The 65,671-nt window shown below is 37.1% G+C and overlaps 1 protein-coding gene across 1 annotated transcript; it reads right to left on the bottom strand.

Annotated features, from left to right (window-relative positions):
* Window positions 1–5,240: 5,240 nt before the first annotated feature.
* Window positions 5,241–45,122, bottom strand: LOC145680961 (polyprenal reductase). Its single transcript, XM_081752176.1, has 4 exons — window positions 44,743–45,122; window positions 23,185–23,333; window positions 6,896–7,087; window positions 5,241–5,393 (listed from the first exon to the last, which is right to left on the bottom strand). The coding sequence occupies exons 1-4, from the start codon at window positions 44,931–44,933 to the stop codon at window positions 5,257–5,259; spliced, it is 669 nt and encodes a 222-aa protein (XP_081608302.1). The 5' UTR covers window positions 44,934–45,122; the 3' UTR covers window positions 5,241–5,256.
* Window positions 45,123–65,671: the final 20,549 nt, after the last annotated feature.

The following is a 65,671-nucleotide window of genomic DNA, read 5'->3' as shown; positions in this document are numbered from 1 at the left end:
AAAGAAAGAACAGACAAGAAAGAAAAGAAAGAAAGAAAGAAAGGAAAGAAAGAAAGAAAGAAAGAAAGAAAGAAAGAAAGAAAGAAAGAAAGAAAGAAAGAAAGAAAGAAAGAAAGAAAGAAAGAAAGAAAGAAAGAAAGAAAGGAAAGAAAGAAAGAAAGAAAGAAAGAAAGAAAGAAAAGAAAGAAAGAAAGAAAGAAAGAAAGAAAGAAAGAAAGAAAGAAAGAAAGAAAGAAAGAAAGAAAGAAAGAAAGAAAGAAGAAAGAAGAAAGAAAGAAAGAAGAAAGAAAGAAAGAAAGAAAGAAAGAAAGAAAGAAGAAAGAAAGAAAAGAAAGAAAGAAAGAAAGAAAGAAAGAAAGAAAAGAAAGAAAGAAAGAAAGAAAGAAAGAAAGAAAGAAAGAAGAAAGAAAGAAGAAAGAAAGAAAAAGAAAGAAAGAAAAGAAAGAAGAAAGAAAGAAAGAAAGAAAGAAAGAAAGAAAGAAAAGAAAGAAAGAAAGAAAGAAAGAAAGAAAGAAAGAAAGAAAGAAAGAAAAAGACAGACAGACAGACAGACAGACAGACAGACAGACAGACAGACAGACAGACAGACAGACAGACAGAAAGAAAGAAAGAAAGAAAAGAAAGAAAAGAAAGAAAGGAAAGAAGGAAGGAAGGAAGGAAGGAAAGAAACTAAACCTGAAAATCGATAACTCCATTATCAGTTGCAAATATAATGTACTCGGTTACGCTGGTTTACTGTTTTTGTCTAGTGACATCTCCAACTTTGTATAACTATGGTATTAAAACGAAAGCAATTTATGGGTTTTGCCTTGAAATTAACTACGTAACGAAGCTTCATTAGAAGAGAAATGTTTCGATTTTGTTTTAATGTGTGCAGACACGCCAGTTTTACATTCTTAAGTCAACATTTTCTCGTATCCATCGACCAACTGCAGTATTACTGTCTACTTCTACTGCTCTATGGTACACGATTGTTTGAAAAGTCAAAACTTGCGTCAATGAGGACCTTATTATTAGGTTCGAGAGAATAAAATGTCCGTTTTTTCATTTAGTGAGAAACTCGACTTAGCAACAAAACACAGGAACGGATTAAGGTCACGCGTCTAACGTCACAAACTCTGTACACGTCTAGGGCACTAAGACAGTCAGGAGGCAATACGTTCTTGAACAGGGTCGTATGGAAGTGCATAATAGGAACACACAATTGCGAATAATTTTTCTTCAAGAATTAAAACTGGAGCACTTTGCACAACAAGCCTCAAAAAACCTTAACACTACATTGTGTCAGGAATGGCGAATGAACGCATCGTTCGCCGATGGTTTGTCAAATTTCGTTTCGGTGACAGCATTACAAAATGAGCCCCGTGGGCGCAGATCAACTTCGTTGTACGGGTGAAGTCCTCAGAAACACCTTGAAGCGGAGCCTCGGAAAAATGTTCACGCCACTGCAGACGAGTTAGGCATGCACTATACCATTGTCGCTCGGAAGCTTCTTGCAATACCACATGACTTAACACAAGCGAACAAGAATTCCCGTCTGGAGGTATGCAGTTCTCTGGTTACAAGAGATAACCTGGAAAGTTTGCTGCATCGGATTGTCACTTTTGACGAAAAACGTATCTGCTACGACATACGTACACGGTCAGAACTGTAGCTGGATCTTGATTAAAGTCCAAGAAGGTTTCTACGGGTTTGGAAACCCTAGATGATGTTGCTAATCAGTAGCGTATTCTCTGGGTGTGTAAGTTGTGTGTTAACGCACAACAAAAAATCAAGAAAAGAGTATTTTAATTGAATTAAACGGATCGACAAAATTAGTTTTTTTTCTTTTTTTTTTAAATTTCAACGAGACAGAATCAACTGTTGAAGTGCAAAGAAAAAGAGAAGTGCTGTGCGACGTCCGTCATATATTGAGAAGGCACCTCTGCGTGTAAGTCGTTGGCAACGCTTTGGCTTCAATTTTACTACCTTAGAAGACTCATATTGCACATGCGCTTCGTGTTTCTTACCTCATGCTTCTGAGATCCAAGGCGTTGTTTAGAAAATCAACGTCTCCACTTGTCGGCTTGTCTCAAGCGTTGCCAAGTCTATAGATTTATCTGTGGACGTACAGATTTTTTTTTTAACAGCATTTTTTTTAAGGGCTATGATCTACACACTTTTTCACTGTTAAACATATCGTTCAATTCATAAGTTAAGGGTACAATCGACTTCTTGTTAGAATACTTGTAAGGAACACGGTGAAAAGAAACATCATCCTTTTTCTCTCGATCCTATAAAGTTGTGTTCGAAGGGTACGTTGACGATTATTTAAAAAAAAAAAAAAAAAAAATTAAGCTACAGAATGGTTTTTCATTGTGCCTTTTTCTTCCCCTTATTTTAATTTACTTTGTCGTTAGTGCTCATCCTCAAGACTTACGGTTTCGTGCATCTTACTGTTTATAAAGCAGTAATCCAGAGTACTCTACGCAAAGAAAGACGACTCGGGCTGGAATTCAAGTAATTGTAAGTAAATAATTGCTTGTTTTTGATTTTCAGTTTCATATTTTGAGGGTATATTTACTTATATAATTATTGTAATTAAATGTATTCCTTACGTAATAACATCCTCCTTGATTCATCTTTATAATTTGCAGACTAAATTTTTAGAAGAAAATTGCTATTTATAGGTTGGCGTTGCTAGGACATTATGGGGGCGGCCATGGTCCCTTACTTCCGAAAATTGCAAGATCTTCCAGGCACAGACTATATTCAAGAAATCGATGGGTGGGCAAGGTATAGTCACTATTAAATACTCGTATATTGAATGCAAATGCTACTAAAATAGTTATGCGTAAATTGAGGTAAACTTACCACATATTTTTGATCAGTAAAAAATGTGGGTGGGTCCATCTTTGCACTGAGGAGTGAGAGTCTCCTCTAGTTTCGCTTATGGTTGTGAGGATTAATATATTTTTCCTTTCTTGCCAACGCCCTAACATCCACGTCAGGAGACGCTACTGTTGTTAGTATGGAGATCTATGGTGAAGTTGAGGCGAAACCATCACTGCGAATCTTTATCGTGCTGAACTCCATGAAATGCATCGAAATTTTGCTCGCCAACACCCGGAAATATAAAAGACATTGTGACCTTATGTTGTGCGACAACGCACGCGCAAATATCGCTTAAAGAATTTTCCAAACTCTCGACTAGTTTCAGTATGAAACCCTTGCTCCTCCATCATATTCTCCTGACGTCTCTCCCACCGACTACCTCCATATTTTCCGGCATCTTAATCATTTCTTGGAGGGAAGATCTTCCATGATAATTAGGTATTGCAACGTGCAGTTAAGACTTCTTCGCATCGCAAGATGGGAAGAGTATGTGACGGCGGTGACTATTTTGATAGATATTGTAGTTTTAAAAAAGTTTAAAAAGAAACATCCAGAACATGTTTTTAGTCTGTGTAAAACTGAACAAATCAGTACCGGGACCTAAAGTCACATACAGCAGGAAGAAAACTATGCAGCACAGAGAGAATCAATTTGTACTCAAACTGAGGAAATTTATATATATATATATATAAAGTCAACAGTTTAGTGCAGCGTATTCGTCGTGTATGATTTTCCCACTGTAGGCTCCAATCATTGATAACGCAACACTGACCCATGTACGTATATACATGCAGCAATATCTCGACAGCTATTTCAGCGATCTGAAAGATTAAAGTACTGGAATATTGCCCTACTTGTGTGATGCTCGTAGTACATCATTCTATTTGGCGAGCTTAAGTTAAATTGATGTATGCTATATGCTCCAGCTCTGTGACATAGGACACTTTCATTTATCCGATCTCATGCACACTACTAATCAATAGGAAGAATGCAGCCTTCGATATTCGTAGATGAAAGTTTCAACTATAATTCGAACACTATTTCCTAACATGTAGATTTTCTTATGGCAGCTTCCCTTTCCGCTGGTCTAGTGGTTAGCGCGTGTGTCTTTGGTGTACGTCGTCGCGGGTCGGTTCCCGCTAGAGCAAGAAATTTCATTTACTAATCATATACTTTCATTAACCACCGGTTTCCTTTAGCCTAAAGGACACAATCGTGCGACGTTAAAATATATATTGTAAAAGCGCTATTACATTTCTTTCATGGATGTTAAAATAACCATAATTCTGTCAAATCTTTGAATAAAGGAAATCTTTAGGATTTACGTCTCACGATTATTCCTTGCAGGCTAGACTAGATGAATGCTTAATAAAACAATCGGTAGAACGAGAAAGTGCGACGAAACGGGAGAATCCAGAAAAAACTCATAGACACAATCATATCCAAACTTACATGGTGTAGGATGGAACCAGGGGACCCCTCGCACTAAACGTAACCGCTCTACCACTTAGTCACTGTGTCCCCTTAATCCTGTGAAATCTGTCTAAACTATGATGAGTATTTCTAAAACGATTTGTTCCAAAGGAACGAATCCTTCAGTAGAATTAAAAGACGGATTCACTCAGAAGTATATAAAGACGGATTTACTCAATGTAGTTGACGAATTAAATCAGTGGATTTGGTTGATGGAACCAGATGATGGAACCAAACAACAAATTGAGTGAACACAGTTAATGGATTTATATTAATAGAATCGGAGAACAGCAGTACTTCAGAACAGGGGACATTGCACAACGAAGAAGCATACAATGAATCTACAGCGCATGTCTTCCAAAACAACCCAATCTTCTTTCTTCATTTTTGTATCCCTTATTTGTATACAACTAACACGAATAAGAAATCAGGAAGCAATGGAATTTTCTGCGCATGTTTCGAAACTTCACAATCACTCCTTATTACTTCCTCCCCTACTAAACCAACTTTGTAATACTTTATATGTTAATAATAGTAATTTGAATAGTTTGGCCGAAAGGAGGAATCATATTAGAGAACCACATGGAAATTCGGATGGAACTAAAAGATTCGAACCAAATGATTCGAACAAATTGGGAAACCAAACAAGTTGGATCATACAACTTACCGGAACCAAAGGATTCGATGCAGACGAGCAAATCCTTGTTTAGAATGGATTGAAAGGAATCGATTTTGGAAAAAGAAGCAAACTGCTAATCTCCATTCTACACTAATTAACACCAGTTTTTACTAGCGAATACATTTCAATGTAAATATATGTGCCATGGGCTTGTTAAACCTGCTCTACGGGCTTAAGTACTCTTCGAATAATAGTGCTTCTAATAAAGAACAACATATTGGATAATGGAACTAACCTGTTCTGTCCTTTCTTAAATCTGCCAAAATGCATGCCGCTTTATGTTGATGATATGAAGCCCACAGAAATAAAATGATGCCAACAAGATCCATTGCTGATGGTTTTCCTAAATTGAAAGCTTCTTTCCTTTCTACAAAAAAAGACATAAGAGCATAAAAGCAGCAATAACTAAATCTGAACGATGTAAATTAGAAAAGAAACTTCTTTGAAAAATCATTCGCTACGAATAGCCGTCTTTTATATAAATCGTCGTAAAATCAATTCAGCACGCGTGTTTTTTCGAGTATTCTGTTCCTCTAATACAGTTAATTTACTTTATTCGCTTTAATATATCACTTTTCAGACTAAAGAATCTTTTTCATTTAAAATTAAACAAAAATATTAGTTTAATTATGCGGAATATCTTTTCAGTTTCAATGATGCAAAATTTATTTCTTGATTGGCAGTGGCGTATTATTAGCTGTGAGAATGAGAATGCCGCTTCAGTTACTTGATTAAGTCAGTTCAAAACCTGAAGAAATTCACACTCCATATTTAATTTTAATTTACAGGGCTGATCCTCTTATCACATTATATTCTTAGCCAGCAAATATTAAAGAGATTAACTTCCAACGCAGCATTTCAAATAAAAATTTCAACATTTTAACGTAGAATATCTGTACCTGGTATCGGAAAATCATTTTAAAATGAAATGAAATCTTTAAATTTAACGTCCCACGGTTATGCCAGTAAGGCTAAAGGAGACGGTGATAATGAGAAATGAATGAAATGGTGGAATAAAGAAAGTGGGAGGAAACGGGAGAACCCCGAGAAAACCCACGAGCACAGTGTTTGTCCACCACAAAGTCCACACGGCGCGAGCTGGGATCGAACCAGGGACCCCAAGCACCGGAGGTAAACGCTCTACCACTGAGCCACCGCGCCCCCACGAAAATCATTTTAAGTATAAGAAACCTCTTCCACTTACATAAAATATCACTATCTGTCTGTCGATTACAAACAGTAAGCAAATTTTTTATAAAAGAAGAAACTTCAGTGCAACTTTATCTTCCTTCATCCTAACTTTTAATTACTAACTTTCCTTACACTGGCGTGATCTATATCTCATACACGCACAATTTTCCACCAGATAAATATGGAATATTATATTAAAAAATGCAAAGGGATCTAATACCGACGGTGATTAGATTATTTTTGTTCTATCAATTATTATCAATAAAATATGAACTCGTATTCTCACGATAAGAACTAATGTTTCTCATAGCAATACCACAATCAAGAAACGTATGGCGGATATAGCTATTCCAAAAACCGAACTAGAAGAAATTTTAAGATTAAAACCGTAAATTTACACCAATTTTTAAATATCACTATGTAATAAATTTCATCATTTAATTTGACACTAAAAGTGGATGCCAGACTCTAGGTGTAAGCTTAACCACACCATTATTAGTTAGAAACACTGAAAACCATTACGCTACCTTTTAGATACCACACAATGAACTAACTTAACATGCAACTGACTATGCATTATACAACATGATTCTAAACTGAACGCATAGTCTACTTTTATTATATTATTACATCAGAAAGGGTATTCAAACTTAACCAACCTTGAACTAAATTACTTACTCGGTACAACAAGACCATTCGAATATAATATACTGGCTGTTACAATTCCAAAATAGTGGAAAAATGCAAGCAGATAATGAGCAAAATTGATTGTCGCTGAAGAGAAAATGCTGACAAATATCGTTTCATACAGCCTTCTGTACGTGTGTAATAGAAGTAATACCAATGCGATCAGCGTTGAAATACCATTAACTGAAAAAAAAATCACATATATCATCATATTTATATTATAGTGCACGAAAGACAAAACATTCGATACTTTTCTTATTGCGTACCGAAAAATCCCATGCCCTGTGAAACAATATTGACTTCTTTCGTGACAATAAGTTAAAACTTTAGTTATAGAGAACTCACCACTTACGTAAGCAATGCGTTCCGTAAACATTTACGTAACTTAATTATTACCTAAGTAGAATTTATAAATTGCTTTAAGTGTAACTTTGTAGGAAATCGTGATATGTATATTATTATTTTATATATGAATACCACTTACATATACAGTATTATTTTACAAATAAAACATGCAGCAGTATCTACTCGGGATATTAACCATAAAAGTATGATAAATATACAAGGTGTGCACATGAAATTTCCCTGATTACAAATATTAACTGCATGGAAACTATTAGTGCCAGAGAATAACGGTTTGCGGCATCCTGAAGAGCAACTCAATCTTTTCTTTTTTGTGTTCCCGTTAGGAACTCTCACAATGTCCAGTCGATATTCAATCCCCCGCCAAGTGTTGCATAGCATATCCGGTGTGATCGAGATCATGGTTTCTTAAATTTTGTGACGAAGAGCAGGAATATCACGTAACAGGTGTGGCGTAGACTCTATTTTTGACATAGCCCCATAGGAAGAAATCCATAGGGAGATCGCGGTGGCCAAAGAGTGGGTCCATCGCGTCCAATCCATCGCTGTGGAAGCGTTAGGTCTAAAGCCCTATGAACATCCAAACACCAGTGCAGTGGGGCACCATCCTGTTGGAATATCACGTTTGGTTGCAAAGGGAGTAGCTGTGGAAAAGCAAAGTGTTCAAGCATATCCAGATAAACGGAACCAGTCATGCGTGCCTCATGAAGAAAAATGGTCCGATAATTCTGTCGCGTCCCAAAACACACCACAGTTTCCTATGACGTTCGTGCTTTGCCCGAGCCAGACTGTCGGTTGACACTCCCCGTGGCTAAAACATTCTCAAACCATGTTTTATTGGTCTTGACGTCTGGTGGGTTTCGCTGGAACTTTCGTCTGAAGTTCCTTTGCACGGTAATTGGTGATATAGTCTCAGCCAACCACACCACACACTGCGCTCTCTCTCGTGCTGTTGTCATCTTTGTTCATGAACATTTGCAATAAATAACAAAAATGCATAAACTTTGTTACTGAACACCCGCAACAAATAACAACATTTAACAATCAACAACAAAAAACTGTTTGAGTTGTTCTTCATGATGCCGTAAACCGTTATTCTCTGGCACTAATAGTTTCCATGCAATTAATATTTGTAATCAGGGAGGTTTTATGTGGACACTCTGTTAACGTAATATTTGGCATACAGCTATGTTGTAAGCTTCGAGATTTGTTTTAAAAAATGTGAATTGACGTTAAGTCGTGGGATATATTATACATGAATACGGAAATATTTCTCAAACTTTGAATTCTACATATTGAAAGAACAATATTAGCTAAATTGCACATGATACTTCAAACAAAGGATCGAATATATTATCTCAATTTCACAGTAAATGGAAGAGTTATCCTTTACCTCTCTACCTGCGTATAGTTAATTTTTTAAACAATTTTTACACAAGTGGACCGTCTTCCACAAATGCAAGAAACACGTTCTTTTCAACATAAAATACGTAAGAACAATAAACATAATATTTGTATAACATCAAAATTAATATTTGACTCAACAGAATATAATTAATTTTAATCACACGATGTAACACAATTTTACATTAAAAGAAAAACAAACATTTACTTTCAAACAAATAACATTTTCATATGTATTGTATAATACAAGAAGTGTAAATAAAGAAAGCACAATATTCTGTTTTTTTTTTTTTTTTTTTTTTTTTTTTAAATTTTAAAACAAACATTTATTTATCTGGTATAGCCAATGTAATGTTTTTCTTCGCGTCTCACGTTTAACTATTTCATCATTCACCTCCCCCTCTCCTCCCTTCTACTCAATATAAATTCATGGTTGCTTAATAAACGCGCGGGTATCTAAATGGTACCATAAATGATTATACCCAAAACAAACTTGACAGCTTCGAGACGTGAAGAGCTGATACAATAGGGGGGGGGAACAGCTTTTTACCTTTACTCGTATTAGCTGTTTCTAGAATTCTTTCTTAGTAAATAAAATTCGCATTGTGTTTTCGTGAACAATTGAAAACATTTTTAAAAATGATTGTCAGTTCTATTTATGTGATTCCAATAATTATTTTTGGAGTGTGTGTATATATATATATATATATATATATACTAAGAAAGAAATTCGCATCAGAAGAAGAAAAGCAAAAACTTAATTTCGGAATTATAAAAACAGCGCCTTTTCATTTAGCTTGTATGATTCAACTGCGTTGAAACAAGGAAGTCTTCACGAAGAAATGCCTCTCTAAACCAAGATGGAAACTAACCACGCTACAGGAACCCTAGGGATGATCCTTTGCATAATAACACAAAAATCACAAGATTTTATGATGTATTTTGTAACCTGATATAATAAATTTAAGACTAAGGCACCCCTAACACAGCGACAAAACAGTATTGCTGTCACAAATTCATTTGCTATATCGCTAGGTGCATAAACAGCAAGAAGGGAAAGGGAAGTCCGCAATGTGACAACACTGCGCTAAATATCGCGTACCATTAGCTACTGCTCATATTGCTTGTCATCTGAAAAGAGCTCCAGTTTGTAAGTTTCGTAGAATTAGTAGAGACGGCATTTCATGTTAGTAAGTTACTTTTAATTAATAATTAGTTTCTGTAGCAAAGCATGCAAATATTACTATAGTATTTCATTACTACGATAACTTTTACTTTCACTTGTCTATTCATAGATACGTTGCACCGTTCAACATTTCTTATATATTGATTTTATTACCAATGTATTCTATTTAATAATCAGGCTCCAACAACTGTATGTTATTATTTTATAAAACTACTTTCGTACTTATTTTTGTGGTTTGTTTTTCAGCAACTTTTACGCTCCAAAACCTAAATTTTCTTACACACCGTTGTGGGTATTCCGTCATTATATGTATCTAGTTGTTTATAGGTAAGTACTTCTGTCTTGACTTTTACATAATTTCAACCGGCATCGTCGCAAATTCAGAAATACAAGGACTGCTCGATCTTGGTTAACTTGGCAGTGCATTTTAATATTTGAAAAGATCGTGCTAGATTAATTTATTGCAGGATTTAGGATTGAGATTTCTGGGCTTTCGGCATCTATGGCCATTTAGCCTGTCACGTATGAGGAATGACATCCCTCGGCGAGCACACTATCCGAGGAAAGGGAAAGAAGAAAGGATGGGGGAAGGAAGGACGCGGCCTGGAACCTGTTAATTAGGTATCACCCCGCCATTTGACTAGTGAATGAGGAAAACCTCATTCAGGATGACTGGCCTGAAAAAGCTTTTTACACTTTTTCGACCCGAGTACTCCCACCGGGAATCGAACCCGGGATCACTCGCATCGAACCCATGAATCTATTGCAAACAAACGTCAAAACTTTTATACTTGTTTATCAGTACATGTGATACGATTAGGTAGCATTCTCAATATTATGTATAATTTGTTATTAACTTGCTTATTTTATGTATAGATTTATATATTCTTTTTAATATTTTATATTAAGTTATTTGAGAAGTTTTCGTAAATCTTTAAAATGTTGTTAACTTTTTTCATGCACAACCACTGAACTTGTCTTCTGTTTTCTGCAACTACTAAAATTTACTTTTCTTCTTTTTCTACCTTTCAGAATGTCAATCCCCACAGGTACGGACTTGAGTCCCAATCATCAGTAGCGTTTTAGGTACGAAATCAGAAATAAGAACAATAAACAATCATTAACAAAATTAAGATAAGATAACGAGCAAAACAACAATTAAAATTCTGGAATAAATAAAAAAATCAAGTCTATAGTGCGGGTAAGCACTGCGAAATTAGGCGCATTATAATCTTTACAGAGCAAAAACGGAAAGAGATAAGACAAATGTGTTTCCGGTAAGAATTCAGTGCCCCGATCTCTATCCTTGTATGACAATCACAAGTGGTAGAAATCTGTGTTTTCGATTTCCGATTCCAACATTCATCACAATAGCGAAAAGACAGTAACAGATAGCGAAATAAAGTTTTTTGATATGGACCCAGTATCGTAAGAAAAGTTTCCAATTCCATTCCCCTATTGTAAAGGTAAGTGGTAGAAATCTACTACCATTTCGGGTTCTAATACGGATTCCCATAGAACTACATCGCAAACGGTAATAAGAGGCAACAAATAGTTTTCTGGTGTGGATTCAGAATCCAAAGAGCATATTTTGCCTCAGCTTGTGTTCTACTGAAATCGGAAGTGGTGGAAATATACAAGTCCCGGTTTCAACACTAATCGCCATAGTGGAAAAAGGTAGGTAGCAAAAAGCAGTTTTTGACAATGAATTAAGTATCGCAAGAATATGCCCCATGCCCAACTTTATTCTTCTATTGTAACAGAAAGTGGTAGAAATCTAATAACACTTGTAGCACCAATATTTACTCCCGTAGAGCAATAATAATAACAGTTATTCATTTATTTATACAAATTTCTAGGCCTAACCGGCTCCTATGGCCTTAAGACCGTCACGTATGAGGGATGAGGTCCCTCAGTAACACGCTATCCAGGGAAAGGGAAAAACAAGACAGGAAGGAATGGCCTGGGACCTGTATGTTATGTACCATCCCAGCATTTGCCTAATGTGAATGAGGAAAACCCAGGAAAAACCTTACTCAGGATGGCTGACCTGAAAAAGCTTTTGCACCTTTTTGACAGACCGTCCCCATCGGGAATCGAACCCGAGACGCTCTACCAACGGTACGAACGTTAGCGACTACGCTATGTGAGCCACGAAACTGACACAAAAAAAAGGTAATACAAGGCCACAAACGGTTTTCTTGATGTGGATTCAAAATAACATACGTAAGTCTGTTTATACTGAAACCAAAAGTGCTGAAAATCTGGAGATTTCCGTTTCAACACTAATCACATAGTCAAAAACAGCAACAGACAACGAGAAGCGGATTTTATATATAGGGAGAACCTGAAAGATGTGTACAAACTCTGGGAGATAATTCGTAATATCAAAAAAGACAAAAGGTCCTTTTGCATATTGTCGAATTCCGCGTCATGTACGAGTGACAGGGGTGTCAACTTAGAATCGACAGTCTGATCCTGACAAATGGGACGGAACAGAAAGATGTGCAAAAATTATCTGCACAACTGCCTAATGTACCATTTTGCTTATGTTCATAGCCACATTTAAGTAGTTTTGATTTCACGAATCACTTGGATATGTATTCAATATCGTGTAGGAATAGGTTCTACTTTCGACTTTCTTCTTTTACTGCAACTGGAAATGGTAAAAATCTACTATCGTTTCTGGTTCTAATATTGAAGAACGAAGTAGCAAGAAGTGTAACCAAAGTGGAATACTGCAGTGACCGCTTGATGTTTGTAAAACTACATGCAAAAGCAGTGGATATTGTGATAATACAAGTGTATATGCCAACAACAGACCATGATGATAATGAAGCAGAAGTAATGTATGATCAGATCAGTGACATATTGCATCAAGAAGGAAGAGGTAAGGTCAACGCCATAGTAATGGGAGACTTCAACAGCATAGTAGGAGAAGGAGCTGCGAATAAGGTAGTGGGACCATTTGAATTAGGTAGAAGAAACGAACGAGGTCAAATGCTTATCGGTTTCTATAGGCAACGTGATCTGGTGGTGATGAACACGTGGTTTAAGAAAAGAAAAACCAAGCTGTACATATGGAAAAGTCCAGGAGATAAGAAGGGCTATCAAATCGATTACATTCTTGTGAAGCAACGTTTCAGGAATAGTGTACGAGACGTAAAAACATTGCCAGGAGCGGACATTGATTCGGATCACAATCTACTGGTGGCAGAAGTGCAAACCTGGTTAAAATCGATCAAGAAAGATGGGAGGAGAAATCGAAAATGGAACTTAGAGCAACTAAGAAATATCGACGATGATGTGAAAGAAGAGATGGAAGAAAAATTCTGTGCAATGGGCGCTGTGGTTGACAATATAGAGAATAGTTGGGGAAAACTTAAACAGATTCTACTTGACACACTCCACAATAACATTGGTAGGATGGAAAGAGCACCGAGAAAACCATGGATAACTGAAGCAATGCTTAAGAAGATGGAGGAACGCAGAAGAACAAAAAACACAAACATCAATGAATAGAGAAAGCTGAATAATGAATTGAGGAGAGAAACGGACAAAACCAAAGAAGTGTACATGGAGCAGATATGTGAAGAAATAATGAACTTCAACGGCGCGGCAAGTATGACCTGATGTACCAGAAAGCACAAGAATTAGGAGGGAGAGCTAACAAAAGTATACGAACGTTCGGCATCGAAGATCAACAAGGTAATGTAACCACTTTGGGAGGAATACATAAAAGATCTGTATGATCAGAAGAACCGCCCCAAAGATATTGCGATTGAAGCAGAGGAAGAGGTGGATGATGATGGAAAAGGACCCAGTATATTGAAAAGTGAAATAGTGCAAGCAATAAAAGACATGCGAAGGAGAAAGGCCACTGGAGACGACGACATACCAGTAGATTTGCTCAAGGAATTAGGAGACAATGCGATGGAAGTACTGACCTCACTTATTAACAAGATCTATCTGAGTGGAGAATGGCCAAAGGATTTTCTTGATGTTACAATGATTGCATTGCCCAAGAAAAATCAAGCAAAGAAGTGCAGCGATCACAGAACCATTAGCCTGATTCCCCACACTGGAAAGATCATTGCACGTATACTGAACAGGCGGCTGGAAAGCAAGATAGATGAGAGGTTAGAAGATCAACTTGGATTCCGGAAAGGAAAAGGCACCAGAGATGCTATTGGATTGATGAAATTATATTAGAAAGAATTCTTGATGTGAAGGAAGAGTTGTGTTTGTGCTTCATCGACTGGCGAAAAGCTTTTGATCGAGTCAATTGGACGAAACTTTTTAAAATACTTAAAGAAATCGGAGTCAACTGGAGAGATCGACGACTCATTCAAAACCTGTACATAGGACAACGAGTGAAGATGCGCTTGAATCTTGAATGAAGGAGAAACCAATAGTGTGGAGATTGGACGAGGAGTCAGACAAGGATGTAGTTTGTCGCCCCAATTATTCAACATTTACAGTGAATGTTTAATGAAGGAAGCATTAATGGGAACTGGAGACTTCAAGATTGGAGGACAGATCATTAACAAGATCAGGTATGCAGATGATACGGTTATAATAGCTAAAACCGAAGGAGGACTACATGAGATGATTGACAAAATAGTTGACACTGGAAAACTGAATACACCGAAAACAGTAATAGGAGGCTACAAACGGCTTTTGATGATTTGGAATCCCAAGAATATGTTTAATTTGTAACTTAAACCGCAAGCAGTACAAATTTCCGATTCCAATACTAATAACCATAGGGTCATTCCATATCAATTCATCCAGGCCATGATAGCCACCAATTCAGATGTTTGTGCCATTTGGTACAATAGCTACGACCAACAAGTTAGTAATCCATGAAATATTTTCTTTTCTCGCTCGTATAGTTCCGGAGATAAAGGTTGTCATAGTGTGAGGAAATTAGTCCTAATATTGTTTACGAAATGAAATGAAATCTTTAAGTTTTACGTCCCACTCTTATGCCGGCTAGGCTAAAGGAGACGGTGATGATGAGAGATGAATGAAATGGTGAAATGAACAAAGTGGGAAGAAACGGGAGGACCCCGAGAAAACCCACGAGCACGGTTTGTCCACCACAAAGTCTACACGGCGCGAGCTGGGATCGAACCAGGAACCCCAAGCACCGGAGGTGAACGCTCTACCACTGAGCAACCGCGCCCCCAATATTGTTTACGAGTACCTGCTTGTGAGTACGATGTTGGAGGGAAAGCGCCATAATTCAGATAATAATAAAGTTATTCGCATCAAATTTTTACCAAATAAGAACTAATCTATGTAGGCTGTGAAGAAAACTGTTTCATCAATCTTGTGCATCTGTAAGATTTACTAAAAATAAATATTTTTCAATTAACATAAACTTTTGAGTGCGCAGCATAAAATCAGAAAATGAGATTTATCACCAAAAAGCATAGGAGTTCTCCCTTTCTTTTTTTGTTTCATAATGAATCTGAATCTGAAAGTATGCCTGGAAATTCTCAGAAATGAAAATACTGAGTTTTCGAATGTCTAGGAGCCTATAATTAGTTCCGCTGCTAACGGTATGCTCAAAAATAGTTGAGGCGAAATCTGAAAACCTTCATATAAAGAGAGTATTATTTGAGGGACCGAGATCGAATTGTGGATACAGGTAAAAGGGACAAAGTGAAAGGTGATAAAAGTGTTTGAATATCATGGCGGGCATCTGGATTTAGTTAGTAATTGAGCATATGAAACACATTATACAAAAACTAACCTGGATAATGTTCCTTTTTAAAAATTCTTGCCAATATTTCCAGTACGTCTAACGAGTACTCTTCTTCGGGGCTTATGGCTTAAGAATATCCTCTGTGCTGTTATTCGCATGTTTACGTTAGAACAAACAGTGGTGTGAAAATATATACCAACTCTTAATGTTGTAGTAGTTAGTGCATTAACTTTAAAAGCCACCTGTTCTTTATTTTTGAAATAATGTATCTATAGTCGTGGCCAACCTAAGTTTTCAGTGACGTAATTTCAGTAGCTCCAAAAAACTAACCATAAGTAATTCCAAGTAATGTTGGAACTGTACCATTATGAAAGAGTTTCCTACTGCAGAGCCTCATTTTTTAGATTTACCTGGACATAGTTAAAATTATTAGTACTTTGAAGTAACAAATAGTTAATATATATATAATGCATGCTCGCAAATACGCAATGATCTTACGTTATAGGAAAGAACACAGGGCTGCAACATTTCCTGTAACAAGTAATGCGGTTTGTTAATGCGCGCAAACAAATAATCCCACATTTTAAAGATTACCCTTTATGTAGAACAAATTGTGCAGTTATGATTTGATAAAAGACCTACAAGATATCTGTGAAGTAGAATAATTTATACATATGTATAAAATAGCTTGTTTTCTGCTGTACAGGTGCAATATGGCGTTCTCTGCAACGGAAATTCAGAGTCTGTTCAGCTGTGTGTTATTTTCGATTACATAGAGGTGGCAGTCTATTAAATAGCCAAGCAAGGCAAATTGTTTTAAACGTGTGTTCATATTTACGACGTGCCGATCCCTGTAAGAGCGTAAGTGATATTGTAGCCTTACCACAGATATGATAGGTGGCTTCTCGTTGAAAAAGAATTCCTGGAAGAAGGGAAAGTGTCAACAACCGTAAAGACAAGAGACTGGGTGAAAAATAAAGGTACACGATTGAAAAAATGGACGATTTTACAAAGCGTGTTATCCGTCAGAAAGTGCATAAAGTTTGGTGCAATGGAAGCAACAAGGCTCCCACGTTGAAGGAAATTTCGGCTGAAATCAACTGATTTTTTTTTTTAAAAAAAGCTTTAGAATACAGTTTGTATCGCCTCTTTCTACAAACTCCAATGTGAACGACAGAAATAATATAAAATCTACGCAAGCCCTTGAGCTTCCTTGGTTATACAGTTAGCGTACGCACTTTCAGTGCCGGAGACCCAGCTTCGATTCCCTTTGGGAGCTGTAGGTCCACGCGTCATTTACACTCAGTGTTGAAAGGAACTCATATCCAACTAAACAACTATGCAGTTTTCAATAAACACAGCAGAAGCACAAGGGATAGCACAATGTACTTTACTGAGGTCCAATTTTCTATTATAATTCGCATCTTTAAAATTCCTGTATTTACCACGAGGTTTCCCATAATGTATTAAAGACAGAAGCTTTCATCGTACAATTTGCTGATTGCAACGCAACGTAAAAAATGATGAGCAATTATAACTGCTATGCTTATTATCGCAAATTAAGATATAATTGTTGCGTTACGTTGACGAAAACTCTACTGAATAAGGCTCAGAGACACAACGAATGATTTTATTTCTTTTTCTAAGATCTGAGATTTGTAAGCACTTCCATTTTCTTCCATTCTATATGGAGGCACGGTGGTTCAGTGGTAGAATGCTTATTTCTGATTGGAGTCAGAAAGTATATAAATTTTGGTGCAATGGACGGAACAAGGATCCCACGGATAAAGAAATTTCGGATGTTTCTTTTGTACTGTTAGTTTACTGATCCTCGAAAATGACTGACTGCTATGTGATCGTCAATCGCAAGCTCTGTCTCGATTCCTACGCATCGCTTCTCACACACTGGCTATCAGTTGTAGAAAACTCTCCTAAGCGACGCGCGCATGAATACAATACTTTCCTTCTGATTGTGAGTGGGCCAGTGCTTACGTCACTACAAGCTTAGATTGGTCACGGTTTTAATCCTGTAATCTTCTGTAACAACTGTATTTTACGTATATACGAGGGTCGTTCAACTCAATCTGAGACTGTTTTTCTTTTCATGTTTAAATGGACGCCTAGGCTGGAGGTTTTGTATGCAGTAGAAACTGACACCTGTGTCCTGTTACTGGTAGACGGCGCTCATTTGCCGCACTTGTGGATAGACCGTTATTCAAGATGGCGGACAACAGTGTGAACATCTATGTGGAACAGCGTGTTGAGATGAAGTTTTTAGTGAACGAGGGCATAAGACCTCCTGAAATTACGGTGATAAGACAGTCAGTCGCAGTAAGACATCTGAATGGTGTAAGCGCTTCAAAGATGGTTGTATCTCTATTACTGACGATCCTGGTCGTGGTGGATCACAGACCACGGTAGTCATTCCTGAGAACATTGAGCGCGTGGAGCAGCTGATCCTGGATGAACGCTAAGATAAGTGTATAACTGTAGCTCGAGGTTATGTGGAAAAATAAATCCATTTTCCACACTTTGAAATTTGCTCTTCTATTTGTTTTTAAAAAGTCCCGAATTGACTTGAACGACCCACGCAGGTATACAGAAATACGTTAAATCAACATACAATTTATATGCGTTTAAAAGATGAACTGGAACGATGTAGCTTACACAAACCTTTGAAACGTCAGGAAATATTTATTACTAAATGCTGACATTCCACAAAATCAACTTCCTTGTCGGTACAACAGTACATTTTTCCAGACTCTTTTGTGATGTATAGAGTAACCATGATGTTACATATAGGAAAACACCAGGTCTTCTTTTTCTGTCGCGGCCAATGAAACATCGAACAGGACCATGTGGATGCATGAACTCAACTTTCACACTCTTTCCTCTGTATGCTTAGAAAGTACTAAACAAAAAACAGTGACCATCATAAACGCATGCGATATATGACTTTGTTGTGATCTGTTACATCGTACATGCAGGTCGCTGTTCACCAGAAAAATGAGAAATAATGAAGTTTTTATCTGAACTGATCCTCGTTGCTCCAATGGAATCCACGAACAATAGAATAAAATAATGAAATACTCGCATTCTGGTTACCGCTTTTGTGTCTGAAAACCGTCGTTCCACCTGGTGGCAAGTTTCTATTTTTTTAATCCAAAATTTTACATGTTCAATTCTTAATGTATGAAACTCAAAAGCATTTATCAGCTGTATCTACTACATCACCACTGTATCTCTCCAGGCTTTCCCTGGCAGCCAGATGTTTAACTGTACTATAAATGACATCACCTGTAGCTAATTCCAAAAAGTGTCCATGATGCAGTAAAAGAAAAGACCTGATTGTGATAGGAAAGATTTCGAAAATCTTTACAGTTCTTGTATTTTGCAGCACACCCGTCACTAACACTAAAATAATTTGTTTCACATCTGGAAAATTTTGTCTGATGTACTGTGTAATTATTTTGAAGGTTTCGTACACAAAGGCAACATCGTGCTCCAGATCATCAGTTAAAGTGCAAAAGCTTGGAACACGTAGCCCTCCACACTGATAACCACGTGTGTAAATTGTACACAGGTGCAGTGTACAACTATCGCTTGTCCAGTGATATCCTTGTGCTTCACTTCATCTTGAATCACGTAACAGTAATTTTAGCTGAAATCCAGGAGCACAAGGGCTGCAACAAGACCAAAGTCCGCCTGCAATGTGGTAGTAAATGAGTGAGGGATAAGTTTAACCAGCTCCTCGTGTCAAGTCGCTATGTGTTTCCCAAATGTCACTTGAGTTCTGTCTGTATATATCCATGCACTACGGGAGATTTCATCGTGAGGATCCCATTCTTCAAATTTTTGTAACAAGCAACTTTTCAAATTTGCACTTGATAGGTATCGAGAGCAATGGCGTAGCATGCAGTTCCGATTTTCTGTGAAGCACACTAAATAACGAATGAATCTTTATAGGTCTCTTCTATATTACAAGCCTGAGGCAGACGACTCACGTCTTGATGGATTGTGCATTCACATGCAGCATATGTTCCGCTAGTACACACTATTTTGAATGCAACTTACAAAATTTTGATAAGAGGATGCACGCTTAAACCAGAATACAATTTATTTAAATTAGCCATTAACAATCTCTTCTGCACATTATATTTGAAAATGAAAATGAAATGAAATCTTTAAGTTTTACGTCGCACGGATATGCCGGTTGGGCTAAAGGAGGCGGTGATGATGAAAAATAAATGAAATAGTGGAATGAAGAAAGTGCGAGGAAACGGGAGAACCCCGAGAAAACCCACGAGCACAGTGTCTGTCCACCACAAAGTCTACACGGCGCGAGGTGGGATCGAACCACGGACCCCAAGCACCGGAGGTGAACGCTCTACCACTGAGCCACACACACACCCCCCAATTATATTTCTAGAATTACTAGTAATGTCTTTCTTACCTGGCATGGTTCTAGAATATTTACTGCTTTCATAAAAGGTCTTCAGTTCAGCTGTGTTTGCACTGAGGGTTTTCCTTTCCTTTGTTCAGATAACGGCTACAATTCTTTTTTCTCAGACGAGCTCTTTCGCCTGTCGCACGCCATATTCACTGACATGAAACTCTTCCATAAGTTTTAATACGCATACGCCAATTCAATCATTGGTTTCTCATGTGAGGAAATAAGTAATTCGTATAGAAGGATTAGCTCACTGCCTGATATGGAAAGCATATGGGAAGTTTTAAGATCTGATTCTCATGAGTAGTTTTTGAGATATTTAAAATTTCTTGTCTAATTCCCGTAATTGAAAGTACGCGCCATAGGCTACTTGCTGAACGATGTTTTATAATGAAAAAAAAAAAAAAAAAAGCAGTCATTGAACTAGTGCGCGACTCCAAAGTACCATGCTGTAAGTAAGTTTTCTTTGTTTAAGTTCCTCTATGAAAATCTTAAGTATTGATATACATATTAATATTAGTGCGGATTATGTTTTTCTGTGAAGTGTTATTTCATTAAGATGAAAAGTAAGTTAACTAATAAATTGGATTAAACCAAATAAAATAATTATTGTATGTATCATAACTGATTAATGCCGTGAATGAGTCCTGCATATACATATACAGCTTTCAGATTTCAGAAAATCATTCAACCTAAGAAGTACAATATTTTGGGGCTCTCTGCAGGAATAGTAAGTAAGTCAGTTATTACTTCTTAATAAATAATTATAACCGTCTAAGTCTGGAAGCCTATAATTAATTTTTTAAGCATCCAATGTCCAACAGGAGATTGATTGCAAGAGCATGTTTATAGCTTTCTTAAGCAGGTCTGACAAATTAATGGCAGTCTACATAGGAACTCAATCCTGCACCAGCTTATAACGAAAACCATCTGTTACAAATTAATGTCATCCTCGTAGGGACTTGATCGTGCAAAACATTAGCTTTACCAACAACTTGGAAAATTTCTCACCTATAATAAACATGAATGTTTATTAACAGCAATGTTCACTAGGATATATGCGTACCTAGATTTATCAATACATCTAAAGCTGAATTTATACTATTACATCAATAATAAACATTCATATAATATGCACTTTACATAATACTGAATGTTACAAAACCAAACACACACACAAAAAGTACTTCCTTTCGCTTTGCAGACTGTTTGGGAGTTTGGCATCAAATACTGTCTGTTGCTAATATATATGACGGTTGTAGCCATCATGGCGGAGATCTTGAAATCTGCCGTATTGAATTTGCCTTAACATCTCATGAACAAGTAACTTTAGGTAAAAATTAACTTTGCATTGGATTTTAGAGAAGCTAGCCTAAAATGACATGTCACACCGTCACCTTCCGATTTAACATTCTCAAACTCAATCCAAGATGGCGGATTTAGAGATGGACGCCACGATGTTCACAACTCATATCACGTAGCACTCAAGGTGTCCCTCTTACACATATTCATAATTCGATCTCATTTCCTAAAATAATTCTTTAATTACATGTGTGTTTTCAGATTTTACCTCAAGCTGTTTTTGAGCAGACTATTTAACAACACAACTAATTATAGGATCCTAGGCATTCGAAAACCTAACAGTTTTATTTCACAGAGAATTTTCGGGTATACTTTCAGATTCATTATAAAAAAAGGGGGAAGAGGGAACTCATGGATTTTGGTGAAAAACTCATTTTCTAATTTTATGTCGCGCACTTAAAAACTTATCTTAATTGAAAAATATTTATTTATTTATTTATTTAATATTTTTTTAAAGTAAGTCTTCCAGATGTGCGAGGTTGATGAAATAGTTTCCTTCACAACCTACATACTTCGGTTGGTATTTGGTAAAAATTTGACGCGGATATGTTCATTATTCACTGAATTATGGCGCTTTTCCCCCAACACTACACTCTAAAGCAGGCACTCGTAAACAATATTAGAAGTGATTTTTCTCAACTTTGACATCGTAAAAATTCGAAACTATATGAGCCAGAAAAGAAATATTTTACATGGGTTTCTAACTTGGTCCTAGCAACTGCACTAAGTGGCATTAAAATCTGAATTAGTAGGTGACATTTTCACGTTTGCTGGGTGATTTAACATGGAATGACCCCTTAGTGAAAATAACAGTAACAGACAGTGAGCAGTATTTTGTTATACGTAAATGATAGAAATAAGCTACCATTTTCGGTCTCAATATTGATCTCCATAGAGCAAAACGGTACGAGAGACAAAGAACTGATTTTTTATATATTAGTACAATACAAATCATTTTCGATGGCCTTGCTTCACCCTGTACTCAATAAACACATGAACTTCACTTGTACAAATTTTCACCAATGATCACAAGTACTGCTTTCTTAAACATTTTATTTTATTCATTAAAACAAGGTTCTAAAATTAAACTATATAGCTTGTTCTTTCCAGCCGTGGCAAGAAAAATAAGATTGAAATAAAAAATTGCATCTACGAAATTTTGACCAATTTTGTACGTGTATATCTTTGCATCCAGCTGGATAGTAACATGTGCATTTAATCTACGCATCATCGTCATAGGTGAGAATCATGCCTCCCTGGATTGCGCACTTTTTTTTCAAACTTTCAAGAATAGTATGTATACTAAGGTATCCTTAAATGGCTGATTATTAGTAACATATTCTGAATCAGTGTCAAAGCAGTTGAAGTGTGCAAAAGATAAGCTCTTTATATTTAAAACTTCCAAAAACGCTGGGCAAACCTAGTATCTTTGCACTTTCCCACGTAGAGCAAAGGTGAGTGCTTCTTTGATAGACTATATACACGTAACCAAGCAGATATTGAACCGATATTTGGCACATAATAATCATACACAATCTTCAAACTAAATTTCATTAACTCCGGAAACAGTCGTTCTGGGACTCCTGATCCCTTGACTTGGAACCCATTTATTTCAAAATACCGTACGGACGATTGTAGATCTACTCTTCAGTCTGGTAAATGTTCTTGCTTAGTAATTAAAAAAAAAAAAAAGTTAAGCTATTTTCTCTACTAGCATCATTTAGTTTCATTGCTAATTAGGAATATAGGCATCTTGCAACGAGTATTCTTTCCTGAAGTTATGTTTATGAACACATCCATACCTTGAGCCTTTGCATTTCCCAATGTCAACAGGTTCAAAAGCGTAGCCAACCAAGCAGGTACTTGTCCGTTCCGGAAATACACATTTACTGTCACATATGTTATAACTGTTGCGTATAATGATGCAAATAAGTAGAAATGTCGAAACCAGCTTAAAAGAAAGAAAAAAATATTAAACTTAATTTACAAAGAAAATATCACAAATATGTACAAATTACAGTAATATCTTATTTACTTTCATACAAAACTTTTCACCAGTAACTTTCCGCGGGTACAAATAAAAATATAAAGAAATAGAAATAAGAAGAAAAACAGAATTAGGCACCAGAGTTCCGTGATAGAACGCTTCCCTATGGTGTGAGGAATTTCTGGTTTGATCTAGTGCCATGTCAGTCTGTAATGGATAACATCATGAGTTTTCTTAAGAATCTAACTTGTAGCTATAAAGTTAGCGTACGCGTTTTGGACGCGGGAGATCCAGGTTCGATTTCACGTGGAAGCTCAAATGGTTCGGATCCCATATTAAGCTGTAGATCCACATCTCATATAGTCTTGTGGATCAACGAAATACTAAACTCTAATCAACAACACTAAACTGAATTTTTCTGGTTCTCCCGCTTCTTCCTATATTCTTATTCCAGCAATTCTTTCATAGTAAGTCACTTTCATTAGTCATCCGTTTCCTTTAGCCTAAATGACATAATCGTGGAACATTAAACTAAAGATTTCATATTGTCGTCCATATATCCTCCGTTTTTGTCTGTAGAAGTAACAAACGTTCTAAAGTAAAGGTTTTTAACCGACTTCAAAAAAGGAGATTCTCAATTTGACCTGTTTATGTATGTATATTAACTACTCGAATACAGAAACCAGAGGAGGCATTGTGGTTCAGTGGTAGAATGGTTAGCTCTGGTACGTAAGGTCTTTGGTTCGATCGCCGGCCAAGTTTGTTTGTGGTGGACATCATCGTATCCGTAGGTTTTCTAGAGGTACTCCCGTTTCCTTTCACATTCTCATCCTACCAATTCTTCCATCATCATTCACTTGCCTAAATCATCGTCTCTCCCTTAGCCTAAAGGGTATAATCGTGGGAAGTTAACTCAAAGACGTCATTTTCTGTGTATATATTCTGGTGGTTCCATAGAAATTTCATTAGAATGTAATGATATTCTTTGAAGCTAGACCATCAAACATCTCAATGTGTTTAGTGTGAAAAATGTAATTAGCAAATTTTAATATGCGTTATGTTCATGCATAACTTCAACATAGATGAACCGACTTTGATGATTCTTCTTTTGTTGGAAATAGAATCTCTGTGGCCCCACGTAATCTTCATAAGGATATAGCAAGTTTTGGAAGTTAGACTATGAAACTCCCCAATGGCTGACAGTGTTAATACTGTAACTGTGTTGCATAATGATGCATAACTCTGACATAGGTGCATCGATTTTCATGTTTCTTTCTTTGGTGCGTTTGAAAGACTATTCTTCTAGAAATCAGAGACAAACTTTATACAGATATAACAAAAGTCTTGGGGCTAGAGCATGAAACTTCTCAATGAGTGAGTCTAAATACCATAATTTTGTGTATGATTGCGCATTAATTCGACATAGTTGATCGATTTTGATGATTCTTTTTGGTTTAAAAGAGTACACTTTTTCCGTGGCCTCATATAGATTTGGTCAAGATGCAATGATAATTTTTGGAGCTAGACCATGTAACACTTCAACAAGTGTAGTGTGAAAACCAGAATTAACCGACTTAAATATGCCCACTCAAAACTTCGACATAGGTGCAATGATTTTAATTATGCTTTTTTTGTTTGGAAGACTATTCTTTCTTGGTAGTCCAAGATAAACTTCATAAAGTCTCGGAGCTAGAGTATGAAACCATTCGATGGCTGAAATTGTTTATACCATAATAGTAAGACCACGAATAATCTCGACATGGTTGCACTGCTTTTGATAATTCCACTGGACGACATGGGTTTTGATGTCTGGAAACTAATTGCTATTTTGAACAACTATTTTGATACTGATCCCAAAACTATGTTTCTTTTGTTCCCATCACCCACAGTTTTTCTATTTTTACCCGGCAGATGGCAGGGCGCATAATATTACAATAATGGCTAATCTAGACATTCAAAGTTTTGCTGTAAATTCTTAAAAGTAATAACCGAAAGAAATACGTAATTTTTTGCTGTTATAGCTAGTCTCATTAACTGATGTAATAAAGTGCAATTTTTTCATGTATCATATTACTTAATGTAAGAAATCACGGTAAGTGTCATGTAAACAATTTATGTATACACAGCTCTAGGATACGCTGTTTTGATCAAGTTTCTCTGTGGTTTGTTGCTTTGAAACAGTGAAACAATGTCATCTAGAAAGTGTGTGAACTCTCCAGACATTTTTTGTTACATTTGCGGATGTTATGTAGTGAAGAGACAAAGACAACGTGTAACAAAATTTGTGAAGGATGCATACAATGCATATTTTGGAATGAAATTAGATGACCAGGACAAAAAGTGAGCCCCACATACAGTTTGCAAGACTTGTGTGGAGGCTTTGCGATTGTGGACACGTGGCAAGAAGAAAGCCCTGCCGTTTGGAATCCCAATGGTATGGCGGGAACCAAAAAATCATGTTGAAGACTGCTATTTCTGTGCTGTTAACGTTAGTGGTTTTAGTGCTAAGAACAAAAGTAAGGTGAACTATCCAAACAACATACAATCAGCTATCAGACCTGTAGCTCTTCTGACAGTGAAGTTGAGGTAGAATTAGAACAGCGTGATGATGATGCATTGTATCCTAGTACGAGTACTAGCACTCCAAAGCCACTTACACAACACGAACTTAATGATCTTGTGAGAGATTTAAATTTACCATAAGAGAGTGCCCAACTTCTTGGTTCCCGGTTGAAGAAATATTCTCTTGTCTTCTGAAACACATTTTTCATGGTACAGGCACCGAGAGAAAGAACTTCTACCATACTTCACTGAAGAAGAAAATTTAGTGTATTGCAACAACATAAGAAAAGTGATAGAATTCTATGGTATTGCATACAATGCAACAGAATGGAGATTCTTTATTGATGCATCGAAGACCAGCTTGAAAGGTGTTTTGTTGAGCAACGGTAATGTATTACCATCGATTCCCATAGCATATTCTGTGTTCTTGAAGGAAACGTATGAAACGTTGAGACTTATGCTCGTAAAAGTGAAATATGAAGAACATGGTTGGTCAGTATGTGGCGATTTTAAATGATAGCATTGTTGTTAGGTCTCCAATCCGGGAACACAAAATTTCCCTGCTTTTTGTGTGAATGGGACAGTCGGGACATGGAGAATCATTGGAAAGTGAAAATGTGGCCACGTAGAAAGTCTCTCTCTCCAGGAAAGAAGAATGTGACACAACAGCAATTGGTGCCATCGTCTAAAATACTACTCCCTCCATTGCACATTAAGTTAGGAATCATGAAACAGTTCGTTAAAGCATTAAACATGGATGGGGAATGTTTTAAATACATTGCAAGTAAATTTCCAGCAATCAGTGATGGGAAACTGAAAGAAGGCATTTTTGTTGGCCCTCAAATAAGAAAGTTGATGCTTGACCGTGAATTTGAGCAAATGACAGAAACTGAAAGGGAAGCCTGGGTTAGTTTCAAACTGGTAGTTGCCCATTTTCTGGGAAATGAAAAACATAAGAACTATGAACATTACGTGAAAAACCTTTTGGAAAATTTATGTAAACTTGGAAGCAAAATGAGCCTAAAGTTACATTTCCTCAACTCCCATCTTGATTTATTTCCACGTAATCTCGGAGACTACAGTGAGGAGCATGGGGAGAGATTTCATAAAGACATAGCAGAGATGGAAAGGAGATACCAGGGGAGGTGAATGAAAGTAACTTTATGCTTAAGAAACTCGAAGGTCCATCCTTGCAGACGAAAGAATGAAAAAAAAAAAAAAAAAAAAATCATGCTGTACCAGTGCAAGCAGAACTGATAAAATGAAATATTTAGTTTAACGTTCCATGGCTGAACCCAATAAACTAAAGAAGACGGATGGTTAGTGAAAATGAATGATTATGAAAGTGGTAGAATGATAATGTGGGAGGCAGCGGAAGAGCTCTGAGAAAAGCTTTGAACATATTTCTCACCTAAGTCTCATATGCGCTGGAATTGAATCAGGGACCCTCGCATCAGGGGAGGGTGTTCTATCACTGAGAAACCGTGAAATCTACAAGCAGAACTGTTCTTTTCCCCGTAAGATACCGACTTGAGAGCTGTTTTAATCTCAACGCTCAGCCATCACATTTAGCAAGAATAGAGCATCTAACGCAAGACAAATTTGCCGTAAGTCGATTCAAGACTTAAGCAATGCATTTATCGGCACATACCATAATCGAGGGGAAGGGAAGCGGTGGAGGGGTAAAAGGTTGTCCAAAACTTATTAGACCTGTGGCAGAAAAATTATAATGTAATTTTATGTTTCTTATGTGTAATTTATGTTTTTGAGTAGCAATTGTATCCCTATAGTCACGGAAGTCAAATTAAGATTAGGTAACTGTAGCATTTGTTTAGAAAATAATCAACTTCCGTAAGATCTATCATCAGATGATTGTCTTCAGAACTTCTATATACCTCTCAACGCGGTTCTTCCTGGAAACAAAACCATGACAACATACAAAGCACATTATTTTTAAAGTCCCAAAGAAAATTATTCTGTTGCGGACGGATTGTCCACAAAGTAAGATTTCAATAACATGAAAGCTCTCTGCCTTTATAAAGAGAATAAATTAATTAACATATGGAACTGATATGCCTGTGAGTGTATTGTGATATAAGACTTACAATTCCGAAATTATCCTTTTAAACTCTGGGTCATTTCACGTTAATTCAACCAAAAGATTGAGGAAATTTAACCCACTATCGCAGATTTGGATAAATTTTGGTTATGTTACAAAACTTTTTTATGCTGATTGCAAGTACGTAAATTTTATTGCAGTAGCATCAGTGGTTCAGAAATTATTGCATTTCAAAAATGGAAAGAAAATCCATTTTTAAAAGTCGCGGCATGATATTTCCCCCGTTTTGTAAGAACACCAAAAAGTTCATATTTCGGTTCCTATTAAGGCTAGAAACATGATTGCTTCCTTTATTAAGATTGTCTTCAAGTCTACAGACTACATGCTACATATCAGACTACATGAAAATAAATAAATAAATAAAAACTTTTCGTAGAGCTGTTAGAAAATTTATAAAGTCATTTGAAAGCTAATGTGAGAGGAAAAAAAAAAGAAAAAAACTAGAACGCCACTTCGTAAACTTCAAACCTTTATTTCTTAAAATCCCCATCATGGATTCCAATGGATTTTCTTTTTGTTTGAAAGCTCATTACATCTATTTTCACATACACAAAAATTGTGATGAGCTATCCAAGCACTGAGGAGATATCCCAGTCATTGTTGCCAACTGATTGCGAAATAAACTTTTTCCAGTAACTTCCATACGATTTAACATATCTCCCCCAAAACTGGTATAACTACTCTTCGGTAACCTAGAAATACGCCTGTGAGCATTACCACTCCTCCCATGCAACGCAGTTGTCAGGGTTGCCTGTCACAGCGTTAGACGTATCTGTGCTTACACTTTGCATTATTACTTGTGACATTGCAAATATACGAAATCGTGTGGACCATATACTAAACTAGCAACTTCGTAGAAACACTATTTTATATATATATATTCAATTATACAGAACACTATGTGTTCGACACGCTACTAACCTGTACGTAGGGCTCAAAAACCCGTATTCACTGTGCTCTCATTCCCAAACAATAGCGAAATTCGTTTTTTTTTCTTTCTTTCTTTCTTTGAAAATATCCATGACACTAGAAAAAAATGTTATATGCTTTAACGCTCTCAATCTTTCCGAAAGTCAGTTAGTGAATGTATTTGAACATCTTCCAAATACTGTTTACCCCGCACAACGGCGGGCGTAGCAGCTAGTATACCTATAACAAGTAAAGTCTTATGCTGCTGTTATAATATAGTATATATTGTTAATGTTAGAATTAAGGAAACTATTGTATCCCAATGTGATTCTCTCAACTAATTACAGTGATACCAAGGGATACGAAAATACATGAATTATACGTGGATTCCTTTACTTGGTCTCGTTACTTTCACAGTTTGTTGTGCTAGAATGGTTCTGTGCTTGTATCGATGGAAGGTGTTTCATGCAGTGTTGGAAAATTAACAAGTATTCTCAAAAACTGTGATTCTCAAAGTGTTACACTTATTATGTCAAAGAAGCTAGCCAGGGTATTGAATCTAGAAAAGACAGCATTAGCCGCTAGTAGAGACATGCACGGGCCAGGCTTGGCCCGGCCCGCGGGCCGACTCTTATTTCTTCGGGCCGGGCCGGGCTTGGGCGAGCTGACACTGATTTCTCTTCACGTCGGGCCGGGCTGGGGCCGATTAATTGCAATTCTTTAATAATTATTGACTTTCGTTAAACGATAATTGGGATAAAGCCAAAAGTTGAAGAAGTGTGCCCGTGAAAAATGTTACAAAGAATGCAATAGCTATTTACAGTTTGTGTTGATTAGCGGCTCCACTTTCACTATAGAGGATTACAGGCATTGCGCGGTAAATTGAGCTCTGACCTTGACCTTCACTGAACCCAAAATATGACAAGAAGGGGTGGGAAAGTTTTGCCTGTCGCTAAACAATATTGCCATCTTCACTTTATGCTAAAAATCAATTAAGATTTTTGTTACAAGAAATGGAGTTTTTGTTCTCTCGATGACATGCAAAGTTCTAGGAGGCAATAGTACCATTCGGGAGGCAAGCGTCAGGTTGTGAACCAGAGTTTAGAAAAAGTTTCTGAGGGTTAGGTCAAGTTTAATACTAAATTTTGAGAAAGACTGGGGCTCGAGCTAATTTTTTAAAAAATTTATCGGCCGGGGTCGAGTCAAAAACTTTTAAAATTTATCGGGCCCGGGTCGGGCTTGGGCCAAGAATTTTAAAAAACTTTTCGGGACCGGTCTGGGCCGGGCCTAGGTACATTCAGGCTGGATTGGGCTCGTGCCGAAAAATTCGGCCCATGCAGGTCTCTAGCCGCTAGCAGTTCCTCCAGTGAAGAAACCCACAAAGCTGATATTCGGCAAAAAACTGAAGATTTAAATAGACTTGTGGAACTAATGAAGCAAAAACTACCTGAATTAAATCAACAAGCAAAGATTCAAATGCTAACATTAATGTTTTCCTCATGGACAAAGAAGAAAGATGCACAAACATTTGGTGTGTCAGATTACATGATTCGTGAAGCAGGTAAGTTGGTTAAAGAACGAGACATTCTTGCAGTTCCTGATCCTAGACGTGGGAAAAAAATAACCGAGAAAACTGCGCAGTTAATTCGGAATTTTTACCAAGACGGCGAATATACCAGGCTAATGTCTGGCAAGAAGGATAAAGTGAGCATTATAAAAAATGTGTATGAACAGAAAAGGCTGGTCTTGTATAATTTAAACGAACTGTTTGCAGAGTTCCAGCGGAAGCATCCCGAAGTAAGTGTAAGCTTTTCAAGATTTGCAAGTCTGAAACCAAAGTGGTATGTTCTGACAGGATCAACAGGAACACGTTCAGTATGTGTGTGCACCATTCATCAGAACGTAGATCTCCTATTTGATGCAATGCAATCAGAACAATCCAGTCACGAGCTAATGCGGAAAACAGTTTACAACCTCGATGATAAAACCTGTATGGTCGGTTTATATGACAAATGTGGTGATTCGTCTGTTCTCACAGAGTTTCTTACAAACAAGTTTGCAGATTCTGACCCGGATGATGTTATTCAGTTTACATAGTGGATACCAATGGACAGAGTAGACTTGATTTTGCACAATTCTACAGTGTACGAATTTAATGAAACCGTTGTATCAAAGATATACAAGTTTATTCTCCATTCGTACATCGCAAGATGCCAAGCAAAGTACTTGAGGAAGAGTAAAGAAGATCTAGATGACCATTCTGAATTAATATTTATGGATTTCAGTGAGAACTATTCATTTGTAGTACAAGATGAAGCACAAGGTTATCATTGGACTCATGGACAGTATACTCTTCATACGGTGGTGGCTTATTTTAAGTCAGATGGCTCACTTCAACATAAAAGTTACTGCATTCTTTTTGATGATATGGAACATGACGTACCAATGGTCTTTCAAACACAGAAACTAGCAATGTCGGAATTAAAACAAAATTTTCCTCATACAACAAAAGTGGAATATTTCACTGATGGTGTGGAGTTCAATACAAAAACTGCAGAGTCCTCTTAAACCTTTCCTTCCACGCAAGTGATTTCCATGACATGGTGGTAAAACGGTCTTTTTTGCTACCAGCTATGGAAAAAAAATGAAATGAAATCTTTGAGTTTTACGTCCCACGGTTATGCCGGTTAGGCTAAAGGAGACGGTGATTATGAGAAATGAATGAAATGGTGGAATGAAGAAAGTGGGAGGAAACGGGAGAAACCCAGAAAACCCACGCACACGGTGTTTGTCCACCACAAAGTTCACTTGGCTGGGGCCGGGTTTGAACCCGACACCCCATGCACCAGAGGTGAACGCTCTACCACTGAGCCACCGCGGCCCCCAGCTATGGAAAGTCTCCATGCGATTGAATTGGTGGGACTGTTAAACGGGTTTTGACAAAAGCAAACCTTCAGAGATCATTGTCTGAACAAATAAATACATGCGCACGTATGTTTCGTTTCTGTAAAGAAAATATCATTAGCACCAAGTTTTTCTTTGTGCACAAAGAAGAAATGCCTGTTCGTGCCACACTTCAACAAAGATTTCTGAGAGCAAAAGCTATTCCGAGGCATGCATTGTTTCGAAAAAAACTGATCCATTCAAGATTGGAGCAAAGCGTACAAGTCTGAATGAAGACTTTAGTACAGGGCGCAAAATTTCAAAGTCAGAAGCACTCGCCAATCCAAAAATGAGATCGCCAGTATCTCTCATGTACAAATTATAAAGGTCCCCACTCCCCCCAATGGCCTTTGGTTTGACAAAGAAAGAGATTAGGCCCACCATCAGGGGATAAATTTCAAAACCAGACAATTAGAATCAGGATAATCAATTTTGAATTGGACAACTCATATACAGTTAAAAATATCTTGCCGTAAGGCAAACTATTTCGATTGAGGGTGGGAATGAAAGGTGGAATTACAACGTTGTGAAGACTTCGCACTCTGTGTTTTCCCTCATTCAGTGACAATTATTTTCGTGCGAAACAGAACTGCGCACCCCTGTGAGTTTAAGCATAAACTATTCCTACTGAACACTGGTCGCCAGCTCTAATGGCGACCGAGAGACCGAAAATTTTGTGCCCTGCTTTAGTATTAACTTTGATTTCGATGATAGTGTTGGAAAGTCTGTAGTCCAATGTATAACTCATACATACGTGGTTTGTGGTTATGATGACCACTGGTATATTAGTTTCACAGAATCAGTAAATAGTGATGAAGGCGATGCATCAGCAAAATTTCTACACCCCTATGGTCCATCTCCCTCATTGTATTGAGCTGAAACTGATTCCTGTTGTGTTCCGTTTACTCACATCTTATGTAAAATGGATATAACAACTGCTATGGCATGGTCCATCTCCCTCATTGTATTGAGCTGAAACTGATTCCTGTTGTGTTCCGTTTACTCACATCTTATGTAAAATGGATATAACAACTGCTATGGCAAAACACACCAGCTGTCTCCAAAGTCACTAGAAGTAGTTATTTCACTACGAGAGACGTTTACAAAAAGCACTTTATGTTAATATCTAATTACAGCAAAACCGAAGATTTATTTTATGTGCGATAACATATAGGCCTATAATACTGTCAGGTTTATTATATTTGCTTCTTTGGTATAAAGGTAATCAAGAAAGTTCTGTCGCATTTTCACCCACCACCTTCGAACATTGGTATGTCACCTAAGACGTACCTAGAAGATAAAAAATAGTCCCCATCAGCATGACGACCTTCTCACAACGGACTGGAAGGCCATGGATTCCATCGCGGTAGAACTTGATGGGCCGTGCAGCGAAGACGGAATGGAACAGAAGATAATCGGACGGTGCAATGCCCGAGGAGTATGGCGGATGCAATAGTGTTTCCCATCCAAGGTGTAGAATGGTGTCTCGGGTCATCCTAGCCACGTGCGGCTTAGCGTTGTCCTGTAACAAGAAGACCCCTTTGCGATTCAGAAGTGCTGGTTTCAGAGTTTTGAGTTTTTCGTAAACACGGCTCAACTCCTGACAGTACACAATTGCATTGATGCTCTGGCCAGTTGGTAGCAGTTTCCGATGCACGATGCCACGAGCAGTCGTCCAAAGGAGGACCTTCATTTGGTGCAATGATGGTTTTGGCTGTTCTTGAATTGGTTCATGGAATTGGTTCTTGAATTGGTCCAATGATGACGGCGCAGTGGAGCTTTGTACAAGACCCACTTCTCATCACAGGTCAACACCCTGTTCAGAAATAGCTCCTTCCTCAGACGAGACAGCAAAGAAACACAGGTGTCTGCTCGCGTTGCTTTCTAACCCGGAGTCAAATCATGTGGGACCCATCGACCCAACTTATAGCGCTTCCCAAGTTTATAGAGGTGCTGCCGAATGGTTCCTCCACTCACACTGAATTGTAGTCCGAGTTCCTTACATGTCTGGCCACTGTTCGCCTCAATTGCTTCCCGAAGATCTTCATTTAGTACATGTGTTGGTCTTCCGGCACGTGGTGCGTCTTCGAGTGTTTCGTCACCGTCCTTAAACTTGTTAAACCACCGCTGCACTGTCCGCGTAGTCACGACATCCTCACCAAAGGCCTGGCATATCTTCAGCCCCGCTGCTGCGGCGTTTGACCCCAGTTTCAACTCGTAAAGCATACACGCCCTTATGATGCTTTGTGGAGGTATAATGTTCACTCTGTCCTTACGCAAGTTCACGGTGTAATTGAATTGCCACAACCAGGTAGTATGTTGGATATACCCACATCAACAAGCGACCTTCACCTTATCTCCCTTCGCATTCAACTCATGATGTGAGGGCCAATGGAACACAGACCTTCACAGAAAGCGACAGAGCTTTTTTGATTACCTTTATAGTTCATTCTGATTAACATTAAAAAATGATAAAGCTCATTTACTGTTCAGAATTTTCGAAATTCCCTATTTCTCCTCAGTGCTTGGATGCCCATCACAATTCTCGTACAGTGATAATAGATGTAATAAGCTTACTGCAAAATGTGGGAACAGGTCTAACGCTATGATAGACAACCCTATGAAATTTGTTGACAATCCTAAAACTGGGTTGCTTAGGAGGAGTGGTAATATTCACAGGCGTGTTCCTAGGGTACCGAAGAGTACTTATATCAGTTTTGGGGGAGATATGTTAAAACCGTATGGAAGTTACTGGGAAAAATTATTTCGCAATTAGTTGGCAACACTGATTGGGATATCTCCTCAGTGTTTGGATGGCCCATCACAGTTTATGTGCATGTGAAAATAAATGCAATGAGATTTCAAACAAAAAGAAAATTCATTGAAATCCATGATGCGGACTTTGAGAAATAAAGGTTTGAAGTTTACAAAATGGCGTTCTAGGTTTGTTTTTGTTTGTTTGTTTTGTTACCTTTCAAATGACTTTTCTAACAGCTCTACGGAAAGTTTTAATTTTTTTAATGGTAAATAACTTCAAGACAATTGAATAATAATAATAAAAAAAAAAAGAATCATGTTTCTGGCATAAATAGGAAGCGACATATGAATTTTTTAGTGTTCTTGAAAAACGGGGGAAATATCATGTCGCGACCTGTCAAAAATGGATTTTCTTCTCATTTTTGAAATGCAATAACTTCTGAACCGCTGATGCTATTGCAATAAAATTTGCATACTTGCAATCAGCATAAAAAATCTCATAACACCACCAAATTTTATCCAAATCTGAGATAGTGGGTTAAAAGCCTTGGTTGAACTGATGTGGAATGACCCCTCTTAGACTCGAGCTGAATAACTGACAACGTGCCCTAAAAGTTGACAGTGAGCTAGAGCATGCACCACAATATGATTAGTGAGTTTAATTACCAGCACTTGATACTGAGCTAGAGACTGAACCACAGTATGATTAGTTAATGCAATTACAAGCAGCTGATACTGAAAAGGGACATCACCCAGGTGTTCGGTTCCGATTTCAATGAAATTTTGTTTTCTGATAGAGAGTATGCATACATTATTTGTGATTACAGAAATTTTTGCCATGGTGCATGTTTTCTATTTATATATATATATATATATATATAATTTTTAAGTTGTGATGTGGTTAGTAGAAATTACTGCAGAAGTCCCATATTACCCTTTGTAAACGGAGTGTTAATGAAAGAACAACCATGTAGATACATATAAGGCCTAGGGGGAAGTCGTATGGTAGGTATGACCTTGACGGCAGCCATCTTGAGATCCGCCATTTTGAATTAAGGTCAAGTTTCTTTAAATGTAAATAGGGTAATATGATACATAATTTCGGACTAGAATTTAATTAGAAAAACAATAGTAAAATTAGTTTGAAGCAGGGTGGAAAAAATCATGATTTTTTTTAAAAAAATCATTTTTGTTGATTTTTTTTATTTAAATCGATTTTTTTGATTTAAATCAAATCTTTCTCCTCGTATAATACAAGTCGCTAACTGAAGAAAAAATATTAGGAATTAGTGTTAAATGTTAATTATACCATTTAAGTGAAAGTATTGCGATTTAATTTTGAATTAATCCCCAATCGTTAACCTATTTCAATCCTAAACAATGTTTCTTAAGAATTAAGGAAAACACGTACAGCAACGTTTATCAACATGACACTTTTCTATTCACGAAAATTACTGATATTCGGCAGGGGCATATTTTCAAAAAAAAATAAAATAAAAAATAAAAAATCGGAACTAGCTAACGGCACGAAATACATATTAAGTACATAAATTTCGCCTAAATTTAACTAACTCTATATCCTATGGAACCCGGAGGTTCAATGCCGCGTTCACGAAAACTCTCCACTGACTTCTATCCTTAGCCAACTGGATCCAGTTTCTACTTTGTATTCCTATTTCTGCGAGATCCATCTTAATTTGTCCTCCCATCTGCGCCTAGGTCTTCCTAATGGTTGTTTTCCGATTGGATTTCCAGTTAAAACTTCGAAAGCGTTCCTAGTTTTTCCATTCTGACTATATGACCTGCCCACCTAAGCCTCCTAGATTTGATGACCTTAACAATGTTTGATAAACCGTATAAATTATGTAGTTCCTCGTTATGAAGTTTTCGCCATTCCCGTTCCTCTTGGGTCCGAATATTCGTCTCAGGATTTTGTTCTCAAACACTTTCAGTCTACGTTTTTCCCTCAGAGTAAGCGACCATGTTTCGCAACCATACAGACCAACAGGCATGATTATCGTTTTATATATTTTAAGCTTTAAATTCGTCGACAGAATTCGCGACAACAAGAGATTTTGAACTGAATAATAACACGAATTCCCTGCTTTTAGTCGACATTTAATTTCTTCGTAAATATCGTTTTTGTCTGTTAATATTGATCCTAGATATTTGAAAGTATCCACTTTATCAAAAGTGTTACTCGATATTTTAACGCAGCCAAAATTTGCCGTATTACGATCCCACACGAACTTCTTTGTATTTAGTACATAAATTTCGCCTAAAGTTTTAGAATCTGATTTTTTGTTTGTTTGTTTGATTCCGAGAAGGGATCGGGCCTCTCTAAATACATCCCTATTATCTGGAAACAAACAAATAGACGTGAACACAAAAGAATTTTTGTCTTAAATGTCCATGGTGATTTCTCCGTTGGAATAGTTAACGATTTGAAAACCGTATGTTACAAAGAGAAGAAACCAGGATTCAAAATGGGATTTTCCCTAATCATCCTCTGCACGACACTCGTTTTCATACTGTGCTTAAATACATTTGAGTCTCATTGTATTTGATTATTATCTTCTACAATCGAAATGACAGAACAGAAACGAAATTTTACTTATTTTCACTTTCAATTAATTTATTTCGGAATTTGATTTAAATCAACGATTTTTATTTAAAAAATCGAGTGATTTAAATCTTCATTAAAATCGTGATTTAAATCAAACTGATTTAAATCAATCCACCCTGGTTTGAAGATATGTACATTTGGGGAAAACTTACAGGCATATTAATTGTTTATAGTTACTATGTGCCTAAGTCCCTTACCTCCATTTCTAACCCGCGTATTAATAAGTGGATAAAAGCTTCGGTAATATATATTATGACTAGAGGCAAGTATTACGGTAAGGGTAACCTTGACGGCAGCCATTTTGAATTCCGCCATTTTGTATTAAAGTGAAGTTTAGAAAAATGAAAACCATGGGATGTGACACCTGATTTTAATAGCAATTTCTCCCAAAAAGCCAATGGTATGCTTATTTTTGTTCTATAGTTAACCAGTATGCATTTATGAAGTTAGGACTGCTTCTAATGTGCACCAAACGTCCATTATTCGATCTTTCAAATTGGCAACACTACTAATTTTCACCACATGTTTTATGATCCCAACTGGCACTTTGCAATTGTTGCCATGGCTCAAGTTTTCTAAATTTGTTACATTTTTTACGAGTTGCAATTTGTCAGTTCATGAATAGTGTTGGGATAAGCATCTAGCAATCTTTCTGAATTTTGAAGACTTGTGATGTAATTATTTACTTCCTACACCTGCCCTTCAAACACTCGTCTACTGACATGAATCATCGCATAATGAAACAACTCCAACTCTGCATTCAGGTAAACCGAGAGTGTAGCTTTTTAATGGATAGTAGATGAGACGAGAAATCAAATGAAAATTCATTTCAAAAAGGAAAACGAAATATGATTGTTATGTAAACCAATGGTCTTTTGTTTTATATTTATTTCTTTATTGTTTATTTATTTATTTTCTATAGCAATTTTTTAGCTAGCAAGACAAAAATGTCATTCGTTTTGTAGCGATTGTTGTCGAAGGTTTATATTTGTAAAATTTATAATCAGTTTTGATCAGGAACTCGATTAAGTTATACCTCTTTATAAACAAGTTATCTGTTTTCATATTATGTTCATGGTACAAACAGCGTGTTGGAAACAGTCATATTATGCCTTCTTGATATTTTCTATCATTCGTGCTGTTCCTTAAAACTTGTATTTATTAAAAATATTTTATTGTTTGTAGTTTGCGCAAAATGTAGACTACATTTTCTGATAATTTTGTGTTCATATAACAACAATTTGTTATAATTTTATTTGTATTTCTATACGTCACATAGGTCCATAGGCTTCTCATGTATTCTGGTTTGAAATAAATAACTACATTGCAAGTCTTCAAGATTCAGAAAGATTGCTGGATGCTTATGCCAACAATATTCATGAACTGACAAATCACAACTCTTAAAAAATTTAATAAATTTAGAAAACATGAGCCATGGCAACAACTGCAAAGTGACAGGCGGTGAAAATTAGTAGTGTTGCCAATTTTAAGATCGAATATTGGACGTTTGGTTCACATTAGAAGCAGTCCTAAATTCATACTGGTTAACTATAAAACAAAAATAAGCATGTCATTGGCTTTTTGGGAAAAATTGTTATTAAAATCACATCCGATGCTTTTTATTTTTCAAAACTTCACTTTAATTCAAAATGGCGGATTTCAAGATGGCTGCCGTCAAGGTTACGCTTACCGTAACACTTGCCTCTAGGCATAATATGTATTACCGAAGCTTTTATCCACTTATTATCATTAATACGCAGGTTAGAAACGGAGATAAGGGACTTGCGCACATAGTAACTATAAACAATTAATATGCCTATAACTTTTCCCCAAATGTACGTATCTTAAAATTAACTTCACCATTGTTTTCCTGATTAAATTCTAGTCCGAAATTATGTATCATATTACCCTATTCCCATTTAAAGAAACTTGACCTTAATTCAAAATGGCGAATTTCAAGATGGCTGCCGTCAAGGTCATACCTACCATACGACTTTCCCCTAGGCCTTATATGTATCTACATGATTATTCTTTCATTAACACTCCGTTTACAAAGGATAGTACGGGACTTCTGCAGTAATCTCTAATAACCATATCACAACTCTTAAAAAATTATAAAAAAATAGAAAACATGCACCATGGCAAAAATTTCTATCATCACAAATAATGCATACATGCCCTCTATCAGAAAACAGAATTTCATTGAAATCGGAGCCGGACACCTGGGTGATGTCCCTTGTGAGCCCGAGAAACAATATGATTCATGAACGCAATCACGAGCAGTTGATAGTGAGCTAGAGCCAGAGGCACAATATGATTAGCGAGTGCAATTACCGACAGTCCATACTGTGCTAGATTTTGAGCTACAATATGATTAATTAGGCAGCTGACAGTGAGGTAGAGCCCGAGCCATAATATAGTTAGTGAGGGTAATCACCAGCGATTGTCAGTGAGCTACAACCCGTGTCACAATATGATTAGTGAGCACAATCACTAGCAGCTGATACTGATCTAGAGTATGAGCCACAGTATGATTAGTAAGTGCAATTAACAGCTGTTGATACTGAGGTACATCCTGAGCCATAGTATGGATGGTGAGTTCAATTACTAGCAGCTGACACTGAGCTAGAGACTCAGCCACAGTGAGCTAGAGCCGAGCTACAATATGACTAATGAGCAGGGTTGTGAAAACCTAGCCAGTGAACACCAGCCCAGTGGATTTTATTGAGCAATATTGGGTTTTATTAAAGTTTTATACTTATATTTAAAGCAATATTCCTACTTAAAATATCATTTAAGCATATATGTTCTACTAAACACACGAAACTATGGAATTCACTTGTGAGACCACAGCAGTTCACGTCTGGCGCGGAATCCTAGTTCGATCCTAGTTTCCGCTAAGTGCGTTGTGTGGTGGACAAACATCATGTCCATGAGTTTTCTCGGGAATCTCCCATTTCCTACCACTTTCGTCACGTCACCATTATTAGCCATATCATCACAGTCTCCCTTAGCCCTGGTGCATTATCATGAGACATTGAACTAAACTTAGAAATAACAAAAAAAAAGAAAATCATGCACAAGGAATCCATGAAGTCCCATACGCGTTTCGTGGGACACACTTTGCACCACTGACACTCGTTTATATTACGACTTCTAGAAAGAAGGAAGTACATAATTTTCTAGAGTAACAAAGAGGTGGATAATTTTATGTAATACAGACCAGGAATAAAATCCCCTTTTATACCTATGATTCAAATCCCTGAGCCATCCGTCCTGGGTTTCATTCAAAACACGCCAGGCATATATTCGGATAGTATCTCAAGTTAAGGAGCGAGAGATAAAATGGCTTTATTGAATGGATGTTGTTTCTCTAAAAGAAAAATGAAAAAATGAAATCTTTGAGTTTTACGTCCCACGGTTATGCCGGTTAGGCTAAAGGAGACGGTGATGATGAGTAATGAATGAAATGGTGGACTGAAGAAAGTGGGAGGAAACGGGAGAACCCCGAGAAAACCCACGCACACAGTGTTTGTCCACCACAAAGTTCACTTGGCGGGGTCTTTCTCTAAAAGAAATAGAAAGTCTTTTTAAGAATGAAATGTTGGAAATGGATTTTTTTTTTTTCATTTTCAGTTGCCAATTTGGTTTTTTACAAAAGATTTTTGCAAGAAGAATTAGGGTGTTCTATTATCTGATTGCCGTTAGTGTTGAGAAGACAGAGGCGTATCTTTAGTAATTTTCTTTTTCAAGTGAAGCGTTCTCGATTTGCAATTAACTGACACATTGAGAAAGACATTTTATCTACTTATATTAATACGCAAGTATATTACAAAAACAAAGGAAATGTAGCCGCATTACTTTTGCTTCCACACTAGCTGAAGTGTCCGTTCTTTGCACAGGTTGAATTAGGTTGAAGGAAAATGTTTGAGCTTCCTCTCCCCCTTAGGATACACATATCAATGAAAGTGTAGTAAGATACTTGATCCCAGCTCGCGCCATGTGGACTTTGTGGTGAACAAACACCGTGCTCGAGGGGTTTTCTCGGGGTTCTCCCGTTTCCTCCCACTTTCTTCATTCCACCATTTTCCCCCTTTCCCACTTTCTTCATTCATTACTCATCTTCACCGTCTCCTTTAGTCTAACCGGCATAATCGTGGGACGTAAAACTTAAAGATTTCATTTCTATTCTGGCATGCATTTTTCCTCCTTTCTCCGTTAGGATACTCCCCTTAAGGAAAGTTACATGATAATATCCTAGCTTGAGGTAGGTACTATGTTCTAAAACACATTTCAGACTGTTCAACCATTTCCCCGTGATGTGATCACAAACAATAGGCAACATCGCTTTCAATGGAAACAAAAGAATTATGGAAAATCACCCCTTCCCCTTAAAACGAAAACTTTCAAAAACACTGCAACACATGCCAATTTATTTTTAATGAGGAGTTCATATCTTCCTAACTTGGCGGGCTCGTGAGACTTTTTTTTGAACATGAATTTTGAACTTCCTCTACTTCTCTTACGATGCACCCTTGAATCAAAATAATATAAAAATCGCAGCTCAGGATAGGTACTAAATATTATATGTTCAAAAATTAATTTCGAACTGCTTAACCGTGTTCCCGTGTGATGCAATCAGAAATAACAGGTAATATCACTTTCAAATTATAGAAAATGCTCTCCTTCCCCACTTAAAATAAAAATTCTCAAAAACACTAGGACACGGGTTTACTTACTTTTAATGATAAGTTGTTTACATAAAAATGTCATTTTCCTAACTTGACAGAATCGTAAGGTGCTAAGATTTTCGCATAGATTTTGACCCCATAGAACACTCATTTTAATCAAAGTAACCTGATTAAAAACCTAGTTCCAGGTACCTTATAACTGCATCCAAAAATTCATTCCAAACGGTTACCTTTTTCCCGTGTTATTAATGATTCCCAAACTTTTTTGTTTTCAATGTATTCTGTTTTGGTAATAAATACATATCTTAAGCCAATTTTGAAACTAGGCATACACTAAGAAGTACGATTAAAGAAAGTAATTATAATCATCAAGATTATTATTTCAACCCAAGCTTTAAAGTATATTTTTTGAAGTGGCCTTTTTTGGATTTCATTGTGGGTTACCCCCCTCCAAAAAAAAAAAAAAAAAAAAACCTGGGGGATTTTGGAATGGGGAAAATTCCAACCACCTTGTTAGAGAGCGCAATCACAAGCAGCTGACAGTGAGTTAAGAGCCCAAGCCAGAATATAGTTAGTGAGGGCAATCACCAGCAATTGACAGTGAGCTTGATCCTGAGTCACAGTACGATTAGTGAGCGCAATCATTAGCATTTGATACTGAGCTACACCATGAGCCATAGTATGATTAGTAAGTGCCATCACCAGCAGCTGACACTCAGTTAGAGCGTTAGCCACAGTATGATTACAGAGTTCAATTACCGGTGCCAGTAGTTGACACTGATCTAGAGCCTGAGTCACAGGATGATCAGAGCACAATCATTAAAAGTTAATACTGAGCTAGAGCATGAGCCATAATATGCTTCGTGAACCCAATCACAAGAACTGACCGTGAACTAAAGCCTGAGCTACATGATTTATGAGCGCTATCACCAGTAAGTGCAAGTTCCATTCAGGAGCCTTTGGTCGGCGGGAGCTCAATAACTTTAAAAAACGAGTATGAACTTGAACGGCCGTAAGCCTCATTGAGATTAGTGAGCCTAAACCTGCGGCAGCTTCTATTTCAAAATAACCATATTTTCCGTTTAATTAGAAAAAATGAGACGCTCAACCAATATTTGGAAAATTTACAGATACATCAGAAGAAACAGTAAGTCAATAAAATATAAGTAAGTGTTTCTAACGTTATTCTCATGGAGGCGACATAATAAAGGATGCATAACAGGATTTTAGGTATTGTATTAATGATGAAAGAAACAACCGATTACATATCACACCAACACCGCTTTAGACGCGTATCAATTAAAAAACACGAATGCTATCCGAGTCAGGGCAGAAGCGCAGCAATGCGGCTCGAGCAGCAGCGGCGGGGTGCATTCAAAATTATTAATTAACTAAAATTCCACTTGCATTGAAAGGTTTCTTCTAACAACATATTCTAAAATAATATGTTGTGGGTGGGAGGCTCTGCCCTTCACTGTTATTTTATAATGTAGATTATTGGACGAAATCCTTTTATGGAAATGGTATTTTGGTTAGTTAATACAGAGCGACCCAAAAGTAGGTATACACCCCTGTATTGATCAACTATAACATTCTAGTTTATGGGTTTATTTGCTTCGGCTGTTCCGAGCTTAAGGTGCAAGAAAAAAGGCATTAAGAACAAATAATAAAGAAACTAAGTCTACCTGATGGCTAACAAAAAGAAATGATATAAAATGCAATGAGATTATCATACCTATTTTTGGGCCACCCTGTAGTTTGTAATAGTTTACTATGTCTTAATTTACTTAATTTGGCCTCTGGCTGGTGGACCTTTATTCTAGAACCTTGCCACTAGGTTAAGTTAGTTTACTTGTTTTCTTAATATTCATTTCAATTATTTATCTTCATGGTTTGTACAACACAGCCTTGGGCAAATGTGGAACACTTTCACTTTCTCGTGGACGTTTTAAGTTAAAACAAGATTCGGCAATTGTTTAGCTTTGGGGAGTCAGGTTTTTATTTATTTATTTTTATTTTTTTGCGATATTCTATTAATTCGTTTAGGTTAGGTTAATAACATTGAATTCAAACAGTACTGCCTTGCGAGCCTTGGCGAGTTAATGTGTGATAGAGCCCCGCGGGGTGCGCTGTTTTCTGTTTTCGTTAGTAATGGCACCACATTACTAAACAATTACCCAATATTCTATAAATAATAGCACCTTTTCTACCTACAAGTTTGTGTCCACTAAAACAAATACCTTTCATTGCAATCATTGCATACGTAAGTGTAATTACTAAGTACTAACATAACATAAGTTAGCCTAGCCTAAACCATCAAAAACAGAAAATGTACGAAGAAAGTACAAATTTTAAGCTAAGAATTCTGCCCCCCCCCCCCAAATCCAAATAACCTAACCTACCTAAACCATCAAAAAATAGAGGATATATACCAAGAAAGCACGAAATTTAAGCAAAATATTCTGGCTCCCCAGTTCCAAAAATATGCCCAAAATACTCTTCGAACCCTTACATTTTGATAAAACCTTTCTACATATTACAAACGTTTAAACTGCCGACCAAGGTTTCACTGATGACAGAAAAATAATTCCTTTACTACGTGGCTTCATACTATCCAATATTACGACTTCCTTTTAAGTCCTCATTCTGTAATAACCTCGAATACTTTTCCTGTTAGTTCGATACATAAGTTTCGTTCAGATATGTTTCCTGTGTTTCCTTCCTGCCATCAGTGGAATTAAATACCTTACTTTTACAGAACATTACCTTTTAGGCACTTCCAAAATCTTCACAAATTTGTTTGGTACTCCCTGGTATGCAAATTTTCCGTATCTATAGCCTTGGACTACGCATACTGGAAGTAACTTCTCAATAGTATTGTTGTTTACTAATAACCCCAGAAAAAATACATGAGTTGCGAGTGTAAAAAATAAAATATCTAAGATCGAGATATTCATAATTCAGGTGTCACATAAAACGAGAAGAGCAGGAGGATTTTCTGTTTCAGTTGAATACTGATGTTGTTAACACAATCTACTCGCAAGAATAATCCTTTCTCTACTCTTTAATTACTCATTTATTTTAAGTTTATGAGTTTATTTTTATACAACTGCCCCAAGCAAACGCCGCGTTACACTATTCGTTAGTCATCTGTTCGCAAGAAAGATCAAGGTGTTTTACTTTCTTCTTCTCGGAAGTGTCTCTTGCGCCCAAGATCATTCTATTCTTCGCAAAATTCTGGTTAAATCAACGCAACGCCAAAATTGAAACAAATATTGTAACTGATATACCGACTATTACAATTCAAAACACATATATTACGTTGCGTTCGCACAAACTCGTACAGAGTAAAACCCCGGAACTTCCCAGAAAAGCCTTCAGATATCTTTCTGATCACAACGCAGCACAAACATTAAAAAAAAAAAAAAAAAAAAAAAGAAGTTCAATTTTATTCTGATTTGATGTCGTATTTCGAGCTTATGTTAATCTTCCAGGGCTCTATTTGTTTAAACTACTAATCTTGTAATATTGGAGTAAAATTTCTCAAAATCAAATACTTTACGATTGTATATGTCATTAAACTATGACAAAATAGAGAAATTAGCATTAGTAGTTAGGACTGACTTCTTGTACTTCTACTTCATGATATTTTATGACTCCTAGAAAAACACATTACAAGACTAGTAGTTCTGATAAATAGACTCCAGCTGGCTAGTGTCCCTTTAAACTACTCTTGCAGATCCGCTAGTGTCTTCTAATCACGTGTTTTCCTTTGTGTTGTTTCATAATATACTGTAGCAGTACTGTCGATTTGTGTCTCCAGTTTCACCAATTTATGCCATTTGGGAGTGATACAGCATGCGATATGGGGATCTTATATCTTTTACCAGTGATTTTTCAGTCCCCTTAAGTTAACATGTAAATTTTACTTCATGAATATGTAACGAAGTAAGGTATTCAACAACTTAAAATTATCTACACGAAAACAGAAAATAAATAGAATTTGGACGATTATTTCATCTTCACTCTTAACGATGTAGATCAAGAAAAATGAACTTCTTTCGTAACATTGTAATTTACTATATATTACATAGTGATTGTAGGTGTCTGCTTCAATTTTGCCTTCGCGAACAGGTATGCGATAGGTATTTCCTCTCCTTCTCAAGTCCTTTTCCAATGGGTGTGGTAGATAGTGTTGTAAATAGAAAAAAAAAACGTTCGTATTTTTTCAGAAATGTACGTTTTTTTTAGAAAAAAAACATTGCCTCTCGTTTTTTTTCTAAATTTCGTTTTTTTTCAAATAGTCATTTGTAATGTATCTTACGTCATTTAAGTCTGAAGTTTTTTTATGTAGGTATAATTACCATAAAATGCAACATAAATTAAACACTAGATACTGATACGCTACAAATATTTTACAATTTATATGAGTAGTGTACCTACTAATAATCCGGGTTTCTGTACTGTTTCACCAATATCAACGAAGAAATAAAAGTATAAATGAACATTTGTTTTTTTCGTGAAAGGAGGCCTTTAATAAGTACGAAAATAATATCACGAACAGTATAAAATGCAAATAACTTGTCTAAAGGTAAAAACTAATACTAATTTGCCTACTAATATTTTTCTGAATATCATATATAAATAATTTGTCGACTAGATATATAATATGCATTGCCGGCTCTACAATATGTGCAACACGTGCATTTGCACTGGGTTGCAATATCTGTCATAAGTATTTTATTTAAAATAAATATTTCTTGTTGGAGACAGACTTCATGATCATGGTAGCTAAATTTACTAAGCTGACCTTCTATTTGAATACTACATTCATAAATTTTGTTTAGGTCGCATTAGTTTAAGTCACATGATCAGTGCTAAAGCAAATGGTAAAACAAATCCCAGAATAAATTTCTTGATTGTTGTCAAATACAGGAACTCAATTCTCGAATGCCTGTCCCCTTCGGTTAGTTATCAAAGTTCTGATATGAAAGCTTCTCTTGTCTTTGTCGCAAATAAGATCGTTATCATTGAAGGTGGAAACACTATTTAAAAAAAATAATAATAATAACAGATGTAGAAGGAAAATCAAGAAATAAAGGTAAAAGAGCTAGTTGCACTATGATTGCAAACTGATATGTTGAGACTGAAACTCGATATTGAATTCTATAAAAAGAATGTATTTGCTTTATTTTTCACTAACATAATAGATTAATATTTAAAGAAGAAAAGACACAACAATATTGTATTTGTAGTAAGTATTTAAGCCTTTCCGAGTGCGAGTGTAGTTTCCCTCCCTTTCGTTGTTCATGCTGGAGTACCATACTTAAAATCGTGACTTTTAAGATTTGTTCTTTCTGGAGAAAGATTTAGGCGGCAAATTACGTCATTGCGCGGGCGACAAATTGCCTAGAGCCGGCCCGATGATATGTACACTCATGTCCACAATGATTGTCGCATATCTATAACGGTCTTTTTGTAAGAATATAATTTGATAATGATTTTGCAGGGTACTTTTAATACTGATGATGTGTGCATAATCGGAAAATGTATATTTGTGGTAAATTTCAAAGGAAAAGCATTATAAATACGAAAATGAGAAAGAGTAAAAAAAAAAAAAAAAAACTGTTGCTAAATGGACAAGAAAGTTTTACTTTTGTTTTATTGTTCTTATTTACTGCTCTTTTGACATGAAATTTGCCACATACATGTCTTTGCCGATTATACACATACTAACATTATAAGAAATACCAGGCGGATTCGTTATCAAATTATATTCCTACAACAACATATTTATAGACATGCGACAATAATCTTGGACATAAGTGTACATACAAGACATGAATATAGGATGACATAATTTGAAGTAATGCAGGGTGTTTCAAAATGAATATTAGGATTTTGAAACTTTGTAGTATCTATTACAATTAACTTACAATTATAAGTATTATCAAATAAAAGAGCAACTCAAACAGTTTTGTACACACGCATGCCATGCATTGTTTCCTCTGTCTGCCGTTAGAAAGAGCAAGTAGCAAAGATGGAGACTAGAGACCTGAAAGTTTTGTGTGTTTTAACTTTGCAAAGACTGAATCTGTAGTTACAGTGCAACCGTCTGTATGAATTGAATGTTTTGTGCCATATGGCGGAAAGTTTATGGGCCTTTCTCACTTATTGACTCAATGTGTGCCATGTGTCGAATGAAGCTCACATCGAACGCTTGAAGCAAAAACTGTTTGAGGTGTTCTTTTATTTGATGTATTGTTTATAATTGTGCGTAAAATGTAATAAGTACTACGAAGACTTAATTCCCCGATATTCATTTTGAAACACCCTGCATTTCTCAGCATCAGTATTGGAACTAAGATGTAAAAAGGAGAGATTGTTTACAACAACGATATTATTATTAGTCAAGATTATAATTACTACAACACAAGTTAGTAGTCAAAAATGTAATTAAATGTACACTCGTAACCCTTTCGGACCCAGGTGGCCAAAGCGGCACATACGGGTGTGTCAATTTTTTAATCAGCTCCTGTATGGTCACTAATTAAGATATCGGTATATATATTTTTTGCCAAATATGGTTGGTCTATAGTTTATCATTTTAGTTTCTTTTTCTTCTGTGTGTGGAATTTCCCTCAAATTTCACCCCAGTCAAAAATTCGAGAATTTTCGAATTTTCTTTATTACTTTGCCCCTGTAGCTTCATTCGTTTTAGAGAGACCTCCTTAAGACTTGTCAGGTAGATACGTCGGATGGATACCTAATTGTTGACATCAATTGGACGGGCTTGCGCGCAGTGTTGCCAACTACGGAAATTAAAATCTTCTTAAATTGGGGCAAAAAATTCGAAATTTTTGTTATAAACCGTACCTATACGTCCGAATGCAAGTCAACTTACGCCAGTCGAACATTTGTTCTTACTGAACAAACTCGGGTACATATCGTTACAGTGGGGTAATTAGGGGACGCACGAAAAATTCGGATTTAGGTTCTAACTCTTGATTTTCCCCTACTTTTCTCTTTATCGAAATATATTTTTGGTAATTAAAAGCATTGTTTCTTAAATATCACCATGATATTTGTAGGATATATTAGTAATGTACCAGTGTTGCCAGCTACGGAAAAGTTTAATTCAAGATGTTAGGGGAAAATTACGTGTTTTGTCTGTTATATTCCTCTTGTTGGCTACATAGGAACAAAAGTACCAGTATCTGAAAGTCTTGTCTTTATCCTTCACAACGCACTATAGAAAGTTTCAATAGGATAGTTAGGGGAAGTACAGCTAAGGTTTACAGTAGACCTTGTTCTCTAAGTGGAAAGATAACTGTGATTTTTTTAGGTAGACTGAATATTTTTAATGACCTGCTTACTTTATTAGATATCGTCACAATACTTGTAGGGTATGTTATAGGGATACCAAAGCTTCTTTTAAGATAGTTTGTGTGTGTCTGCTAGCACTGTTGCCAGCTACAGAAAATTTTAATTTTCGATTTTAGAGGGAAATTTTGGAAAAAATCCCATTTTGTCTCTATTATTTTCCCTCTTGTTGGCTACATTCCAGCAAACGTACCACTGTCTGAAAGTCTCGTCCTTAGCCTACACAACACACCATAAAAAGTTTCGGTAGAATAATTAGGGGAAGTACAGTTAAGGCTTATAATAAACTATGTTCTGTAAATGTTAAGAAAATTGTGAATTTCTGAGGTAGAATGAGATTTTTTTTTAAAAAAAATCATGCTTACTTTGTTAGATATCGCCATGATACTTGTAGGAAGTATTCTTGGGGTACGAAGGTTTACTTTCAAATAGTTTACGTCTGTTTTATGGCAGTGTTTCCAGCCAAAACAATTAATTCCCGATTTTAAGTAAAAAATTCGGCAAATTTCCCTTTCCCCTCTATTATTTCCCTCTTGCTTTCTACGTTGCAACAAATGTACCACTACCTGAAAGCCTTCTCTTTAGCCTACAGAACGCATCATAAAAAGTTTCAATAGGATAATTAGAGAAGCTGTAGCCCCGGCATATCTGTTGGTTTTTGCTTCTGAGGCGTAAAAAGTGTCAAAATTTCATGTGTATGGAAACAGAGAATTTTTTCTTTCTCTCTTTGAATGGAAGCCAGCGACTTTAAGTTTTCACTGTACCTTGTCAACGCACCAAAGAATTTTTTTAGGTGACTTAGACCCATATTGCAACAGTGGTGCTAGATACAAAAAATCTTGAAATTCGGTTAGGGATTTTTTGTAAATTTTCACCCCTACATTTCCCTCAGTGTTTTCCCACCCGCTCGCAACACTGCAATGTAACGTACACCAAAAAATAGCCACATTCCTTTTCTAAAAAACAAGGTCTTAACTATATCAATAGGGTAAATGGTTTTTGAGCAATAAGTCACTAACTGACAAAGTAGGAAAACGCCAAAAATGATCTGGGTCCGAAAGGAATAATCACACGATTTTGCTCGTATAGGTACAAGGAAACAAACGATTTGTAAGTTACGAGGGCTTCGACTCAAGTTCTATTGATTATTTCAATAATCTTCAACATAAATCAATAAATAATAGCTGCCAGAAAAAAAACAGACATTTGAAAAAAAACATGAAAAAGAACGATGTTTTTTATTGAAAAAAAACTTCACAGAAAAAAAACCGTTTTTTTATAGAACATCGCGGGGTATCACCCTAATCCCATTTATTTCCTTCCGTTCTGCAGAGCGAATAGAAGATTTTCTGTAAACGGCACAAAGGAAGAGCACGATAATGACGAAGGCACAACTATGATAGTGCTCGGATCGTTTGTTAAATCTCCACAGCACAGCACACGCCGGTTATCACTGGAATGCCACGTCAGTCACTTTCGGAATCTTTTCAGTGATAATATTGCACTGATGCTGTGTACCTGAGCTTTAAGTAGATAGACCTATTCCTTACTTCTGCAGTGAAATTAAGATCACAAATCCTAATGCAACCTGCCTTCCTATAAGTAAGAGGATCACATAATCTGCAAGGCGATGGGTGTAAAGGCACTTACGATTGTGATGCTATAATATTACTATGAAAGGTGTCGGTGTGTAAAATACTCAGCGCTATAGTAATTCTCTTCGGGACTTCGGCGCAGTAAGGTTTTAAGAGGCCTCCCAATCACCAAGTAGGCGACAGTGAAGGGAGATATTGGTGCCCCAATCATAGTTATTTTGAATAATAACAGTTGAAACTCGATCTCCTTGTCAGAAGCCAAAACAATGGACTCCTTTAATTGATTTATATATGTGGTATTCCGATTTCCTCTGTGGGGCCTTCTCTACTCGTGGCCCTTAGTCCTCTCCTTCTGAGAACCACGAATGGGTAACACCATTTTAAAAAATCAGCCTCTAGATCTTTTGATTTCAACAATGACGTATTACACATAAAATGCAATCCCAATTCGCCGCTGTTTATTCTAGATAACTGTTGTAAATAAACACAAACGCAATGTTAACTTCAAACGCAGCTGTGTGGTGAGTCACACTGAGAAAAAGTGTTTTGCTTGAAATCTTATGAATAGAGAGAGACAAAATATGAAGAAAAATAAGAAAATATGAAAATAAATGCTTTTAATGATCTAATTTTTAAAGATGAAGTATATATATATATATATATATATATATATATATATATATATATATATATATATATATATATATATATATATATATATATATATAAGTTACCTTACCGTTATATGTTATGTACTTATTGATCTTTCTAAAACATATTAAGCGTAGGTTACGCAATTCATTTCAATAATAAAAAAAAAGATTTGGAAAAGTAAAATAATTTCCAAAGGCCAAATAAATGAAAACCACAATACTTGACTAATCAGAAACTACAATTCTAAAAGTGTGTGGTCCTTGTCTGTAACCATACATTGTTGTCATCGCTCTGCTAATGATTAGATTACGTGGCGAAAGAAATCTGGAATCTATGACGTGACAAATGCGTGTTATACCGTTCGATTATTTGGGAAACCCTTCCCTCGCAAGCAGGGGCGTATGTACGATTTCGCGGGGGGGGGTCTGCCTGAAAATGTGAAAATTCTGCAAGATATTTCATATACTTTACTATAGTAAGATTTCTGGGGGGCTTAAGCCCGGAAGCCACCCTAAATACGCCACTGCTTCCAAAAATTGCTCAAAATGCCTGAAGAGATGGTAATGAGAGAGACATCAGGAGAATACGATGAATGAGAAAGGGAATCATACAGAAATTCATGGAGAATCTGCAACGTCCTTCGAGCGACGTTTGCGCGTGTATTGTCATGCAATATTACACCATTTCTTTCGACAATGTTTTAGATGGTTGGAGACAATGTTGCTGTGCATTTCGTGGTGTTCAATAGTGTAACGATCCGCAGTAATATTTTCGCCTTGGCGGAGAAAGGCATGATGAATCAACCCGAACATAAATCACCCTATAATCAACACCATCTGGGGCTTTTGGAAACTGTTTTGAACTTCGATCAACCACTGCCCTGTCAGTTTACGATAGCTCTGGCAGATGCATTTTTCAACATAAGTAACAATCCGATGTAGGGAACTTTCTTGGTAGTTCCTTACACGCAGTGGTGCTATTCTAATTTTCTAACAACCGGTTCTCTCTCCCTCTCTCTCTCTCTTGATACTCTTGATATATATATACGAATCGTATCCCAGAAGTAAGGGCCGTCGACGTATAGTGAAATGGGTTAGGCCGGAGCACAATTTCACGCATGCAGCGCCAACGACGGACTATTGACGAAGCCACTGCAGTGGTTGTCTTGAGCCAGTAGGAGTTTGGCAGCAGTGATAGAGATCGCAATGGCCGCGAGAATTGTTTCTCAACGCTAGTCGTGAAGTGCGCGATGAGATACGACTTTTGCTTGCAAAATGAACTACTGCTGCTGATATCCATCGGTAATTGTGCGTAGTGTATGAACCTATAGTAATGAGTGCAGGAAATATTCGCAAATGGTGTCGCGAGTTTCAAAATAGTCGCACGAATGTGCACGATGAATATCGGAGTGGCAGGTCTAGTGTTCAGACGGATGACCTCGTGGGAAGCAAAAACTGCGAAATGATCGGCAATTGACAATCAGTGCTCTGGCTCATTACTTTCCTTACGTTGCACGAACCACCATCTACAGGATTGTCACAGAAACGCTTGGATATCACAAGTTGAGTGCAATGTGGGTGCCGAAAATGCTAACAGGCCAGCACAAAGAGCAACGAATGTGCAGTTCCCCAGTTTTTGGATCGGTATCGAAAACAGTGAGATGATTTGTTTTCCCACATTGTGACGGGCGTCGAGACGTGGATCTCGTACACCAACGGCGAATCCAAACAATAGTCCATGCAGTGGCACCATTCAGGTTCCCCAAACCAAAAAAGTTTAAGCAATCGCAGCACTCGAGTCGCAAACTGATGGCTACCGTCTTTTGCGACGACAAGGACGTCCTATTGGTTGATTTCTTGGAAAGTGGGACAACAGTTACAGCTGACGTGTACTGCGAAATGCTCACCAAACTGCGACGTGCGATTTAAAATCGACGCCGCTGGAAACTGTCATCCGGAATCATTCTCGTTCACGACGACGCGCGTCCTCATACCGCTGCCATCGTCAAGAAAAAGATTCGAGATTTTCGTTAGGACCTGTTTGACCGCCCTCCATATAGTCCCGATCTTGCCCCAACGATTGCTTCCTCTTCTTGCATTTGAAACGGTGACTCGGTGGACAACGGTTTGAAAACGACGTGGATCTCAAGACTGCCGTTTTCAACTGGTCCTAATCCCAGGCGGCAAACTTCTATTCAGAGGTTTTACGGCAGATGGTGCAGCATTACGAAAAGTGTTTGGAACCGCATGGTGATTATGTGGGAAAGTGAAGTAGTTCCGTAGGCACATAGACCAATATTTCGTACACATTGCTTCGACGACACATACCTCCGGAACTGATGAAGATATCGGAATCATACAAAAACAAATAGGTAGCACACGTAATAGGCATTATATATGTATCACATCCACAGGTCCCAGTGTTCTGGACGAAATTCCGGAATTCTTATTCAAATTTCTGTCTTCCCATTAAATTGAAATAATTCAAAGTTTCTTGTTTTCATAACAATGGAAGCAAGCGGGAAAATAAATAGGTGTTTTCACAAATTTGTTTGGCTTCTTTCTTTCACTCTTGGCTAGGTCTTGCGCGCGCGCGTGCGTGTGTGTGTGTTTATGCCTGGGTATAACAAACGGTTCTGCGAACTCGAAATATTTTAAGAACCGGTTATCGCGAACCGTCTGAATAGCAGTGGCGGCTGGTACTATATGTTGCGCGGTTGTGCAACTGTATATGATTTTTACCTCCAAAGATTTTTTTTAAATTTTAAAATAATGTTTTCGTAAAAAATAATCCTTTGCTCTTTAGCACAAAACAGTATTGATGTATCTCTTAAAAAATCATGTCAAAAATCGGAAAGAAAGAGAGAGAAACACACATCCAGTGGCAAAAAGCGTTGCCACTGGATCCAATAGCATTGAGCATACGGTAAAGAGCTCCTATTTCTTAACATTGGAAAGCACATTTATTCTTGCATCGCTCCTATCCTGTTGTATGGTCTCTATCCAGTTGCGGACACCTTGGCAACTGCCACTCAGCTTCTGTAAGGCGTGCTATACACTATAGGATAGATCCTAGGAAATCTCTTACGATTTGTCCTAGAGTCAAAATCTCAACGTGTATGGCATCAGATCGCATGTCATTTCCTGTGTTCTGAACGATCCTATGAGATTTCTCTTGTTTAGAGCACGCTCTATTTCGGAAAGAAAATTCGTAAGATTTCGATTTAAGCGACATCAGGTAAGAGAAAGTGAAAACAAAACAAGTGAAAACACAACTGATGAGGAATCGTCTAATCGTACAGGTTAACTTTAGGTGTACCACTCGAAATAATTGTTGAAAAATCATAATTTATCACTGTTTCCTAAATAATTTACGTTGACCGACATGAAAATTATTCACATAGCATAAACATAGCACATAGCACATAGCATAAATAAAATCCCTCAAGAGAATCATCAAAAGCAATTGATGATAAACTACAATTCTTTTACGATTTACGTACAAATACAGGGTGCGGATATATAGCATAAAAACTATAATGCAAAAAACGCAAACCAAGTTATGCTAGGTGGCCTCTGCAAAGTACGAATGCTATCTAACAGTCAGGGCAGGGCGAAGCCGGGGACCCAGCGTCAGTCAGAGGGTGCAAGCGAAGGAAGCAGGCGCGTCAGTTAATATAGTGAAAACAAGTGGGTTTCGGCAACGATACGAGTTTGAATAGTAATTGTCATGGTATCGTGGTGAGTAGTATTGGCCCCACTATAGGACACTTTTTGGCCCCTGGGTCCCTGCCTCAGGACCCATGGTCCCTGGCCCGGGGTCAAGGACCTAGGGGTACATAGGACCACCCCCTAAAATTTGGCAGGGGTACATAGGACCACCCCAGGACCCATGGTCCCTGGCCTGTGTCAATGACCTAGGGGTACTTAGGACCACCCCTCTAGATTTTGGCAGGGGTACATAGGACCACCCCCTTAAATTTTGGAAATTGCCAAATCTAAAAATTTGGTATGGTAGCCTGGGACCATAGTATGTACCTCTATCAGTATTGGGTGTCTATGTCGTTCCCTTTCATGGGTAAAAAATTGCCAAAAATTCAAATTTCGGAGGTTTTTGACCTAATTTATCCCCTTTGATGAGGTATTATTATCCTATATGGTTATATGTGCATATACAGGGGTTCATTACCTTTCATAAGACATGGGTATATTGGTGCACCCCTTTAAATTTTTGGGAGGTGTACCTTGGCCCACCCCTTCAATTTTGGAAATTGCCCAATTTAAACATTTTGGTACAATAGTATAGAACCCTAGTATGTATTACTATAAATTTGGGTGGTCCACTTCGTTCCCTTTTAGGGGTACAAAATTGCCAAATTTTAGTACAACCACATGTTTGGTTTTTGGCTCATTTTATTCCCTTGGATGAGTTCCTATTACCTTATATAGTTATATGGGTGTATACAGGTGTTTATTTCCTATTGTAAGACATAGGTACATTTGTGCACCCCTTTAAAAATTTGGCAGGAGTGCCTTGGCCCACCCCTTAAATTTTGGAAATTGCCCAATTTAAACATTTGGTATAATAGTATAGAACCCTAATATAGATCACTATAAATTTCGGTGGTCTACCTCGTTCCCCTTTTAGGTGTATAAAATTGCCAAAATATAAACGTAAGCAATACGTTGTACCACGTGTTTGGTTTTGACCTAATTCATTTCCTTGGATGAGGTCCTATTACCTTATATGGTTATATGGCCATGTATAGGAGTCCATCCCCTATTATGAAACATAAGTACATATGTGCACACCCCGGGAATGGTACCTTGGCCCGCCCCTTAAGTTTTAGAAATTGCCAAATTTAAACATTTGGTATCATAGTACTGGACCCTAATATATATTACTACAAATTTGGGTGGTCCACCTCGTTCCCTTTTAGGGGGCATTTTGTTCCGCTTTAGGAGTGAACATGGATACATTGGAATCGTCCCGAGTTCGATTCTTGGAAATGTTGAATTTAACGTCCCCGCGAAAACGGTGAGAAATGATAGGACGAAACATGAACTTACTTGACTGAGGATTGAAGCAGGGACCTCATACAGTAGAGACAAGCACTGAGCCATCGTACACGTGTGTTGATTACTATGCAATGGTCCCGAGTTTGATTCTTGGTGTTAGTTTCAGGAAATGTTATCGTCCCACTTGAAACGATGATGAAAAATGAGAAAACATCATAAACTTACTTGCTTGCGGATTGAAGCAGAGACCTCACACATCAGAAAAAAAACGCTGAGCCACCATGCTAACTTCAATGCAAGCAGTTTTGCGTATGAAAAGAACATGAACAGATTATGTTACATTACACATTTCTGCTCGTTGTTACGCATAGAAGTTTGTTATTGTGAAATTGCAGAATCTGCTTTTACTACATCAGCATTTTTTCTCAGCTGACGGACTTTTAAAGCTCAACTTTACATTTATGTCAAAGACAGTTTCGTAACATATCGATGAGTTTTACATTTTTCAATCAAGTTTAAGGAAAATGAATCACATTTTAGATGTGGTAATTTGAATGTCGTAAGAAACTAACAAGTCAACGGTATGATGTCATGATCAAAATTGCGATACTAGATGTCGTAACGATTGATGTGTAAGGAAAAAACGTGAATAATGTCACAACCAATCAGATTGTTTCTTACATCACGTTTCGGCTCATGATACATGATGAAAGCTGTGTTTTCATTGGTTCTCCGTGATGTCATTGATTCATTTCCTCGTTTCTGATTGGCTGATAGTGATGTCACTTTATAGTTGAACCGTTTTAGACCTAAATAAATTTCTTAATTTCATTTTTGAAGTCCTACTTCCACGAAGATCTTGAATGAACGTAGGTGTACCTCTAGTGACAGCGTGACTTTACTCCGTTCCTTGAATTTGAGGTAAGTATCGACCGCGTTTTCTTAATATCAATGGAGTGTTTTTGCATGAGGATAACATTGTTATCATTGTTTTTATTTTAGCATGAAATATTTAGCAAATGGAAGAATAACCCTCACTTACTTGACCGGGAATCCCACACATTAGAAGTAAGCACGAGAAATTTGTTGATTTTGGTTTAGCGTCCCTACAGTAGTGGGGTGCTAGGGATACAGCTTAATGTTGAATTTGAGCGCATACTGGGTGTTGAACCCGGGCCACATCAACACATTAGAAGTAAGCACGAGAAATTTGTTGATTTTGGTTTAGCGTCCCTTCAGTAGTGGGGGCTAGGAATACAGCTTAATGTTGAATCTGATCGCATACTGGGTGTTGAACCCGGGCCAGAGTTGCGTAACGCTAACCACTTAGCTCAGTTTCTGAAAGTTACCATTAACGTAAACAAAGAAACTACGCACGAATTTGTTCCCTACAACGTGAGACGTGGACTTGCAGTTTAATGTGGGATCTGATCTCCGCCGAGAAACGAATTCGAGTCTTTCTTGCCTTAGCTCGAAAAAAAAAAGCAAGTACATGAGATGTTGTTTTCGTTTCATGTTCGTCATACGTTTAAAGTTCAGTGTCAGAGGAAAAAATGCTTACTACAATGATTCTCTCAGCACAGTTAGAAAAACAATTTCATTCATTCTTTTTATCACTACAGAAACTTAGGTCATTTACATGTTGATGTTGGTCCGGGTTTGATTTCCAGTATGACGACAATAAAACGTTTCAGTAGTAGAACTATTTGAGATATGATAATTCTTTTAGAATTGATCGTGTAGTCATTTTGATAACGTAGTGATCTCTGAATTCAATTTTAATTCCTGCTTTTTTTTCTCGTTTTAGATATTTGTTTTCTTTGCCTATTCCTTTTCTGCTTACCTTACCTTTTTTCCTATTTGAATATGGCTACTTCTGGCTTTACTGTCTTGCGAGAAATCAATAGACATTATCGGCGTTTTAATCTCGAAGGACGAATGCTGGAAATTCAAATTAATGCTCCGGCCAGTGGCACCGATATTGTTGAGTGGGTTCAGGCCTCCTTTCAACAGATGTTGGATTACTTATTGGAAAATGTCGACGAATCATCGATGGTTGGATTATCGATTTTATCCCACGATGAGAAGAACAAACCGTTTTATTTATCTTTTCGGCGTGCAAGTAATCTGACACTGGAAACTTTATGGGCTTCCTTTGATCGCATCCTTCAAAGTAACGATAGTTTTCTCATGAACGAACCGTTCATTGTACATTTTCATCATGTGGATGTGCCCCGTGGATTTGGAAGAATGCGTCGAGGTCTTTTATTAAACGACGAATTATTAAAGTGCAAGAAAGGCATTCTACGAGTAAAAAACACCGACAAGAAATGTTTGGCTTATGCAATTGTGATTGCTATTGGCCTAAAGAAATATAAAGATACAAATCAGAAACTGTACAATCAATATCGCAAACAGCGCAAGTGTGTTGTTCTCCCTGACGTACATGAACTTTTATCCAGATCATCAGTGAATTTAGATCATGGGGGATCCGTGGAAGAATTACGACAATTGCAACGCTACTTGACAAATTATAAACTTACCGTATACACCAGCTTTTCCGGAGAAGATATTCTGTATGAAGGACCGGGTGGCGAAGACAAGATTCCAATCAATTTAATGTGCATCAATTCTCATTATGACATCATCACGTCATTAACGGCCGTTTTTCAACTGTGTATTATTGTGCTGCATGCCACAAAAAATATGATCATCTTAATAGACACGTCAAGAACTGTTCGGCCATGTGTGAGAAATGTTTGCAGAAACCGCCATGCAGTAAGATCAATACGGAGAAGCAGTGCCTAGAATGCAATCGTGAATTTTATGGTGAAACATGTTATACAAATCATCTAACTGTACCATATCATAAAGGCCAGCCAATATGCAAGATGGTGAAACAGTGTGCCAAATGTCTACGCATTTATTCGTTTGTCCATACAGGGGAAAGAAAACATGATTGTACAGATTATTTTTGTAATGTGTGTCGTAAACACGTTACGTCTACCCACCAATGCTACATGAAGCCTGATACGACTCAATTAAAACCTGGAGTTCCATCAGTGTTACATGCCAAGAAGGCTATGATTGTCTTCTATGATATCGAAGCCACACAGGATACTTTCTTCGATGAAGACACGTTCATTCATAAGCCCAATTTACTGGTGGCCCAACAAGTATGTTACAACTGTGTTCAAGATGAAGATATACATCATCCGTGTGAAGTTTGTGGACAGCGGGAACATATTTTTCAAGATGATCCGATCAATGCCTTTCTTGCGTATTTACGTCAACCACGACCCAACATCAAACTTATTGTATCTTTGGCACATAACTGTAAGGGATATGATGGTCATTTTATTCTTAAATCTTTAGTGGAAGAACATGAATTGAAACCTACCTTGATCTTGAACGGAGCAAAAATTTTAAGCATGAAAGTGAATCACTTATCGTTTATTGACTCCTTAAATTTCATGCCAATGGCTTTAAGTAAATTATCCAAGGCATTTCATTTACCAGCGACCACAGGATATTTTCCACACTTTTTTAATACTGCTGCAAATCAAACGTATGTGGGAAAATTACCGGACATCCATTATTATGGTGCAGATGAAATGAAAGTGGATGAACGAGAGAAATTCATGACATGGTACAACGAACACCAGAACGATACGTTTGTTTTCCAAGAAGAATTGGTGAACTATTGTGTTCAGGACGTCAACGTACTTCGATTGGCTTGTATATCTTTCATGACCACTTTTGAACAAGAAACTCACGTCAATCCTTTCCTGGAGGCTATCACTTTGGCGAGTGCGTGCAATTTAGTATTTCGACGAAATTTCTTAAAACCCAATACTATTAGCATTCTTCCTGCACGAGGATACCGTCACAGAAACAATCAGTCACGGATTGCTTTGCAGTGGCTTGCCTACATGGAAGAAAAAGAGGGTCATTCAATTCTACATGCTGCGAGAGGAAAAGAAGTTTATGTTGCTGGTTTTCATCTGGACGGCTACTACAAAAATCCTGACACTAAAGAGGAACATGTGTATGAATTTGAAGGTTGCAGATTCTATGGATGTCCTCTATGTGTCCCTACAGGCCGTGATCAACCCATTTATGAGAACTCCGAAGAAACAATGAACTATCGCTACGAGAGAACACAGCGTAAAATGAAGTTATTACGATCCATGGGACATAAAGTACATGAAATGTGGGAATGTGAATTTCGTCAAGTGTTAAAATCCAATCCAGCATTGGCCTCTTCTTTAAGCACACATCCTTATACTAATAAGACACCATTAAATCCAAGAGACAGTTTCTATGGTGGCCGTGTTAATGCCATTAAATTGTATCACGTCGCAAATGAAAATGAAGGCGAAGAAATAAAATTCTTGGATATCGTTTCCCTGTATCCTTATGTGAATAAATGTGGACGGTATCCAATAGGGCATCCACGAATATATCTACAGGGAGATCCAGAAATGCCCGACATTCAAGATGTTAACGGATTGGTCAAGTTGAAGATTTTGCCTAGCAGAAATGTGTTTCATCCAGTACTTCCATTTCGTTCAAATAAGAAGTTGTTGTTTCCACTTTGTGCTGCCTGTGCCACAGCATTAAATCAAGATTCTGAATGTACACATTCGGACAGTGAACGAAGTCTAACAGGAACATGGGTGTCCTATGAAATTCAAAAAGCCATTGAACTTGGGTATCAAGTCATTGAAATTTACGAAATTTGGGATTACGACATCACCGTATATGATCCAGAAACCAAGACTGGCGGATTATTCAGCGAATACATTAACACATTTTTGAAATCGAAGCTGGAAGCTTCTGGTTGGCCTGCCAATTGCGTCACCGAAGAAGAAAAGCAGCAGTATATCCAAATGGTACAACAACGGGAAGGCATAACTTTGGATGCAGCAAATATAATGACAAATTCAGCACGTCGTAGTCTTGCAAAACTCTGTTTGAATGCCTTCTGGGGACGACTCGCTATAAGAGACAATTTCAGCCAAACGACCATCATTAACGACCCCAAAGAACTGTATCAGAAATTAACTGCTCCAGATATAAAAGTCAACCAAATTTTACCTGTTAACGATTCGTTGTTATACCTTTATTGGCAGTATGAAGATGATGTTCCAGTACAAAATCACAATGCTAATGTTGTCCTTGGAGCATTTACAACGTGTCAAGCTCGTCTGGAACTCTACAAATATTTAGAACTGCTGCAAGAAAGAGTATTATATTTCGATACAGATTCCGTAATATTCACGCAGCGACCATCAGAGCCCACAATAGAACCAGAAGTATTTCTTGGTTCAATGTCAAATGAACTGGAATCAATTGGACCAAAAGCATACATTAAAAAATTCGTGTCTGGTGGCCCAAAACAGTACGCCTTGGAAATCTACAACCCCGACACGAAATCAACCAGTTATGTATGCAAAATTCGTGGGTTTACGCTCAATTATACTGCAAGTCAAAAGTTAAATTTTAATAGTCTGGAGCAAATGATCATAAATCAATCCAGTGAAAAAATCTCCATTAGCACGCCGCACAAAATTTACAGAACCCACGATCATCATCTTGTCACAAAACCTGAAGAAAAGAAGTACAGTTTCAACTATAAAAAACGTCGATTAATACCAGACACATACGAGACATTGCCCTATGGGTATAAAAAAGCCAGAACAGAATAACAGCCATAATTTTTCCCTAATTCCACCAACATCACTTCCCAAAGACGGGGCAAAGAATCAACGCAACCCGGGACATGCTTCAACGATACACGAGCGAAGACAAAAACTCAGATGACATCACCTTGCAGAAACCAGTGGAGAAAAAAAAGGAATTCAGGTACGTCACATTTGCGTTTCTTTTTCTCACCTCACTCTCTCTTGATCAGTTAGTTCGATGTTAATAATCTGTTTTTCTTCTTTCACAGGAAACAAAATAAATATTACCATGTATATTCATATGTTTTATTTTCTCTTTACAGAATTTGTACCCGTCACGGACACGTCTTCCTTTGAAGAAAAAAGAAATTCTGTATTCATTTTCACATGCTAAAAATAAATGTACAAAAACATGATTCTGTGTTTTATTTCACATCCTAAAATCAAATTCTTTTTCCTGTACTGCGATTTCAATTTCTTTTTTTTCTGAATCAGTTTACCGATAAAATAAATCAATGTTTTGCGGAAAAAAAATCAAACTAAATTTTTGTTTCAGAAAATTTTTAGTGTACGAAAAAAAAAACTGATTCAGAAAATTTTTGTGTACGAAAAAAAATGTTTTCAGAAAAATTTTTTGTGTACGAAAAACAAAATTCTGTTTCAGAAATTTTTTTTTTGTGTGTACAAAACAAAAAACTGTTTCAGAAAAATTTTTATGTACAAACAAAATTCTGTTTCAGAAAAAAAATTTATGTACAAACAAAATTCTGTTTCAGAAAAAAAAATTGTGTACAAAACAAAAATCAGTTTTCATCACGAAACTGCTCCGACTAAATGAATCGATTCATTCTGATAGTGTTGGCAACACTGGAAAAATTTCGGTAAGTATCGCTCAGGCACTGAGTTACAGCGAACACAACTAGATTCGAACCAACAACCTTAAATGTCTGATTCATCTCTAAATACAGCCAACTAAACAATAAGATTGTGTGTATACGTCAATGCTAGCACTGAGTCAGCAATGTTTTCTTCAAGGTCAAAGTTGCACACGAAGTAAAAAGATGACAACACAGATCTTCTATCTTTCTATATGAAACATAAACCTAGTGTAAACTGCTCGCACTGAAATGTGTAATGTAACATAATCTGCTCGTCTTCTTTTCATACGCGAAACTGTTCGCACTGAATGGAGTACGGCGGCTCAGCGCTTGTCCCTAACGAGTTAGGTTCCTGCTTCAATCCACAACGAAGTAAGTTCATGTTTCCTCCTATCATTTTTCATCATCGTTTCAAGGGGACGTTAAACTCAACATTTCCAAGAATCGAACTCGGGACGATTCCAATGTATCCATGTTCACTCCTAAAGCGGAACAAAATGCCCCCTAAAAGGGAACGAGGTGGACCACCCAAATTTGTAGTAATATATATTAGGGTCCAGTACTATGATACCAAATGTTTAAATTTGGCAATTTCTAAAACTTAAGGGGCGGGCCAAGGTACCATTCCCGGGGTGTGCACATATGTACTTATGTTTCATAATAGGGGATGGACTCCTATACATGGCCATATAACCATATAAGGTAATAGGACCTCATCCAAGGAAATGAATTAGGTCAAAACCAAACACGTGGTACAACGTATTGCTTACGTTTATATTTTGGCAATTTTATACACCTAAAAGGGGAACGAGGTAGACCACCGAAATTTATAGTGATCTATATTAGGGTTCTATACTATTATACCAAATGTTTAAATTGGGCAATTTCCAAAATTTAAGGGGTGGGCCAAGGCACTCCTGCCAAATTTTTAAAGGGGTGCACAAATGTACCTATGTCTTACAATAGGAAATAAACACCTGTATACACCCATATAACTATATAAGGTAATAGGAACTCATCCAAGGGAATAAAATGAGCCAAAAACCAAACATGTGGTTGTACTAAAATTTGGCAATTTTGTACCCCTAAAAGGGAACGAAGTGGACCACCCAAATTTATAGTAATACATACTAGGGTTCTATACTATTGTACCAAAATGTTTAAATTGGGCAATTTCCAAAATTGAAGGGGTGGGCCAAGGTACACCTCCCAAAAATTTAAAGGGGTGCACCAATATACCCATGTCTTATGAAAGGTAATGAACCCCTGTATATGCACATATAACCATATAGGATAATAATACCTCATCAAAGGGGATAAATTAGGTCAAAAACCTCCGAAATTTGAATTTTTGACAATTTTTTACCCATGAAAGGGAACGACATAGACACCCAATACTGATAGAGGTACATACTATGGTCCCAGGCTACCATACCAAATTTTTAGATTTGGCAATTTCCAAAATTTAAGGGGGTGGTCCTATGTACCCCTGCCAAAATCTAGAGGGGTGGTCCTAAGTACCCCTAGGTCATTGACACAGGCCAGGGACCATGGGTCCTGGGGGGTGGTCCTATGTACCCCTGCCAAATTTTAGGGGGTGGTCCTATGTACCCCTAGGTCCTTGACCCCGGGCCAGGGACCATGGGTCCTGAGGCAGGGACCCAGGGGCCAAAAAGTGTCCTATAGTGGGGCCAATACTACTTGGTGGTAGCGCTGCACTTGTAAACATAAACTATAGCTTCTGTAAACTATACAGAAATAAACCGGTGGTGGAAAATAGTATCACCGGTCATCTTTCATATGCATTCACTTAGGTAAATGTTTCGCAGAAGGGTCCAAAAGTAGGCAAAACATACAAAATTTACAGGAGAAATGGAAGATACAAGTACTTGGACCTAACCAAATCTAACCTAATGAAATTAACTAACTTAAACTAACCTAATATTAATAGAAGTAAGCGAAATTCTATCACTTTTTGAAAGTTAGCTGGAGCCATATACTAATATAATCTAACGTAACATAACCGTAACTAACCTGAACCAGCCTAAACTAAACTAATGTAAATAGAAACTACCGAAATTGTAACATTTCTTAGAAAAATTAGCTGGACCCTTTCTGCTAAACATTGTCTCTCACCTATTTTATCGGTCGTTAAAACATTTATAATAATTTTACACTAGTAACCCTACAATTGTAAACATAAAATACAGCTGTATTACTTTGTATTTAATTCTGTTGTTTGCAGAAATTTGATCCTTATAAATATATCTTTTCATGCAAAGGATTAAATTTTATTTGTAAATCTTCTAACATGTGGTGCACCAAAAGTATACAGCACCCTTCTGACATTTATGTTCTTTTTTAGAGGTATCCAATTTAACAATATAACGTCTGTTATTAATATCAGTGGGATGTGCAGTATGGTTAGCATAGTAATTCTTCAATTTTGTACTTTTATTAAATAGAACTATTTCACAATG

This window comes from Thermobia domestica, chromosome 3 (genome assembly GCF_964235325.1).
Source record: "Thermobia domestica chromosome 3, izTheDome1.hap1.1, whole genome shotgun sequence".
Classification (NCBI taxonomy): domain Eukaryota; kingdom Metazoa; phylum Arthropoda; class Insecta; order Zygentoma; family Lepismatidae; genus Thermobia; species Thermobia domestica.
Note: the sequence above shows the minus strand (reverse complement) of the source record. Positions and strands in the feature narration are given on the sequence as shown.

Excerpts from the sequence above, each read along its gene's own strand:
- LOC145680961 (XM_081752176.1), bottom strand. The coding sequence starts at position 44,933 with ATGAATATCTCGATCTTAGATATTTTATTTTTTACACTCGCAACTCAT. Across the intron at positions 7,088-23,184 it reads GGGAAATGCAAAGGCTCAAG|TTAATGGTATTTCAACGCTG; the intron begins GTATGGATGTGT and ends TTTTTTTTTCAG. Across the intron at positions 5,394-6,895 it reads GAATGGTCTTGTTGTACCGA|AAAGGAAAGAAGCTTTCAAT; the intron begins GTAAGTAATTTA and ends CTTTTTTTGTAG.